This window comes from Ambystoma mexicanum, chromosome 2q (assembly GCF_040938575.1).
Source record: "Ambystoma mexicanum isolate Mex_15411 chromosome 2q, UKY_AmexF1_1, whole genome shotgun sequence".
NCBI classification, from domain to species: domain Eukaryota; kingdom Metazoa; phylum Chordata; class Amphibia; order Caudata; family Ambystomatidae; genus Ambystoma; species Ambystoma mexicanum.
The window spans coordinates 1,371,523,528-1,371,595,616 of NC_090924.1; positions in this window are offsets into that span (position 1 = coordinate 1,371,523,528).

A 72,089-nucleotide genomic window follows, 5' to 3' on the forward strand; every position below is an offset into this window, starting at 1 on the left:
TGTGCGAGCGGGGCACGTGTATTGTGGGGGTGCGCGGGAAGTAACACACGCGATCGAGCGGGGTACGTGTATTTCGGGGGTGCGTGGGAAGTTACACACGTGATTGAGCGGGGTACGTGTACATAAGGGGTGCGCGGGAAGTTACACACGCGATTGAGCGGGGTACATGTATTTCGGGGACGCGCGGGAAGTTACACACGCGATTGAGCGGGGTACGTGTATTTCGGGGGTGCGCGGGAAGTTACACACGCGATTGAGCGGAGTACGTGTATTTTGGGGGTGCGTGGGAAGTTACACACGCGATCACATCAGGGTACGTGTATTTCGGGGGTTTGCGGGAAGTTACACACGCGATCTCATCAGGGTAAGTGTATTTCGGGGTGCGGGGGAAGTATTACACGCAACATCAGCAGGGTACGTGTATTCCAGGGGTGCACGGGAAGTTCCACATGCAATTCCATCAGGGTACGTGTATTACAGGGGTGCGCAGGAAGTTCCACAGGCGATCTCATCAGGGTACGTGTATTACAGGGGTGCGCGGGGAGCACCACACATGAATTGCATGTGTGGGTCCTCCCAGGTGTTCCCTCTACACCCTCCACGGCCCCTGCAGGTGGCTCACACCACAGGGGCCTACCCTGCACATGTCCTGCAGGCACCCCATCCACCATGGTCATGCCCCCCAGCCAACCCACATGACAACTTGCACTACTGCCCACCAACGCATGTCCCCCTACACCCCCAGCCACCAGGGGCACCCTCCACCAGGCCCCCACCCATGTCTCCCACCACCACCAGCAGTGCAGGGGCACCCTCCACCAGGCCCCCACCCATGTCTCCCACCACCCCCACCCCCCAGCCACCAGGGGCAGCCTCCACCAGGCCCCCACCCATGTCTCCCACCACCCCCACCCCCCAGCCACCAGGGGCAGCCTCCACCAGGCCCCCACCCATGTCTCCCACCACCCCCACCCCCCCCCCAGCAGTGCAGGGGCAGCCTCCACCAGGCCCCCACCCATGTCTCCCACCCCCCCCACCCCCCAGCACTGTGGGGCACCTGCCAGCAGGCCCCCACCCATGTCCAACTCATGTTCCCCACCACCCCCACCCCCCAGCACTGTGGGGCACCTGCCAGCAGACCCCCACCCATGTCCAACTCATGTTCCCCACCACCCCCACCCCCCAGCACTGTGGGGCACCTGCCAGCAGGCCCCCACCCATGTCCAACTCATGTTCCCCACCACCCCCACCCCCCAGCACTGTGGGGCACCTGCCAGCAGGCCCCCACCCATGTCTCCCAGCACCCCCACCCCCCAGCCACCAGGGGCAGCCTCCACCAGGCCCCCACCCATGTCTCCCACCACCCCCACCCCCCAGCCACCAGGGGCAGCCTCCACCAGGCCCCCACCCATGTCTCCCACCACCCCCACCCCCCAGCAGTGCAGGGGCAGCCTCCACCAGGCCCCCACCCATGTCTCCCAGCACCCCCACCCCCCAGCCACCAGGGGCAGCCTCCACCAGGCCCCCACCCATGTCTCCCACCACCCCCAGTCCCCCAGCAGTGCAGGGGCAGCCTCCACCAGGCCCCCACCCATGTCTCCCACCACCCCCACCCCCCAGCACTGTGGGGCACCTGCCAGCAAGCCCCCACCCATGTCCAACTCATGTTCCCCACCACCCCCACACCCCAGCACTGTGGGGCACCTGCCAGCAGGCCCCCACCCATGTCCAACTCATGTTCCCCACCACCCCCACCCCCCAGCACTGTGGGGCACCTGCCAGCAGGCCCCCACCCATGTCCAACTCATGTTCCCCACCACCCCCACCCCCCAGCACTGTGGGGCACCTGCCAGCAGGCCCCACCCATGTCCAACTCATGTTCCCCACCACCCCCACCCCCCAGCACTGTGGGGCACCTGCCAGCAGGCCCCCACCCATGTGCAACTCATGTTCCCCAGCCAACATGTCATCACAATCTAGATCCCTGGTCCCTATGGTCAGCCTCCAAATGCAAAACACCCACCCGAGTATTGCATCCATCCACTCATAATTTGCAATTACATCACAGAACACCAATTGCAAGTTCCGAAACAAACACATTTCCCTCACATACACCCAATGGGTGTCAGTGAATCTCAAAACCCATATCATGAAATGCATGAAACCAATGAGATACCACACATGAAGTTCACCAAAAAAAATATGTATTAAAGGAAACATAAATAGAATCAAAAATGAAGAAACAGAAATGTGAATGTACAAAAATTAAAAGAAGCATGTCCGTGAAAAAAAGCAAAACCAAAAATAAAATTCCAAAGTAATGGTGTCCAAAGTCAATGTCCACAAAACAAAATCCAATGGGAAATAAAAAAAGAAAGCCATTGCTCCATGGTTAAAATGTGAAAAAAAAATACAATCCAACAGTGAACTATGTACATGGGAACAAGCCAGGGTCCATTATCCCAACAAAAGAAAGGAAACCTATCTAACTACACTAATAAAATAAACTATATACAAAAATGTGGCCAATGTCCGAAAGGTCCAAATAAAATCAAAACAAAAATGAAACCTAACACTACCTACATAACTATGTACAAGGGCAGCGGGCTAGTTTCACGGCTCACTTGTGGATGTCCCGGGCCAGGGCATCATCGAACTCCTGCTCAATGTCCCGGAGGCGGTCCTCCTCCATGGCCCCGAGGGTCCGCAGGGCCGTCGACGTGTCCACCTCCAAACCCCTGCGGATTGCCTCGAGGCACTCGGCCCGCCTCAGGGCCCTCCGCATGGAGTTCTCCGCCCTGACCATTGTGAGCCGAGCCTCTTCCGCTCGCTGCCGCTCCGCATCTATGGCGTGGCCCAACCGCTGCCACACAGAAGACACTCTCTGTCCTGGGTCCTCCTGCCCTCCGGCCGATGCCTGCCCCTCCAATGTTGAAGGCCCCGAGCCTTCATGGCTCCCACCACGTTGCTGCTGCTGCTGTGCCTCTGCCTGTGCACTGCCTCCTGCTGCCTGCACATCCTCTGCCGGCTGGGGTGCAGTCGTAGATGTGGCCACCCCTGCTGGACGTCCGACTCCCGACTGTGGCAGGGATGCCTCCTCCACCAGCCTGGCCGCACCGTCAGAGGCAGCTCCACAGGGCACCCAGGTGACTGATGGGTGGGAAGATGGCACGGAGGACGACTGGCGCGTAGGGGGTCCAGTTGAGGAGGGGGTCATAGCAAGCCCCATCAGACAGAGGAATCCGGCCTGGGTGACCTGTCCCAGCAGGCTGACGTGGTCAACGAGCCATTCGAGATGACGTGCAGTCTCCTCATGAAAAGACTGCAGGTCACCTCGCATGGCCCGTTGACGCAATGCCACACCAGTCAGGACAGGCTCAACCCGGACCCGGATAGCCACGTCGGCAGGCAGAGGAAGGCCAGTTGACGTGAGCTCATCCCCTGACCACAAAAGTGATGGGTGGAAGGTTTTGAATTAATCTAAACCACTGGCAATTGCTCTGGGCCAACCTTCCACACCACCGTTTTTTAGCCCGTCTGCGCCATTGCAAAAGGGGACCAGCCATGTGCAAATCAGTCAGCAGCTGCCGCCACCGAAGGTAGCAGCCCAGCCCGAACTGCTAGGCCAGGTCCCCTCTGCACAGAAAACCAAGCAACCCCAGACATGTTTCGGCCTTGTTGGACCTCCTCAGTGAGGTGCAGCCTGGTTCCCTGTGGCGCAGCGAGCAAGGGACCCACGTCTGGGTATACCCTCTCTCACAAGGAGAAACAAACTGACCACAAAAGTGATGGCTGGTCCCCTTTTGCAATGGCGCAGACGGGCTAAAAAACGGTGGTGTGGAAGGTTGGCCCAGAGCAATTGCCAGTGGTTTAGATTAATTCGAAACCTTCCACCCATCACTTTTGTGGTCAGTTTGTTTCTCCTTGTGAGAGAGGGTATGCCCAGACGTGGGTCCCTTGCTCGCTGCGCCACAGGGAACCAGGCTGCACCTCACTGAGGAGGTCCAACAAGGCCGAAACATGTCTGGGGTTGCTTGGTTTTCTGTGCAGAGGGAACCTGGCCTAGCAGTTCGGGCTGGGCTGCTACCTTCGGTGGCGGCAGCTGCTGACTGATTTGCACATGGCTGGTCCCCTTTTGCAATGGCGCAGACGGGCTAAAAAACGGTGGTGTGGAAGGTTGGCCCAGAGCAATTGCCAGTGGTTTAGATTAATTCGAAACCTTCCACCCATCACTTTTGTGGTCAGTTTGTTTCTCCTTGTGAGAGAGGGTATGCCCAGACGTGGGTCCCTTGCTCGCTGCGCCACAGGGAACCAGGCTGCACCTCACTGAGGAGGTCCAACAAGGCCGAAACATGTCTGGGGTTGCTTGGTTTTCTGTGCAGAGGGAACCTGGCCTAGCAGTTCGGGCTGGGCTGCTACCTTCGGTGGCGGCAGCTGCTGACTGATTTGCACATGGCTGGTCCCCTTTTGCAATGGCGCAGACGGGCTAAAAAACGGTGGTGTGGAAGGTTGGCCCAGAGCAATTGCCAGTGGTTTAGATTAATTCGAAACCTTCCACCCATTACTTTTGTGGTCAGTTTGTTTCTCCTTGTGAGAGAGGGTATGCCCAGACGTGGGTCCCTTGCTCGCTGCGCCACAGGGAACCAGGCTGCACCTCACTGAGGAGGTCCAACAAGGCCGAAACATGTCTGGGGTTGCTTGGTTTTCTGTGCAGAGGGAACCTGGCCTAGCAGTTCGGGCTGGGCTGCTACCTTCGGTGGCGGCAGCTGCTGACTGATTTGCACATGGCTGGTCCCCTTTTGCAATGGCGCAGACGGGCTAAAAAACGGTGGTGTGGAAGGTTGGCCCAGAGCAATTGCCAGTGGTTTAGATTAATTCGAAACCTTCCACCCATCACTTTTGTGGTCAGTGAGCTCATCCCCTGCCTGAAAACGGGTCTGGACGTAGGCATCCCTGCTGGTGCAAGATGATGCAGGGACAGGATCAGGGACAGGATTGCACACAGGCACCTCCACGGCGGCCTGTGCTGCCTCCTGTCCCTGGTCCTGCACTGCACCACTAGCACCAGTGGGATCCCCACCTCCAGACCCCGTCTCTGGTGCTTGCACGGCCTCCTCCTCCACCAAACCCCCCACCAACCTGGATGACTCTGTGCCATCTTCCCCTGTTGGGCCCTGTGGGGTCCCAGCTGCCCCTTCTGCTGCCGAGGAGTCCAACTCCAACCTCCGCCTCTTGGACCTCCCCCCGGCAGCTGCGGCCTGGGACGCGGCACTGTACTCCTCACTCCCCGACGAGATGACAACATGGGAGGGGAGCCGGGCCTTGCGTCTCCGGCTGGCGGTGGGATCCCCGCCGCTGTGCTCCACAGCACCTTCTCCGCCCTCTTCATCAGTTGACGCTGCAGACAGGGAGAAACAAAACACAGGCATCAGGGCACTGTACAATGGACACATACACACATGACAGTTGTACATGAGTGGCATTGGCAAACCTCAGACATGTCATCAGAATCCCCAACACACATGTCATTTCAACTCGCACACATGAGCCATACCACAGCCATATCGCAACTGCCAGCACTATCCATACACATACAACAGCATGAGCAGGCAAAGGTGAGCCAGACATCACATGCAAAACAGGAAGTGCACCACACATGTACACACACCACCACACTTGCATGCATGTGTACACCCCTGCCAAGTGTCGCAGTGTTCAGACGGGCATCCATGTCACATCTGCCAATCAGGCTTCCACATACCACTGTCACATGCATCCATGTTGCATCACTGTTGCACCCTTGTCAAATACACACACATGCACATGTACACAGTGCTGATACATGCAGCCGAAAACAACATACATGCGTGACATCACGGACATGTCTACTTACATACACATTCATCCAAACATGTGTGCCCACACAACTGCATTTGGCATGCAAGCCTACACACACAAGCACCATCCATGTCTCACACATTCCAGCCCTCGCATGTGTTAGCCCCACTGCCCTGTACACCCCCACCCATACTCGACCCCATACAAACAGATGTGCAACCTGCACACTACTGAAAAATCACCACACGCACTGCTCACAATCAGGATGCATGTACACTTACCACTCGACTCCAGACGGGTCTGCCTCTCAAGGACCTGGACGTGGAGCGCTGGGGATATGCGTTCCAGGACCCTCATCTGTCCTTCCGACAAGTGGCCCCGGCGCCCCTAGGCATCCGCTGCCTTCAAGAGGCGCCGGGCCTTGTTCAGGGTCCTGGACCTGAAGTCCTCCCAGCGCTTCGTGACATGTTGTAAGTCGCGGACTGCCACCCCCTCCGCGTTGATGGCAGTCACGATGTCAGTCCAGATCCGAGTCCGTCCTTCCTTGTTGGCGCGGGAACTTCCGAAGAGGGCATCATACTGCCCCAGGACTTGCTCCACCAGGACACCAACTTCGTTGGCACTGAAGCTGGTGCCCCTCTGCCTCTCTGGCCGGGGGTTGTCAGTGGTCTCAGATGGTGTTTGCCCCAGAGGCAGGAGTGGGTGGGCAACTGGGTCCTGGGGCTGGGCTGTGGAGCGATGGAATCCCAGTCGTGAGTCTTTGGTTCCAGCAGGGGTGGTCACAGCAACAGCACCCCTGGCTGATGTGCAGGCAGCAAATGGCAGGGCACGTGGGCAGCAGGCAGTCAGGCAGCAGCAGATGGCAGGTGGGAGCGTGCTCGGGGCTCTGGGGGGCAGTAGTCCGGCCTTCTGGGCAGGAGCGTGGTCTTCCGTGTGCTTACGCGTGGCCAGCTTGATACGGAGTGATTTGGCACGTGAAAAATCTGCACGTCAGCGTGTAATTCGAGGAAAGGCCCTTAGCGCGTATGCACGGCAGCACGCATATGCGATTTCATTGGACCAAAGGCCCTTAGCGCGTGAGCGCGTCTGTGACGGGACGCGCGCGGGTGTTTCCCTCATTGCACGTGATGACATAACACACATGGATTTTCCACCAATCGCGTGTGAAAGTTCCCGCGCACCCCGGAACACACGTACCCAGGCCAATCGCGTGTACGCTCACTCCCCTCCGATCACACGCGATGACACTCGGACGTACAGTCTTACCACATATCCGAATACGGGAAACCCGCACACGGCAAAAGACGTGCACAGGCGTCAACGCGTCCGCCCACACGAAGGCAGGCGGAAGCGTCCCCGCGCACAGCATAAAAGTGCGCGCAAACAACAAACGCGTATATACAGCTACGATGAATGCCCCATTTGTCGCTGCACTGATCGTGGGACAACGCAGGAGGAGGAGAATAGCCAGGGAACGCATTTTCGCACCACAGACAAGCCTTTTTGGGATGCCTGACGACCAGGTCTACGGCAGGTATAGGTTTCCACCCCATATCATCCTAGACCTGGTCAGGGAGTGGGAAGATGACCTTACATCCCCCACCCTTTGCTCCCAAGCATTGAGCCCCTTGGAGAAGCTGCTCAATGTCCTGCATTTTTTGGCCACTGGGTCATTTCAGCGGACCACTGCCATAGTGGGGGGGGTCTCACAGGCCATGCAGTCACGCTGCCTACACCAGGCAATCATGACAGCGCGCCCCTCAGTCCGCAGGCACATATACATGCCCAGAACACCCGCAGAAAGGCAGGCCGTTGTCCTGGATTTTTTCAGGGTGGCACACTTCCCCAAAGTGCTCGGTGCCATAGATTGCACCCATGTGGCCCTACGTCCACCTAGGGCCACTGAGCACATCTACCGAAACCGCAAGCACTGGCATTCCATCAATGTACAGGTGGTATGCGATGCAAAGGGAATCATCACCTCTGTCTATGCAAACTACCCTGGCTCCACCCATGACAGTTTCATATACAGAATGTCCGCCCTGAGCCAGGCCCTGGAAGCTGGGCAGCATGGCGACACATGGCTCCTAGGTCAGTACAAATGCCCTTGCACATGCATGCAAGTCACACACAGACAAATATCCAAACCCTAATAATCTCAACTATTATCACCTCCCCAGGGGACAGTGCCTACCCTCTGAGCAACCACATGATGACGCCAATCCGGAACCCCACCACACCACCCCAGGTAAGATACAACGCCGCCCATATTGCAACCAGGGGCATAGTGGGGCGCACATTCGGAGTGCTCAAGTCACGTTTCCGCTCCCTTGACCGCTCTGGTGGGCAACTACTCTATGCACCACCAGTAGTGTGCAGGATCATTGTGGCAGCATGTGTCCTGCACAATGTTGCAACACGGCAGGGCGTCCCGGTGGACATGGTGGTGCCCCCACATCCCCAACCACAGGCACAGGCGCTGCCCATGGGAGGGGACAGGGCACGTGGCGAGCAAGCCCGGACCCAGCTTGTGGCCACATTTTTCACCTAAACTCCCACCCCTGTGGAGTGCACACAGGCCTGGCACATACCAGGTGGCAATCGATGATGACAAAGAGACAGTCAACTGTCACAACCCTACCACCCTGAGATAGTTGCCATGGAAGTGCCACATCGTCTGCATCCCTAGCTACTTAAACACAAGCTATCCTGTGTGACCAAAAGGCACACATGACATATGACATGTTATGGCCCATACAGAAGTATTTCAAGGCGCGATGAGGCAGGGAGGGGGGAACAAGGGAAGACAGACAACGGTACTACTAGGCCAGGTGTCATTGAGATTGTGCAAGTGCAGGGGTAGGGGGAAGGGAAAAGTGCAAGGGGAAGGGTGGGGGGGAGTCCAGTACAGGAGAAGTAGCGTAGACAAGTGCTGGGAAGGGAGGGCTGTAGGGATAGAGAGACAGTACTGCAGTGCAGGGGTTGCCAGGAAGGCAGTGCAAGTGGAGAGTGGCTGGACCAGGGACCGAGTTGCAGCTCCTGTGCAGTTCAAGTGAAGAATTCTGCAAGGCAGAGAGTAAGCAGAAGCAAAGAGGAAGGTCTTGAGGTGCTTCCAGAACTGGAGATGGTTCCCCTCAGGTTCAAGTCAGGCAGGAAGTCTGTTCCAGGGGGAGGGCCCTGCCGCGGAGAGAAATCTACCCCCAGCTAGTTGCTCTGAGAAGCGGATGACCCTGATATGCAAGGTGTGCATCACACACACCTGCAAAACAGGCCATGGCCATCACTGTCATGTCACTCAAACCCTCCCAAACCACAACATGACATGGCAAGCAATACCCATACACCAACACAGTAACGATAAGGTACACATTGCCATGTCCTAAATGTACAGTGGCATCAGACAATGATGCCTGACCCGGAATCAGATGAAATGACAGACCAACAAAATCTCCCACCCAAAATAAGTCATTTCCAAATGCATTACAACAGTCGTAGACGTAACATAACAATGAATGCCTGTCTACATGCACATTATGCATTGCAAAATCAACACTGCAGCTCATGTGTGCAGTGTCCTACTCCTGCAACACACTGCTCAGCGCACAGCACAGTGAACAGCCATTGTGTGTGATGCACACCCTGAGCATCACATCTAAGTGACAGACCACATCAAACATCAAATTAGGCATGTACTGGATCCATAATCGGTCACAGAACATGTGCTGCAGGGACACAGTGGGCACCAGAAGGCAAACAGTGTACACGTGGATATGCAAGGGTGGGAGTACATGTAGTGCATCAGAGTGCAAGTGTGTGGTTCTGCAAGGACATGCACTCCACATATGCATGTGCACTCAAGTGACCATCAGTGTTCCCTACACATCACATGTGAACATTCACCATGTGTACACCCCAGCATGTCAAACCACAACTATCCCCTTGCACCTGAAAGGAAAACACAGCACATGAACAGGCATTGATCAGCAGAACACAACATGTACATAGGATACCACCATTACAATGTCAGGGTTCACACTGCAAGGCAAGGCAACTATCAACAACAACCCTCCCTCACAAATGACCATGACCCACTGAACAACTGCACCTGGGTCATGGAGCCTCCAACCCTCAATTCCACCTGGCCACAGGATCACCTTTACCCTTCGTCACCATCTCCCACCTTGTGTGTAAAAAGATGCCTGAACCCTCAGAATCCACACTCATTTCCAAAATCACAAAATCCAAAGCATAAAAACGAACCCGAACACCCTCCAGTAGATGACTTGACATAGCAGTACCTCACAAAGGCCAAGTACTACCACAATGATGCAACAACCAAAGTAGCACAGTAAAACAATGCCACAACAGGATGTGAACCATGTGTGGTACATAACATAGGATGATGCATCATGAACGGATGTGTATTGTCAAAGGTCCCGTGTACAGGCGCGGGAGTGTCATGAAACAACCACCCCCACCATGTCCCGGGTGCTTGCAAGGTCAAACTCACACAGGCCCCTGAGACCCTGGTGGGGAAGGAGGTTCAGGGATATGCAGTCGGGACAGGTGTTGGCACACTGCATAACTGGAATGAGTGGCAGGAGAGGGGAGGAGTAATGACACATGAAAGTAGGGAATGCACAAAAATGTACTACCTGCATGAAAACATACACAATCCAAACGAACTTGGACATCATTGTTATGGCCTTCTGTAGTCCAGGCTTAGGAGTGGTACGAACCAACCACCCCCCCTAGGGTTTTGGCGCCTGCAAGTTCGGGGCTTACACAGGCATCCGCAACCCCAGCGGGGAAAGAGGGTTAGGGAACGTTGCTTGGATAGGTACGGGAAGCAGGAACACCGGGTAGAGGGTACAGGTTTCAAAATTGCATAGGATTCCGGGTGATTAGGGGGAAAAAAACATACCAAATTGAATCACACATACATCCATGCATTAGTGCACCCCCCAGCAAGCCTATGCAGAGCAGTTTGAAAGAAAAACAACAAGACACTTAGCTCTGGTTTTGAGTGCTGGCCTCCTGCCTGCGCACTCTCAGGTCCGGTTACAGGAGCACTGCAATGCTGCAAAGAGAGCCACAGTCAACAACCAGTACGTGCCAATTACACAAAAATACACCACCAAACATGCCCCATAGCAACAAAGTATTCTACAAACAGACAATCTGGTGTAGATGCTTCGTACCCATATATATCAGTACCCCTGTGACGGGTCATACACAGTCAATGCAGTAAGTCAGCCGCCGGTGGGTGCGTGGCAAATGGAACACCAATGTGTCACAATTCACACAACATGCAATGTTCCCTGGGTAAGCAGACAGACCCATATAGCAAGCCATGACTTCAGTTCAAGTTGCGTACCACCATGACCGAAACAAAGTTGGCAGTGCATTTATCATAAAATACATGGAAATGAAATGCACTGCACCCGAGTATGTCCCTTGCTGTATGTCCCTGTGAGCTTCCCCTTTCCATGTCTCGGAAGGCTACATAGTTGATACAAGTGCCTCAATGGACCTTGGTGTACCGGAGGGTATGTGCCAATGCCCCTGCATGTGTCCCAGACAACCCTACTATCAACAGCCATCAGTCCACAAACACATCTGAGCTGCATTGTGTGCTTCAACACCAATATTCGTCTAAGCTCACCCTCAGTGCTGTGACTAAGCCTGCATGTGCAACTCGCCTGGTGCAAGCTTTGCTGTGTCGTGGCCACCCTGTGATGCTCACCTTGCCTGGAGTTCCTTGGAACATGTCAGCAGTTCTAGGATGTGGGTCTGCAATCCCTGTGCCTCTGCTTGTGCACACATGTGCATTTGGGCACCAACAAACGGGTCCAGATTTCCGTCGTCCAATGGGCCATGTCTGCTGGCAAAGGTGCTCTGGAGGCTCATCCCCCTGCAGAAAGGGCATGAAACACATGATTAATGCTTCAAAGTCATCTGTGTGTGTCTCATCAGGCATCTCATTACTTGACCATGTCAGAGAGTCACATCACAAATCACACCATCAGTCCGTCTTTCACATCCAAAGTGTGGTACACAATCTACAGCATGAATTGCAACAAGCACGTGTACAGGAAAGATATGAAACATACTACACAATGCATAGCAATCAATGTACACATTATTCATGACACAGCCCATCTGGATTGAGCCAAGGGAGTGGCAGGTGGAAGGATGACCAAAGGCCTGACTTGTGTCAGTGGCAGCTGGGTGCCCACTAATGGACCCTGCGCAGCAACATCAGCTGTGGCAGGGTCATTGACAGCAACGGTCCTGGTTGGCAGACTCACAACCGGGGTGCTGTTGGGTGCATCTGCCCCTGCACCTGCCAACACCCGGCTGTTCGGGGCAGCAGATGACATGACTGCCCCAGGGACACGTGTCTTGGTCTGAGCAGCCCGGCCTGCCCCTATGGTTTCCCCCCTGGCCTGTTGGAGATCTACCAAGGGCTCTTCAAGTGCCAACGCAGCCTGCGCTGGCAGACCCTGAGCCTGGGTGGCGGTGTCCACAGCTGCACCTGCAGCTACCACTACCCTTGGGCCCGTGGCAGTCGATGGAACGGACTGCCGGGTCGTACGGGTGCCAGTGCCAGATGCAAGAGCTGCATCCCCCAGAACCACAGGGGGTGGTGGCATGGCTGCACCGACACATGGCACAACATTGTGCTCAAGTGGCGCACCCCTGCCTCTTCCCCCTCTGTGGCTGCCCTGGACACCCTGGAGTCCCCCTACTCCCTGGTCACCACGGCCACGTCCCCGACCATGCCCGCCACGAGGAGGATGCCCAGCTGAGGCGCCCCTCACCTTTGGTGCCCTCCCAACCATGGCAAGATGTAGTAGTGCTGGCACAGATGGAGTGGTGCCAATGGGAGGTGTACACCACAATTGACCTGGGCAATTGGGGTGAATGGGGTGGGAAGCAGGATGTTAACAGCCCCCCTGCACCTGCAAGGCTGTATGTGACCCGGTGATGTGGTGACGGGTCACGTAATGCTCAGGCACCCCAAAACTGCAGTAAAACCGTGCACGCAACCCTGCAGCCTACGTGCGTGGATTCAACCTCCCGCAGTACGCGGTGGCACCCAGTAACACGAATAACGCGTATGCGTGGGACACGCAGGCTACTATGACATCGAAAATGGGTGCGATACACAGGGGCACCCGCAGTGGGAAAAAGAGCGTGTGCGACTCACCGTCTGACTAGCGTGATGCAGAAAAACATGCGTAGCCAATACCCCCGCCAAAAGAAGAGATACGTCCTTGATAGCTGTGAAGTTGTGATGGCGCGCGAAACAACAGGAAGCAGCAACACACGTTGGTCTCCAAGAAAGGCACCTACAGCGAACTGCTGGGCACGCTCACCTTTAACCCGTGCTGAGGGAAATGCACGTGCGCGTCACGTCACTTACGCGCATGGGCCCTTTCCTCGTATTACACGCGGACGTGCAGTTTCCCACGCGCGCTTACGCGCATGGGCCCTTTCCTCGTATTGCACGCGGACGTGCAGTTTTTCACGCGCGCTTACGCGCATGGGCCCTTTCCTCGTATTACACGCGGACGTGCAGTTTTTCACGTGCCATATCACTCCGTATCAAGCTGGCCACGCGTAAGCACACGGAAGACCACGCTCCTGCCCAGAAGGCCGAACTACTGCCCCCCAGAGCCCCGAGCACGCTCCCACCTGCCATCTGCTGCTGCCTGACTGCCTGCTGCCCACGTGCTCTGCCATTTGCTGCCTGCACATCAGCCAGGGGTGCTGTTGCTGTGACCGCCCCTGCTGGAACCGAAGACTCCCGACTGGGATTCCATCGCTCCACAGCCCAGCCCCAGGACCCAGTTGCTCACCCACTCCTGCCTCTGGGGTTGTCATGTCGGGGCAAACGCCATCTGAGACCACTGACAACCCCCGGCCAGAGAGGCAGAGGGTCACAAGCTTCAGTGCCACCGAAGTTGGTGTCCTGGTGGAGCAAGTCCTGGGGCAGTATGATGCCCTCTTCGGAAGTTCCCGCGCCAACAAGGAAGGACGGACTCGGATCTGGACTGACATTGTGACTGCCATCAACGCGGAGGGGGTGGCAGTCCGCGACTTACAACATGTCAAGAAGCGCTGGGAGGACTTCAGGTCCAGGACCCTGAACAAGGCCCGGCGCCTCTTGAAGGCAGCGGATGCCAAGGGGCGCCGGGGCCACTTGTCGGAAGAACAGATGAGGGTCCTGGAACGCATATCCCCAGCGCTCCACGTCCAGGTCCTTGAGAGGCAGACCCGTCTGGAGTCGAGCGGTAAGTGTACATGCATCCTGATTGTGAGCAGTGCGTGTGGTGATTTTTCAGTAGTGTGCAGGTTGCACATCTGTTTGTATGGGGTCGAGTATGGGTGGGGGTGTACAGGGCCGTGGGGCTAACACATGCGAGGGCTGGAATGTGTGAGACATGGATGGTGCTTGTGTAGGCTTGCATGCCAAATGCAGTTGTGTGGGCACACATGTTTGGATGAATGTATATGTAAGTAGACATGTCCGTGATGTCACGCATGTATGTTGTTTTCGGCTGCATGTATCAGCACTGTGTACATGTGCATGTGTGTGTATTTGACAAGGGTGCAACAGTGATGCAACATCGATGCATGTGACAGCGGTATGTGGAAGCCTGATTGGCAGATGTGACATGGATGCCCGTCTGAACACTGCGACACTTGGCAGGGGTGTACACATGCATGCAAGTGTGGTGGTGTGTGTACATGTGTGGTGCACTTCCTGTGTTGCATGTGATGTCTGGCTCACCTTTGCCTGCTCATGCTGTTGTATGTGTATGGATGGTGCTGGCAGTTGCGATATGGCTGTGGTATGGCTCATGTGTGCGAGTTGAAATGACATGTGTGTTGGGGATTCTGATGACATGTCTGAGGTTTGCCAATGCCACTCATGTACAACTGTCATGTGTGTATGTGTCCATTGTACAGTGCCCTGATGCCTGTGTTTTGTTTCTCCCTGTCTGCAGCGTCAACTGATGAAGAGGGCGGAGAAGGTGCTGTGGAGCACAGCGGCGGGGATCCCACCGCCAGCCGGAGACGCAAGGCCCGGCTCCCCTCCCATGTTGTCAACTCGTCGGGGAGTGAGGAGTACGGTGCCGCGTCCCAGGCCGCAGCTGCCGGGGGGAGGTCCAAGAGGCGGAGGTTGGAGTTGGACTCCTCGGCAGCAGAAGGGGCAGCTGGGACCCCACAGGGCCCAACAGGGGAAGATGGCACGGAGTCATCCAGGTTGGTGGAGGAGGAGGCCGTGCAAGCACCAGAGACGGGGTCTGGAGGTGGGGATCCCACTGGTGCTAGTGGTGCAGTGCAGGACCAGGGACAGGAGGCAGCACAGGCCGCCGTGGAGGTGCCTGTGTGCAATCCTGTCCCTGATCCTGTCCCTGCATCATCTTGCACCAGCAGGGATGCCTACGTCTAGACCCGTTTTCAGGCAGGGGATGACCTCACGTCAACTGGCCTTCCTCTGCCTGCGGACGTGGCTATCTGGGTCCGGGTTGAGCCTGTCCTGACTGGTGTGGTGTTGCGTCAACGGGCCATGCGAGGTGACCTGCAGTCTTTTCATGAGGAGACAGCACGTCATCTCGAATGGCTCGTTGACCACGTCAGCCTGCTGGGACAGGTCACCCAGGCCGGATTCCTCCGTATGATGGGGCTTGCTACGACCCCCTCCTCAACTGGACCCCCTACGCGCCAGTCGTCCTCCGTGCCATCTTTCCACCCATCAGTCACCTGGGTGCCCTGTGGAGCTGCCTCTGACAGTGCGGCCAGGCTGGTGGAGGAGGCATCCCTGCCACAGTCGGGAGTCAGACGTCCAGCAGGGGTGGCCACATCTACGACTGCACCCCAGCCGGCGGAGGATGTGCAGGCAGCAGGAGGCAGTGCACGGGCAGAGGCACAGCAGCAGCAGCAACGTGGTGGGAGCCATGAAGGCTCGGGGCCTTCAACATCGGAGGGGCAGGCATCGGCCGGAGGGCAGGAGGACCCAGGACAGAGAGTGTCTTCCGTGTGGCAGCGGTTGGGCCACGCCATAGATGCGGAGTGGCAGCGGGCGGAAGAGGCTCGGCTCACAATGGTGAGGTCGGATAACTCCATGCGGAGGGCCCTGAGGCAGGCCGAGTGCCTCGAGGCAATCCGCAGGGGTTTGGAGGTGGACACCGCGACGGCCCTGCGGACCCTCGGGGCCATGGAGGAGGACCGCCTCCGGGACATTGAGCAGGAGTGCGATGATGCCCTGGCCCGGGACATCCACAAGTGAGCCGTGAAACTAACCCGCTGCCCTTGTACATAGTTATGTAGGTAGTGTTAGGTTTCATTTTTGTTTTGATTTTATTTGGACCTTTCAGACATTGGCCACATTTTTGTATATAGTTTATTTTATTAGTTAGTGTAGTTAGATAGGTTTCCTTTCTTTTGTTGGGATATTGGACCCTGGCTTGTTCCCATGTACATATTTCACTGTTGGATTGTATTTTTTTTTCACATTTTAACCATGGAGCAATGGCTTTCTTTTTTATTTCCCATTGGATTTTGTTTTGTGGACATTGACTTTGGACACCATTACTTTGGAATTTTATTTTTGGTTTTGCTTTTTTTCACGGACATGCTTCTTTTAATTTTTGTACATTCACATTTCTGTTTCTTCATTTTTGATTCTATTTATGTTTCCTTTAATACATATTTTTTGGATGAACTTCAATGTGTGGTGTCTCATTGGTTTCATGCATTTCATGATATGGGTTTTGAGATTCACTGACACCCATTGGGTGTATGTGAGGGAAATGTGTTTGTTTCGGAACTTGCAATTGGTGTTCTGTGATGTAATTGCAAATTATGAGTGGGTGAATGCAATACTCGGGTGGGTGTTTTGCATTTGGAGGCTGACCATAGGGACCAGGGATCTAGATTGTGATGACATGTTGGCTGGGGAACATGAGTTGCACATGGGTGGGGGCCTGCTGGCAGATGCCCCACAGTGCTGGGGGGTGGGGGTGGTGGGGAACATGAGTTGGACATGGGTGGGGGCCTGCTGGCAGGTGCCCCACAGTGCTGGGGGGTGGGGGTGGTGGGGAACATGAGTTGGACATGGGTGGGGGCCTGGTGGAGGCTGCCCCTGCACTGCTGGGGGGATGGGGGTGGTGGGAGACATGGGTGGGGGCCTGGTGGAGGCTGCCCCTGCACTGCTGGGGGGATGGGGGTGGTGGGAGACATGGGTGGGGGCCTGGTGGAGGCTGCCCCTGGTGGCTGGGGGGTGGGGGTGCTGGGAGACATGGGTGGGGGCCTGGTGGAGGCTGCCCCTGCACTGCTGGGGGGTGGGGGTGGTGGGAGACATGGGTGAGGGCCTGGTGGAGGCTGCCCCTGGTGACTGGGGGGTGGGGGTGGTGGGAGACATGGGTGGGGGCCTGGTGGAGGCTGCCCCTGGTGGCTGGGGGGTGGGGGTGCTGGGAGACATGGGTGGGGGCCTGCTGGCAGGTGCCCCACAGTGCTGGGGGGTGGGGGTGGTGGGGAACATGAGTTGGACATGGGTGGGGGCCTGCTGGCAGGTGCCCCACAGTGCTGGGGGGTGGGGGTGGTGGGGAACATGAGTTGGACATGGGTGGGGGCCTGGTGGAGGCTGCCCCTGCACTGCTGGGGGGATGGGGTGGTGGGAGACATGGGTGGGGGCCTGGTGGAGGCTGCCCCTGGTGGCTGGGGGGTGGGGGTGCTGGGAGACATGGGTGGGGGCCTGGTGGAGGCTGCCCCTGCACTGATGGGGGGTGGGGGTGGTGGGAGACATGGGTGAGGGCCTGGTGGAGGCTGCCCCTGGTGGCTGGGGGGTGGGGGTGCTGGGAGACATGGGTGGGGGCCTGCTGGAGGCTGCCCCTGGTGGCTGGGGGGTGGGGGTGCTGGGAGACATGGGTGGGGGCCTGCTGGCAGGTGCCCCACAGTGCTGGGGGGTGGGAGTGATAGGGGACAGGAGTGGGGGCCTGCTGGCAGGTGCCCCACAGTGCTGGGGGGTGGGGGTGGTGGGAGACATGAGTTGGACATGGGTGGGGGCCTGCTGGCAGGTGCCCCACAGTGCTGGGGGGTGGGGGTGGTGGGGAACATGAGTTGCACATGGGTGGGGGCCTGCTGGCAGGTGCCCCACAGTGCTGGGGGGTGGGGGTGGTGGGAGACATGAGTTGGACATGGGTGGGGGCCTGCTGACAGGTGCCCCACAGTGCTGGTGGGTGGGGGTGGTGGGAGACATGGGTGGGGGCCTGGTGGAGGCTGCCCCTGCACTGCTGGGGGGGTGGGGGTGGTGGGAGACATGGGTGGGGGCCTGGCGGAGGCTGCCCCTGGTGGCTGGGGGGTGGGGGTGCTGGGAGACATGGGTGGGGGCCTGGTGGAAGCTGCCCCTGCACTGCTGGGGGGTGGGGGTGGTGGGAGACATGGGTGGGGGCCTGGTGGAGGCTGCCCCTGGTGGCTGGGGGGTGGGGGTGGTGGGAGACATGGGTGGGGGCCTGGTGGAGAATGCCCCTGGTGGCTGGGGGGTGGGGTGCTGGGAGACATGGGTGGGGGCCTGGTGGTGGGTGCCCCTGCACTGCTGGGGTTGGGGCGGCTGGGAGACATGGGTGGGGGCCTGGTGGTGGGTGCCCCTGCACTGCTGGGGGGTGGGGGTGCTGGGAGACATGGGTGGGGGCCTGGTGGTGGGTGCCCCTGCACTGCTGGGGGGTGGGGGTGGTGGGAGACATGGGTGGGGGCCTGGTGGAGGGTGCCCCTGCACTGCTGGGGGGGTGGGGGGGTGGGAGACATGGGTGGGGGCCTGGTGGAGGCTGCCCCTGCACTGCTGGGGGGGTGGGGGTGGTGGGAGACATGGGTGGGGGCCTGGTGGAGGCTGCCCCTGGTGGCTGGGAGGGTGGTGGGAGACATGGGTGGGGGCCTGGTGGAGGCTGCCCCTGGTGGCTGGGGGGTGGGGGTGGTGGGAGACATGGGTGGGGGCCTGGTGGAGGGTGCCCCACAGTGCTGGGGGTGGGGGTGGTGGGAGACATGGGTGGGGGCCTGGTGGAGGGTGCCCCACAGTGCTGGGGGGTGGGGGTGGTGGGAGACATGGGTGGGGGCCTGGTGGAGGGTGCCCCTGCACTGCTGGGGGGGTGGGGGTGGTGGGAGACATGGGTGGGGGCCTGCTGGCAGGTGCCCCACAGTGCTGGGGGGTGGGGGTGGTGGGAGACATGGGTGGGGGCCTGGTGGAGGGTGCCCCTGCACTGCTGGGGGGTGGGGTGGTGGGAGTCATGGGTGGGGGCCTGCTGGCAGGTGTCCCACAGTGCTGGGGGGTGGGGGTGGTGGGAGACATGAGTTGGACATGGGTGGGGGCCTGGTGGAGGCTGCCCCTGGTGGCTGGGGTGTGGGGGTGGTGGGAGACATGGGTGGGGGCCTGGTGGAGGGTGCCCCACAGTGCTGGGGGGTGGGGGTGGTGGGAGACATGGGTGGGGGCCTGGTGGAGGGTGCCCCACAGTGCTGGGGGGTGGGGGTGGTGGGAGACATGGGTGGGGGCCTGGTGGAGGGTGCCCCTGCACTGCTGGGGGGTGGGGGTGGTGGGAGACATGGGTGGGGGCCTGCTGGCAGGTGCCCCACAGTGCTGGGGGGTGGGGGTGGTGGGAGACATGGGTGGGGGCCTGGTGGAGGGTGCCCCTGCACTGCTGGGGGGTGGGGGTGGTGGGAGTCATGGGTGGGGGCCTGCTGGCAGGTGTCCCACAGTGCTGGGGGGTGGGGGTGGTGGGAGACATGAGTTGGACATGGGTGGGGGCCTGCTGGCAGGTGCCCCACAGTGCTGGGGGGTGGGGGTGGTCGGAGACATGGGTGGGGGCCTGCTGGCAGGTGCCCCACAGTGCTGGAGGGTGGGGGTGGTGGGAGACATGGGTGGGGGCCTGGTGGAGGGTGCCCCACAGTGCTGGGGGGTGGGGGTGGTGGGAAACATGGGTGGGGGCCTGGTGGAGGGTGCCCCTGCACTGCTGGGGGGTGGGGGTGGTGGGAGACATGGGTGGGGGCCTGGTGGAGGGTGCCCCTGGTGGCTGGGGGTGCAGGGGGACATGCGTTGGTGGGCAGTAGTGCAAGTTGACATGTGGGTTGGCTGGGGGTCATGGCCATGGTGGATGGTGTGCCTGCAGGACTTGTGCAGGGTAGGCCCCTGTGGTGTGAGCCACCTGCAGGGGCCGTGGAGGGAGTAGAGGGAACACCTCGGAGGACCCACACGTGCAATTCACGTGTGGTGCTCCCCGCGCACCCCTGTAATACACGTACCCTGATGGAATCGCGTGTGGAACTTCCCGCGCAACCCTGAAATGCGCATACCCTGCTCGCACGGGCCCAATCACGTGTGGAACTTCCCGCGCACCCCTGAAATACACGTACCCTGATGGAATCGCGTGTGGAACTTCCCGCGCACCCCTGGAATACACGTACCCTGCTGATGTCGCGTGTGAAACTTCCCCCGCACCCCAAAATACACGTACCATGATGAAATCGCGTGTGGAAATTCCCGCGCACCCCTGAAATACACATACCCTGCTGCAATCGCGTGTGGCACTTCCCGTGCACCCCTGAGATACGCGTACCGTGCTCGCACAGGCCCAATCACGTGTGGAATTTCCCGCGCACCCCTGAAATACACGTACCCTGCTGAAATCGCTTGTGGCACTTCCCGCGCACCCCTGAGATACGCGTACCCTGCTCGCACGGGCCCAATCGCGTGTGGAAATTCCCGCGCACCCCTGAGATACGCGTACCCTGCGGAAATCGCGTGTGGAACTTCCCGCGCACCCCTGAAATACACGTACCCTGCTCGCACGGGGCCAATCGCGTGAGGTACTTCCCGCGCACCCCAGTGATACACATAGCCTGCTTGCCGTGCTGGCACAGGGTTAGCACAGCCCTTTGCGCTGGATTGGGTATATTGATGGCTTTTCCCTGCGCGAGAGGCGTTCTTAGGGGTGTAACTGGTGCTGCTGCAGGGTCGCTGCGTCACTGTGCGCCACGGCTGGTTTTGGTGGCTGGAATCCATGAATACGCTGTGCGCGGAAATTGATTTTAGTGCACCCGGCTGGCGCAGGGATTCGCACGCGCACACTGTGTGCCAGCCGCGTGTGCCACTTCTGCGCTGTATTCTATGAGTTACCCCCTTAAAGAGAACATCCCAAGAAACCCTCTTCAGATGTAAGAGTGATATGGCCACACTAACCACAAACCCCATGAAGACAAAGAGGGCGCTACTAATATCAGACTGGATAAAGACAATTGATCACACACAATCTTCTATTGTGGCACCCTCGCTTTCTCCAACTGACAAGAGACTTGGATAACGGGCAAACTATCTGTCGAAATTCCCGGATGCAAAAGGGAGGCAAAACTTCCTCAGAGCCCGTTTGGGACTGACTCGTACAGGATCGGTCCTTGCGCGTTGGGGTCGGAGAGAAAGGAGTACACCCTTATGCCCACAATGTCAAAACCCACAAAAACAGTCATTTGAGCATCTATTAAGATATTGTGAGAAGGTACATGGGATGCCCGAAAGAAATATCTGGGACACTTTGTTAATTCATCTGAGGACTTTTGGGTGAGATTGTCATCAAGCCATGAAACAGCTTTGACGATAAATGTGGTTAGAGACTTACAACAGACAGGTTTCGTTTGAAATGGTAAATGTCCACTCACTTTCTTTTTATATAGTGATAGTTGGAGATAAGACATTGGGGAATACGTTTTATCTTTGTTTTAAATATGAAATGTAAACATTTTGTTTCTTTGTACTTGTGAAAAAAACATAATTGGTTTATACCACAATTAAAAAAAAGAATGCTCTTTACAAATGTACCTTTTCCCTATCCTGCGAGTCTGCTTCTGCAATAGGAGTCTGTTTTTGAGTTGATTATGATGACGTCATCAGCACTGGGAGCTCAGATGCTTTGTCGCCTAGCAGGAGAAAGGTAACCTTGGCTTTCTTTCCTGGGCCTTTAGCACCCGTGTGTGTTTACTCAGAGGTGATAAAGGCGGTGGGGAGGGGTTGGGAGGGAGCAAGGGAGGCACAGGGCGAGGGGAGCACAGCTGTGGCGGAGCTCGAGAGAATTGAGTCCGTGTTGTGAACTCCCTGATTGGCTGGTTGCTGATGGAGTGGAAGTCTGATAGCTTTCTGGATCTATTTGCTGGGACAAAGAGCTGCGTTTATCATCTTACTTTGCGGCTAATATGGGAGCTTCTTGACCCTGCATCCGGGGGGCTGAGGGCCGGGGTGGACTGGGAACTAAAAGAGGCCCTGGAAATAATTACTGGGGACCAAAAGAGGCCCTGGAAATAAAGTTCAAAGTGGCCCCATAGGACACATTTCCAGCAAGCCCTATGCTTTTCCTATGAGAACATTTGGAAAATACCACACAAAAGAGGCCCAGGGTGCAGAGGCCCACCGGGAAATCTCCAGGGTTCCCTATAGGCCAGTCAACCCCTGCCCAGGGTACAGCGGCATACAGGGAAATCTCCATAGTTCCCTATAGGCCATTCCACCCCTGACCAGGGTGCAGAGGCCCTCTGGGAAATCTCCAGAGTTCCCTGTAGGCCAGTCAACCCCTGCCCAGGGTGCAGAGGCCTACTGGGAAATCTCCAGAGTTCCCTGTAGGCCAGTCAAACCCTGCCCAGGGTGCAGAGGCCTACTGGGAAATCTCCAGAGTTCCCTATAGGCCAGTCAACCCCTGCCCATGGTGCAGAGGCCTACTGGGAAATATCTAGAGTTCCCTATAGGCCAGTCCCCCCCTGGCAAGGTACAGCGGCATACTGGGAAATCTCCATAGTTCCCTATAGGCCATTCCACCCCTGACCAGGGTGCAGAGGCCCTCCGGGAAATCTCAGAGTTCCTTGTAGGCCAGTCAACCCCTGCCCAGGGTGCAGATGCCTACTGGGAAATATCCAGAGTTCCCTATAGGCCAGTCCACCCCTGGCCAGGGTACAGCGGCATACTGGGAAATCTCCATAGTTCCCTAAAGGCCATTCCACCCCTGACCAGGGTGCAGAGGCCCTCCGGGAAATCTCCAGAGTTCCCTGTAGGCCAGTCAACCCCTGCCCAGGGTGCAGAGGCCCACCGGGAAATCTCCAGAGTTCCCTATAGGCCAGTCAACCCCTGCCCATGGTGCAGAGGCCTACTGGGAAATATCTAAAGTTCCCTATAGGCCAGTCCCCCCCTGGCAAGGTACAGCGGCATACTGGGAAATCTCCATACTTCCCTATAGGCCATTCCACCCCTGACCAGGGTGCAGAGGCCCACCGGGAAATCTCCAGAGTTCCCTATTGGCCAGTCCACCCCTGGCTGAGGGGGCCCGGGGACTGTTTTCCATGTGAGAGACATGGATATTCCTCCCTGAGCATTCTTGGTGGGGTAACAGGGCAGGGCAGGGGGTGTGGAGGAGGTTAGTGGGAGAGTGTGGGTGCATGTGGGTGCAGTCTGCGGGAGTCTCTATCCTTCCCGAGCTTGAATGGGTGGGGCGTGGGGGGTGCACAATATCTCTTTTCTGTGGAGGTTTGAAACATTCCTTACTCTGAGTGCTAGAGAGAGGTGCTTAAAGTATATGGTGCCTTATAGTCTGTCAGAGACATAGTAAAAAGACGTATGTTTGATGGTAATTGCTGGGTATGGGCGTGCCAAGTAATTTCTGCATTCTAGCAAATGCCAACGGTGAAACTATTGTCTTTACGTATATGCTTGCCTCATAAGGGAACAAGAAATGTAAATTGAAAAAGATACCAAGGGAAAGGCCCACGTGGTGTTTCCCCCATCTTCACATCTGATGAAAAAACAATACTCTGTACTGCTGTCTTTACATCAATGCAATGTGACGTCATTCGTGTTTTATACTGCCCATGCTAAGACCTAACGGTTCTATGCCATTTCATCGACGAAAAATCATCGAATTCGATTTCGTCCAATTTTGTTCTTTTATTCAATTAGGCCGCAAATGCATGTGGAGGGGGGCCCTAAAGCCCTCCGACCATAATTGTTACCTTAACCCCCCCCTATATATTTGCAACCAAATTCATTTTTTAAAAAAATGTGACGAACTCGAATTCGACTAATTCACCTGTCACGAAACCTGCCTATCCCGAAATAAAAAAGTGACGCTGCCCTTGATGTTGCGAACTTGGTGCAGATCTTGTGTTTTGGTACAAAGTTGGTTCTCAGGTTCAATTGATTTTAAAAATGAAATGGTAATTAACAACTATATCCTTGCGCCCTTTTGGAGGGCATTTGGAATGTACATCATAAGATCAGTCTGTCATCTTGGGAGCATTGTATTGGTGAAGGTTTCCCCAGGGTTTTATGTGATCTGGTCGAATCTTTTTCGTCAAACTAGATTTTGCCGAATTTCTTTTGGTTTACAGGACAATTTTGCTGCAAATATATGCGGGGGAGACACCCACAAGCCCCCCCATTAACACCGTACTTTAAATATTCTCCTAAACCCACCCCCAAAAATTTTTTATGGCAAAATCCGATGAAAGAAATTCGACAAAATCCACTTCGATGAATTCCACTGCAGCAAAAATCCCTAGCCCTTTCCCAGCAGGTGATTCTGTGCACAGCACCGTGGATGATGTGACGCTGATGCACATGACGTGAGCCCATTTATGCACCATGGGAGAATGCGCGTGCGCTGTGCAACACGCTTGCTCCCGTCGCCTGATGCCGCCACACTGCTTCTTGCTTGAGGCCGGCAGCTATGGAACCCAGGTGAAGCCTTTCACTCACCTCCTTCCCACTCCTCCTCGGCAGCTGCTTCTATCATATGTGCCCACCATGTGTTCTCCTCTCAGCCTGCACCCATGTCCCTGCTGCTGAGTGCCACTGCTAGCATATGTGGCTGCCATATTCAGACCCACCAAAGCCACACAAGGCCATAGCTATCCTGCGGCCACTCCAGGCGTTCACCGCCACCATTTGTGTCATCAGCTGCCTCTGGCATATTCAGTAGCCACATATGTTGACCTCTTCTTGTGTTCTGCCCGGGTTCCATGTCTTGATTCCTATGACCTTTAGGACAACTGTAGGACAACATATCTCAGCACATGTCTGGCACTGAAGCCGCTATAGACCAGGTCCTGTGTGAATGTATACGTGTGTGCGCAGCGCATGGACACCATTTAGATCTGCGGACCTTGTCTCTATGGCCCACTTCTTCTAGACCAAGGTCGGCCATTTTGTTTCTCTTCTCCCCCTTGCCCAAACTCTTCCATTATAGGTGAACTTCCTTACAAGACCAGAAGGATCTGTCACCCTGGAGGCTTGCTCTGCTCTCCTGTTACTGGTGTTGCCTGCCTGAACTATCCACCTAGGTAGGTGCTGGGTTATAGGGGCTCGCCGAGTGATGGAAAGGGAAGAGAGTGTAAGTCTATAGTACAGCTCTATTCCTAATGGTCTTTCTCTTTGAGCTGGGTGTTCCCAAACAGCCCTTTAAGATGAGTAGCAATACCCTGGAGATAGATGGGGATGCAGAATTTATTCATACATCAATAATCAAGACGACACAAATAGTTTGGCAAAGTTCATTTGTTTTAATGTCAAGTATCTGAAACAGGGAATACAACGAACATCAGTAATTGCTCAATACTCTGACTCTGCTTACTTCATAAAAAAATTGGGTTCTTATACCCATAACTGATCATCATCGACGTTTTGACCTGCGCCATTACCAACATCATCCTACGTGGCAAACTACAAAAACCTAACGGGAGGTGGGATTGGTTCTAAGTGAATATCTAAGCATAGGTTCCATATTTGTATACAGTAACAGAAAGAGGTAATTAGATAGTTAACATCAGGTGGGGCAACTAAGCCCTCCCCTGAAAGTGGACACTATGAACGTCACTAAATGTACGATGTCCCATTGGCTACACACACTATAGGACCCCAAAATACGTGGTCCCCTACGATTGGTTGGCTTCTAACCCCCGTTAGTACTTTTCCACCTACGTTAGCAGCACACAGACTGAACAACCAGGTGTGGGTGAGCTCGTCTTAGCACCAGATTCCCACCAATAAAATATCATCGATCATCACCTCAATGGTCCAGTATCAATTAGTGCCTTGAATTTGGCCATGAGCTTGTACTGTTCTCAGAGAATTTTTAAGGCGTATGGGCACTAGCCGGCTTCCGTGCGTAGGTGTGATCATCTCGCTCGTCCAACTTCCTTCTATCACATGACTGGACACCATGAAATTGAGCCTTTTTGTGTATTTTGATTTTATTTTCAATAGTCCTCTGATGTCTTGTTTTTGCTTGAACTCTCTGAACAGAAGCTTCTGTTCTTTCACGTTAATTGTATTCAATGTCAGCCAATTCCAGTTTGATAAGACCTTAGCTTTCTTGGCTCAGTGAACTCCTTAGCGGAACTTTTATTCTGTTTAATTCAGTTGCTTTTCTTAACTGTGACACTGAAATGAGGCTTTGCTCAGTACTGCGTATATACGTAGTGGAAACATTCATCCTTTAAGTGTCTACATGTATCTATAGAGGTATATATGTATATGGTGGCACTTGCCACGGTCTAATCTATTTAAAAGTATGTGTCTAACTTCATGATTGCTTTGCTGCTTGCGTTTCATTGCCTCTGTACACGTTTAAACTCGTCTGCCTCTCTGGTCCGGTTATCCTTCCACATGGGTGTCGATTCAACTTTGTATGACGTCACCATTCATCTTTATCATTTAGTTTCTCTGATTCTTCAGGAATTTCATTCAAATGGCCATCATATTGTCTTGTATGCAGGTATGGTTTCCTCAATGGGTATTTTACCTCCCATATTCTGTTAGGTATAGGTATTCTTATGGGTACTGCACAGAGTCCACGCTCTTCTCTTTGCTGGATTAACTGTTCAGTATACATCACATACTTTGGTTCATACTTTTCAGGCAATGTAGACGGGGTAGTCGGAGTGGGGGTACTTGACTCCTTCTCTACACTCCCCCTCTTGGCGATTTATCGGCCACTCTGATATCATCTTCTACATCTAGACATCCTGGTCTGAAGAAATGCTTCTTAGGGATCCATATTTTTATGACTACCTTCAAGCATCCAGCTGATTTCACATGCTCATCCTTGTTCCATGTCATGAGCATGCACTGTCCACTTGGAGGGCAATAGATCCATCTTGCCACATACTTCTTATTGGCTTTGGATACAGGAACTTTTTACCCTCGGGTTCATGGATGCTGGCCTTTACAAAGGCTCTGATTTCTTCATCAGTCAGATCTTTAGGCTTCCATCCTGGTTCAACATCAATCATAACCTTCATCCCTATAGCTTTCTTTGCTGTCTTCTTGCATTGTGAGATTATTATTTTGATCACACAGAATCCAAGCATCACTAATAATACAAAAAACTCCAAGAAATTTGAACATATCTGCCATCCATTGTGGAACCCACGAGAAGAATGATCCAAACCAGCTGTCAACTTCAATGTCGTTGATCTCTTCTATCATCTAGCCATGGGGTTTCATCAGCATGTCTATGGCCTCTATCAATGTTCCATTCTCATCATCGTGAGAAGGTATAAATGTGCAACGTGATTCTCCGATTTTGGCACAAACACTCCATCCATAGCTGTGATCATGTCCTGGACATACCTATTCAGGAGGGTCATCAGTCGTATGGCTCTCATCTCTTCTCTGATTGCATTGAATCCCTTTATGGTCGTATTAATCGTCTGTAGCAAATCCCATCTGGTGATCTGAAGCCACTTGGTATTTGCTCCAACCTGGATTCTTCGCATGAAGATTAACGTAAACACTGAGGAAGTCTGGCTGAACAGTCTGTGTTCAAAGGGAATAGCATCAAAGGCTTCTATTGATTTGGCAGAGAAGCAGTTCTCCCTCTTTATTCGATTTATCAGCTCCACAGATCTCCTCTTCCTCAGATGTGCATCTGCTTTCGGGAAACTATTAATGTTCAGGTCACCTTTAGAAATAATCAATGCAGGAACATGGACATTCACCAATGTGCAGATTCCTCCCCAATCTTTAGTCAGTCTGATGTAGGCCTTGGATCCACAAGCCCAATAATGATCCATGATGACTGTTGTTCCGATATTCATTCCTGATGCATCGAAGTTTCGTCCACAGTTCTGATTCTCCCCCATTTTTCTGGTACCATTGTTCCTGAAGCACAATTTAGAACTTTCCAATGGTACTATCTGCAGGGGTCCTCCTGTGTCTTCGACCCATGTCAGTAATTTAGCATGTTATGGCCATAATGGTTTACACAACATTTGTGCATTCTCGATTGTTGGTTGGTATTGACCCATTATTACCCAGTCTCTGCAGATTACTACTCCTTCTTCCCAGCCATCTGGCGATAGGACAGTTCCCCAAATATGCATTTGGTCTCTGTTTTTCCATTTACGGATGTCTTCTGTAGATTGTCCTGGAACTTTCAATTTTGTATTTAGCTCTCTTCTTATTCCAGTTCCTTTTACTCCAGGTTTCTCATATTTGATCACAATAATCTTTGTCTTGACATTGATTCTTGTCTTTATATCTTGAACATAGTCATCTTCATTTGGATCTGTCCATTCAGTTGCCCATTTGAGAGAGGCTGTTCGGCCCATTAACTAGCCTCTTGTACTACAGAAAGCTAAGTGCACTATACAGTGTGCAGTTAGGCATCTATTTCAATAGCTATGAAGATCTTCGATTTCCCCATGCTGTATGGTAGTAGTGCACATATGAAACATTCTTCATCTGAAGTCCTTCTTCCAACTTCTTTCATGTGTTGGCACCATATGTTGTTTCCCAAATGTGCTGTGCTGTCCAGATAATCCTTCAGTTCATAATTATCTGCTTGGGTGCTTCTTGTGGTTCTCAAACTCTTCATGTAGTTTTCTATGACCAGATCTCTAAATGTGTCAACATAGCTTCTTCTGACTGGTTTGTTTGCATGAACATCTGTCCAAGTTCCCTGCATATAAGAAAGTTCAACAAGTCTGTCCATCCATCTGTCTTTTTCTAGCAACAGCTAAAAACGTCCATAAAGATTCTGCTATAATCTCTACGCGTGATCTTTTTGTGGGACTTGTGCTTGGACCTCTTGTCATTAGCCCAGGTGTGTCTCATGCATCACCTGTGTAGGTCCAACCTTTATTAACCCCTTACTTTGGCTGATCCACCAACCCTGTCCCCAGCGTTTAAAAGTAGTTTCTGAAACAAGTGCTGTGTGTGATTGATTACTAACAACATCCATTTCAAGCTCAGGCATCTTCCCATCTTTTCTTGGGACAGGAATAACTATGAAGGGTCTAGGCTGCCTTGTAGTTGCCACGCTCACCTTTCCTTCCTGCTCAGAAACATATACAGGAGTCTTGGCCCCATGTGCTCCTATATAAAATACAGTTCTCACTGTCAGTGAAAGCAATATGATTATGAATATAATGCATGTGTAGATGATACAGTGGTACGTGATTTTACAGCATCTACTTCTTGGACAATGTGTGCATCTGTTCTCATGGGGCAACACAGTATTGCTATTCCCCATCTCAATAATTTGATGCTAAGGAAGAAAAAATCAAACTTTAATGGCTGTGCATTTTTGAATGCTTTCTGGGAGCTGCTGTCTTCTTCAGCATTTGTGCTCGATCAGCTATCTGCTTTCTGGATGATAAGAAATGACTTTATCTTTCTTTCTGGAACCAGTTCCTTTATCGGTCGGGATGTAAATGTTCCTTTATCATGAAGAAAAATGACCTCTGCAAGCCTTTGTATGCTCTGCTTCATTTATTAGCTCCCAATCAATGCCTCAAATCTGCTTCAGTCCAGATGACATGTTGCTTCCCTGTCAGCATGAACAAAACGTTTTGTCTTTTATTCACTTCCTCAATCTGTTCCTCTGAGAAAAGCTTCTAAACCGCTCTGTGATTTCTTTCCGAATATATGCTCACCTACATAATAATAGTTTCCAAGATCATATTCAAGTTTGCAGTGTTTCTTTGATTTCTAAGGAATGTGTGCACCTCAGTGTGCCTCCCAACAAGATGTGTAAACTCTTCTATTAGCCGAAAGAACACCACACTGACCAGTCTATGTGCTGCGTCGTCTGATAGGGGCATTTGTTTTCTTCACGATACTCAGGCAACTTCAGGAATTGTTTTATGACTGTGAGCAATCTTCTTATTATTTTTTCATTGTCAGGATTTTGGAGGAAATCTGGAATGCGGCAATTTCTCCCCACCAGTGTCGGATAAGAACGTAACACCAACGCAAAGTACGTATGTATGTGCCTAGAGAGGTCATCACTGGGTAACACCATGAGTAGAACCAAACAAGAACTCCATGTGGAAAGAATCAAGACACTGTATCCTCTTCCAATTAGTATATCCACGATCAAAGTCTGGCATAATTTTCTTATCAAGGCTTAAGCATGCCTCAGTCCAAAGTCAATAGCTACTGTGGCTTTAAGAATGCAGATCTTCCCTTACTCTGCAAGTAAGATGCACAGAGTGTTCAAACGTGTCCCTTTACCCTTTTATTTATAGCTCAAAAGGGAGTGTCCAAAATCAAGCCGCAGTCCAAATAAAGGGTTCTTCGCGCTTTCCACTTGTCAGGTTATGCATCCATTTCTTTGTCATAGATCTAGTCTGCACATGCTGTGGTTCTTCCCCGATGCTTGTAGCTTCTTCGTAGAGGGGTGTAGGCAGAGGGGTTTCTCGAGAGTAGATTTTGATATCTCCCAAGAAAATCCAAGCTCGCCTACCCTGCAATTTGACAGCAGATGGCATTACGTCTTCAACGACAAAAGGACCGTTGAATCTGGGCTCGTCCCACCTTTTCATCCTTATGACAGGTTTTCTCATAATGGGCAAATTAACCGTTTTTGGGACCTGGGGCGCAAATAAGTTTGTGAAACAAGGTAATGAACAAGGTAATGAAATGAAGGGGTCCAAGAATCTCCTTCAGCCCAGTCACAACCCAGAGCTTGATATGGTTCCCTGGCATCTATCAAAACAAGTGTGCTACCTCCTTTGAAGTCCCTTGACCCACTTTACCCATGTTGCAATCAGACTAATAAACAAGTGGGGTTGCAAGGCCGGCATCAGCACTCCACAGAGGGAGGACGTGTGTTCTAGCATACGGACCGGACACACTTCCACAACAGCATCCACAAGCAAGCAGGCTCAGATTGGCCCATCGGCCACTTGGCCCGTGGCCGGGCTGAAATCAGTCCCGGGGGGCCGGTTTCATTCTGTCCACGCCTGGGCTGGGTGAACAAGAAGAGAAAAAAAAGGCACCCACAACGGCATTGAGTAGGGGGGCGGAGCAGCTCAATGCTGCCATGAGTGCTCTGATGGCCCCGCCCCGCTACCTGTACACAGCAGGACAGGACAGCAGGCCTTCTTGGGTGGCTGGCCTGCATTTAGCCCATGCCATCACCATCTAGAGGAGCTGGAGCCGCCCGCCACATCGTCGTCTGGTATATCTTCCTCTCCTTCAGCTCTGTGTCCAACACGTCAGAATGCCATCAGTGTGGCCAGCACTGGCCTCAGTGCACTAAATGGACGATTTGTCGTCCCAATGGGGCTGAGTGGCGCTCATTGGCTCCTTGCTCCCTAGGCTGCTCCCTATTCATTGGCCTTATTTCCTGATGCTGAGCACCGGGCACAGTGCCATCAGAGGGCTTCAGCAGCGGAGTCGCCCCTTTGGCCTTTTCTTATTTTCCTTCACCCTCAGGTTCCCTCTTCCACATGTCCTCTGACAGTGCTCATATCAGGCATACACCCACCAACAGTTATCACAGAGTTCCTTGAACCCAAATTCTCCTGTTGGTTTGTCACCCCAGTGGATATTATTTCCTGATGTCGGCTGATTCCTGCACCCCCAGACCTCCAGAGCACGGTGCACTGATGTGCCCAGAGTCTGCAAAAGAGTTGTGTGACTGTGTGCAATCCTCGAGCACAGCAAGAATAGTGCCTTCACCGCATGAGCCGCTTGAGAACCTTCTGAGCAAGAGGCACTAGAACCAAATGAGTCGTCCTCCTGATCCCTTCCCAAAGTCCGGGGACTCTGCAAGGGGCACACAATGCATCAGACTCAGCACGCACACGGACCTAGGAAGCGCCGCCTTTTATCATTCGAGCAACGTCACCTTCACTACTGGTAAGTGGTAAGCACTTTGCTTTTAATTCAGGTTTACTGCTCTGTTCCTATGCTTTTATTTTAAAAAGAAACCACTCCAGAATGGTTTCATTTTAAAATAAAAGTGTAGGAAGAAGTTGAAACTTGCACTTTCAGTGCAATGCATTGAACATTTCCCTAAACAGCAGGCACATGTGTTTTGGGGTTTGTATTGTGCGTGGGAGGGAGGTGGCAATGGGGTTTGTGGGGAGCGGTGCAGGCCAGTAAGGAACATAGATCCACTACTTCTTTTCATACAATTCGACCACTGATTGCTGGATGTTTTAAGTTCTGACAATACAAATAATGTTAGCCAAGCAGTCCGACTGGGTGCAATAAAAGGAGCAATATTGAGTAGCTTGGTTTATTAACTTCTACTAAACTTTCAATGAGCAATTTTGATAAAACATCTTATGCATAGAGAAATTGTTTTCTGTCTTCCCAGGTATTGTCATCAAATGCTCAGGTGCTCACAGCACACGAGATATGGACATTGTATGTTATGCTAACTACTCAAATAATAAGGTGCACCCCCTCTCTACCACACACACACAACCACACTCTCGCTCTGGTCGATCAGGGTGCCGGGGCAACACCATTTTGCCTCAGGTTCCCCCTGGAGTTGTGGTGTGGCCCGAGTCCGAAGGGCACAGGCATTAATGCCCCCTTCCATGTATTACACACCCATGGACACATTATTGCAAAACGAGACCAAAAACAGACCTGAAACGGCCAGGCCTAAAATATATGTGACTTACAAGAATGGCTAAGCCTATAAAATAATGTGCACTAGGTGTGCAGGCATCAGTCAATGGTCGACTGTTCTGCACCCAGAGAGGACAGGACATTTAAACATCACAACAGTTATATGCAAACAAAAGTATCCATAGAGGAGCCAGATCTGAAGCAATGAGCAAGGTACACATACCATGGTATAGATAGAGTCTGCAGGGAAGAAGTGACTAGCTGCACCTAGACCGAGATTAGAAGAGGTCTGTGGTATTCAAGGCGTGTTGCCCTGAGTGAGCCCAGAAACAAGTGCGATATAATTGGATATTTATAATGCGCTTAATGCCTAGAGCTTTCTAAGCGCAGACCAGGGGATCGAACCGCTCGCCCCTGCGCTATCCTCCCGAGTTCTATGAACGGTCACTATAAATATAGAGGACGCCACTCTACAGGCTGTTAACGGATGAATGAGGCTTTTTTGAAGAGAGTAGACAGAAAACTAAATCACTCTTGGAAGCGGACAGGTTCGAAACATTTATACACTGGCAATTTCAGCTACTGAGCTTCCAGTCCCTGTCATATGCAGGAAACATTATGGACAGCAACTTGAATTGAGCAGAACGCTGGCCTACTCTGACTTTAAAAGGGGCGCCCAAAATCACAAACTGTGGTTAAGAAGGCAGGGATATGACCCCAGATTTCAATTTTGAAACCTTGCTTTATAGTTCTTGTCATACAGCAAGGTGATATTTTTTGTGAAACATGACTTTCAAGAATGTAAATAATATCCTATTTTTAAGGCCAGACTTTGAAAGTAACCAAGATGACAAGAGTATGATTGTAGATTTATGTTCTGTCTATGAGTGCAAGAATCCTGAGCCTTAATCTGAGCCTTAAAAAAATCTCATTTAGGTTTTAATAATATGATATATGATAAGTCATTTATAACTAACTGTATGTGTTAATGTCAATACACCAAATAAAAGAATACATATGATAAAATCACCTGCTTAAAATGATGCAAAGAAGAACATTTGAAATAAAACACGTTTGTGTCAATCAAGCAGACTTGAAAATAAGCTTTCATATGAATATGGCATTTGCAGATCGCTCCCCTGTATAAGGCCCCTACCAATGAAATTACTTACAAGAAGATAAAAGCAAACTGTGCGCTAAATGATTCCTCCGGGACGCGAGAGGACAAACCTTTTCTTTTGCAATGTACTCATCTGTGGAACGTAGAACACTGAGACGGAATATAGATTGTACATGGCATGGTTGTAGAATGTTTTGTTCCAGTTCATGACGGTTGCTGATCCGGAGCAGAGTTGATGTGGTATTTTTTTTCCTACTATGTTACTTGTCAAATAAATACCCTTTGATTCATCCAGAAGAGTGAGACGGCCGTCTTCACATTGGCGACGAGTATCGGCAATCAGCAGGATGAATAAACCACCACTGGATGCATTGAGAATGTTCTTCTCGTGTGATTCTGGAACAACTCTGAGAATCACACGAGAAGAAGATACCGTTGAATGAGGTTGGCTCTGGGGACTTCCTCATCAATAAACCTATGAACATCTTATGAACTGTGATGATCTTTATTGACTAAGCTACATAACACACCATCCGCCCCCTATGCCCCGGCCAAAATGGTTCTGAAAGGCGCTGAAGCAAACAAGCAGGAATGAAGCACATCATGGAGTGGTAGAGCAACAAGGCAGAGCTTGGCGGCTCCCAGGAAAAGTGATAGACGCCCACTCTGCCTGAACGAGGAGGCGAGTGAAGCCCGTGTCTGCCCAGTCAAAGATGAACTGAGCGGCACGCAATAGAAAAGGAGGGAAAGGAATAAGTACTGTGACGACGCAGTGAGTTTGCGAGGAGCTCCATCAGCAACGAGCAGTTTGGGCAGTGCGACGGCTCAGCCGACACGTCAGTTACCACGCCAATACCGACCCTGCAGTGAAGCACGTCTCTAAATACGAGTTATATTGGATAGTGATGTCACACGGGCAAAGTCAGAAGGGAATCGTTTCCATGGTAGCGGGACGCTGAGGAAGGGAAAGTATTAACCAGCTTGCCAGTCCCGATATTCCGACGCGCACGCTCACGGCCCAAGGGGTGGAGCGCACGTGTGCCTGTGGATGTGCGTTATTTGAAGGAAAGGAGGTTTTGTGCAACGTGTGAAGTGAGAGAAGGACCAGCATAGGACTGTTCACTCAACGGAGTGTCAGGAATTGCCACGTTGCACTGCCCCTGGGCAATTGAGCAGCATTGAATGAACAAGTGGAATTCGAGTGGAGGGGGAGCACTACAATATTTTCTTTTACCTTCCTCCTCGTCTGCTCTCACAAAGGTTTCACACGGCACCAGAGGTGATTTACTCACAAAGAGGGGAGATGCTTTAGACGGCAGAACTCAAGAATGGCTGTAGCAGGAGTGCCAGGTCCACCTGTGTGCATGGCGAGCCCAGGCCTGGTGAAAATTGAGTGGGGAGCCTGGAGAAAGGGATTCCTTCGCTATGTGAAAGCAGCATGCAGCAATTCCATATCTGCAGAACACAAGGTTTCACTTTTGATGCACTTTTTGGGCTATGTAGGCCAACAGATCTATGAAACTCTACCAGAACTGTCAAACCTAGAACAAGAGAGTAGAGGCAACGAATTTGAGATGGCCCTGCAAAAACGTGACCGCCATTTTGATGTCAAAACGAGTACTGTTTTGGAGAGGTATCATTTTTGGGTAAGGGAACAACGAGGAGGAGAGTCTGTGGAGGAGTACATAACAGCTCTACGCCATCTTCCTATTCGCGGTAAGTTCAGAGAAAAATTAGATAAACACGTAAGAGATCAATTCATGATCCACTGTTCAAATGACAAGATAAGGGAAGACATATGGTTGAAGGATGAGTCGAATTTGGACGAGGTGGTGGCGATAGCGAAAAGAGTAGACCATACCATGGCTTGTGTTGCAAAGTTGGGGAGGAAGGAAAATAATGCGGTATCGAATGAGATATTGAGAGTAGGTGACTCAGGGAAAGAATATAGGAAGGGAAGAAGAAGCGGATCAAATCTAGTAATCAAAAAGGACCCGACGGTATGGATGGCAGGAACATGAAAACTAAAGTGCTAAAGGTGAAGAAAAGTTGTGTTTTAGGTGTGCAAGTTCCCCAGTATGCCGAGGCAGGACAGTAACTTGCAATAAGTGTAAGAGGTGGGGCCACTATGCAAATTACTGCACAAATGATGCCCTGGGTAATGGGAGAGAGGTGTTTTATGTAGGTCAGGAAGTGCAACAATCTTCTGGAGAGGAGGAAGATGAGCGAGTGGAAGTTGTGACAGGGAATATGGTGATGTGCAGTGGGGAGGACGGGTGTGAAAGCCTGCTTGCAGAAATATGTGTCAATGGAAAGATGGTGTGGATTATGGCGGGCTCTGTGGCGCAATTGTCACTAATGTATTTGTATTTTGTATTTTATTTGGATTTATATAGCACTTTAATCCAAAGCACTGAACATAGGCGTAAAACGGTACACAAAATTCTTAAAACAGAAAAGGTACAACATTTGCAGCAACCTTCATTAATCAAGTGACAGTAAATGGAATTTCAAAGCGACCCGGAAAGATGAATAAACCGAAATACAGCAAAGAGAAAATGAGAACAGGTTCCAATTAATAGGTTAAGAGAGAAAAAGAACGGAAACGAGATTGAGCACAAGGAAGACATGGGACTATAAGAAGGCAATGGTAAGCTGAATGAAGCGAACGGGAAGGAAGGTAAAAAGAAACAAGCGAATAAAGATAGGGAGGCGCAAGACCATGAAGAGCTTTAAAAACGAAACATAAAATTTCAAATGGTGATGAAAAGAAAGCCACCCAAGTTGAGCAAGAGTGATTGAAATAGAATCAGGAGGATCAAGCAAACAGAGAGTGTGAATAGAAGCATTATAAAATGATCTTAGTGGAGCCAAACGAGAAATAGGAAGTCCCAATAGTGCAGAAGAACAATAAAAAAGCAGTGAAAAAATGAAGGCAGACCCCAATAGCTTTGTGGCATTGAATGTCATAAAAGAACAAGCATTGCAAATGTTATAAAGATCAAACGACAAGAACGAGCAGATAATGAAATGTGATGTATTAAAGAAAGATCAGAATCGAGAAAAAGACCTAAGTTATGATCCACTGATGAGATGGGTAACCGAGCTGGAAGAAAGGATATAAAAGAAGGTGAGATAGAAGATGAAATATTGAAGGCTGGAAAAACAATTACCTCAGTCTTTGCAGCATTAAGAACTAAAAAGTGATCAGATATCCATGATTGGATAGCCAACAGAAAAGCACTAAGTTTAAGGTGAATATCATCTGTAAAAAGAGGAAATAAAAGAAAGACCTGTGTATCATCAGCGTAAAAGTGATGCAAAAACCCAAAAGAAAAAAGAACCCTTGCTAGTGAAGAAGTATAGAGAGAAAACATGAAAGAACCAAGAACTGATCCTTGGGGAACACCACAAATAGGTGAGTGGGTTTCAGAAGATACCCCCACTCAGGAAACTGAAAAGGTTCTCTGAGATAGATAAGATTTAAACCAAGCTAAAGTAGAACCGGAGAACCCAAAAGAAGAAAGAGCAGACAATAAAAGAGTGTGAGCACAGTATCGAATGCAGTAGAAAGATCAAAAAGTATAAGAGGAGAAGACTGTTTAGTGTGACATGCAGAATGCAAAGAATCCAGGACAGACAGAAGAGCTGTCTCAGTAAAGTATCCAGGACGAAACCCAGATTTCAAATGATGAAGAATAGAATTGAGAGAAATAAAAGGCAAAACCTCAGTGTAAACTATGCGTTTGAGAATTTTTGACAGATAAGGCAGAAGAGATATAGGGTAAAAGTTAGAAGCAGGGGATACATTAGCATAAGGCTTTTTACAAATTGGAATAACAGTGGCATGTTTGAATGATAATGGAAAAACAGAAGAATAAAGAAGAATTAAATAGGATGGTAAGATAAGAAACAAGTATAGGATAATGTCATGTGAAGTGTACGAGCGCGTGGTGGGGAGGGTAGATGATTTATCACCCTCTGTTAAGAAGCCTGCGGGGTACTACCTGGGAAGAATTGACTTCATAGGGTGTTTTGTGGCACACTTGCAATTTAAGGGGGGAGAAACACAGGGGAAGTTGTATGTCACCAGGAGTGGTGAAACGTTATTGGGATGGAGGGACCAAAAGGGCATGAGGGTAAGACTAGACCCCAACATGGATGAGCAAGTCCTCAGCGTGAGTCAAGGGGTGCGTGTGGTTGAAAATTTCCCAAAAGAATTTTCAAGGTGTATTGGGTATGTGAGAGGAATGGTGCACAGGATTGTACTGATGGAGGGGAGTGAACCAGTGGTGGTGAAGCTTCGCCTAGTTCCCATGGTGCTGAGGGATGGAATAAGAGATGAGCTCAGGAAATTGAGAGAAGCTGCAATAATAGAACCACCAAGAGTTTTGAGTGGGTGTCGCCTCTTGTGGTGGTGAGGAAAGCCATTGGAGAACTATGGTTATGTGTGGATTTAAGGGAGTTGAAAAAAATGCATTGTGGCAGAAAGGCATCCAGTTCCTTATATGTCCGAAATGTTGGCAACGATCGGTAAGGCAAAATTTGGATATGGCGTCGGCATATCATCAAACAAGATTGGATGAGACACCTAAGAAGCTGACGGCATTTATCACACATGAGGGTAAATTTAAATTCTGCAGGATGCCCTTCGGGTTGGTGTTGGCATCATCGGTCTTCCAAAAGGTGATGGACAGGTTGTTGAAAGAGCTACCTGATGTACACTTCTTTTTGGACGACATTTTGGTGAGTGGAGGTAGGTGGGAGAAGCATGAAGAGAATGTAAAGAGAGTTATGGGTATATTGGAACAGAAGGGAATATTGTTGAGGCTGGAAATGGGTGTGTTCGGGAAGGAAGTTGTGGAATATTTGGGGCATGAAATATCAGCTGATGGGTTAAGGCCATGGAAGGATGGTACCAAAAGAATAAGATCACCCGGGGGGAAGGGAGAGCAGAGATCTTTCCTTGGTATTATAGAATTCTATCCAAAATATTTTAGTAATTTTGCAGACAAATGACAAGAATGAGAAGCTTGCTTAAGAAGGGTGTCGAGTTTGTGTGGGATGCAGAATGTGAAAGGAAGTTTCAAGCAATAAAAGGGGAAATAGACATGGCTAAGGCGTTAGCCATGTTCATGTCATGATGCCTACCCTTGGGGACCCAGACCAAGTCCAGCAACCCCTGAAGCAGGCATCAAGTTATCCCAAGCAAGCCCAACAACCCCTGCTAGGGGCTATTTGGGTGCGGTCCTGGCGTCTATGGCGCCAGGCTCATATGGAGAGTCAGTCCTGGCGCCATAGGCGCCAGGCTCATAGATTAAAACTTAACTGATGCAGACCATGCTGCAAACTTACCTAATGCAGACCATGCTGCAAGAGCTCCAAGCAAAAAAAGAGGCTTGGAAGGGACTACTTTACCTAGGGACTATTTTTTACTCGGGTGGGGCTGGGGAGGAATACTCACCTGGGACTACTTTGGAGGCTATTTAAACCATGCCTGAAGAGCAGCACACGCTTCGCGTTATTCTGCATCAAGCAGCGTAACGCTCACCGTGACTGCAAGTCTGCATCCAGTCTTCTGCCACGCCCGCCTCGGGTCTGGAGTTCCTAGAAAAAGGGAGAAAGAAGGAGAAAAGGTTAGAACAAGAGCAATACCTTTGATCCTTACCTGAATTCCCGATCCATCGCGCCTTCGAGCTGGAAGAAAGAAGTTATTTTATGCGCGTTGCCTCGCCTGCTGCAGCGCCGCGCTGAACTCACCGGCCTTCGCAGTATCTTCACATTCCACCGCATCCTCCTGCATGTTCCTGCCGCACTCCGGCACCTAAGGGGAAGACAAGAACAGCAAGGTGAGCCAAGGGAATACACAGAGGCAATATTAGTTACCCCCCATAGACTTACCTGATTTTACCACCAGGGGTACTAATCCTCTTCACGGGTCGGCGCAGCTTCCACTGCATCTTCGCCGAACCCCGGCCCCTAAGGGGAAACAAAAGGACAGCAAGGTGAAACAAAGGGACAAACAAGAGGAAACCTCCTCACCACAATAGACTTAATTGATTTTACCGCCAGAGGCAGTATTCCCCGAGACTTCATACTTTCTTTCAGCGCCTGAATAAGGGAGAAAGCAACAGGTTACATATTGACATTATTTTATCGAACTGTGTTGAATAATACAAAATCCTTATCTGAACATTACTGGTTGCCACGAGGAACTCTTCGCTAGGGTCAAGCTGCAAACTGCAAGGAATCGGACAAGAGTGAAAGTCAGACATTTGAACTCTTACGAACTGCATACTTACGGCGTCTTGCCGGGAATCTCAGAGTCAATATTGTTCTGGAAGTCACCAATTCCTTCGAGCCAGTGAAGCAACTGGTTATCTACGTGCCCCTGCGCTCAATGCAGGATGGAGAGCTCATCTTTCCAAACCATCAGGTGAGAATATAAGAGGGGACATCAAAGGTGATCAGTGGGGAGAACAGCGGGAGTGGGGGGGGGGCTAACGCTCAACTCCACGGGTGGTTAATTCCCTTTCTTCATTTGCAGAAGAATATTCCTACGGGCCAAGCAAACGAAGCTAGGTGGGCCAGTCCTGTCCGTCATCTCGGTACTACGCGTCACATTGGTGGAGACCGCAGCTGTCCAGTTCAGATCGACGCCCCTGTGGGAGCCAGGTGAGCGTAACAGAACGTGAAGCCTACCCACAAATTCCCACCCGGGCGTTATGGATACCTCAGAAACTGACCAATTGGCCCAATTACTTGGGGAACTGAGGGCTGAAGTGCATTCCGCCCGTCAAGAAACCAATGCTCTTAGGAGAGAACTGATTTTGTCAAAGGAGCGAACTGATGACCTTGCTAGGCAACTACTGCAAAGCCAGGCTGGACAAGCACCCCTTCCAGGTTCCAGGGGAAATCCAGCTCCTGTGTTATCGAGTAACCCTGTGCAAATAAACCTACCAGGAAATATTCCATTAGCTCCGCCCAAACGCTTTGCCGGAGATCCCAAAAGGTTCGCCATGTTTATGAACCAATGCCGCTTGCACTTTTTATGCAGACCTGGAGCCTTCCCAAACGATCAAGCCAAGGTAGCCTATGTATTGTCATATCTCAGCGGCAGTACAGCTGATTGGTCGATTCCACTAGTTACTCAGGATGACCCAATTCTTCAGGATTTTCAGGGCTTTCAAATGAGCATGGAAAGACTATTTGCCCGGCACTCCCATGGACAGACCCTGGATAACAAACTTTTGTCCCTACGACAGGGTAACCAGGACCTTCTATCCTACATCGCAAACTTTAATAGGTTGATAGTGGAAACTGGATGGCCTGAGGTAAAACGAATCACGTTATTTCATCGAGGGCTTCGAGGAGAACTCAAGGATGTCTTGGCTCAAGTCGTGAACCCACCTCAACACTGCGATGAATATATAGACTTAGTGGTCGAGTTAGATCACAGACTTCAGAACAGAAAGGCTGATCGAGCCAAGTTTGAGAATCGGGTGTTGGTCAAAACCCACGCTAACCCCAAAGGAGCAGATGCTTCAGAACCCATGCAAATCGGAGGGGTTAAAGGACCCTTAACCCAGAAGGAAAGAGAAAGGAGACGGCAAATGCAATTGTGTCTATATTGTGGAACTTCTGGGCATTTTCTACAGGATTGACCTGTAAAACCACCCAAGAAGGTGGTAGGAGCTGCTGATAAAAGCCATAAGGAGTCAGACTCGTGAAACAATCACGCCCGACAAGCATCGAGGTCCACTTGCCGAGCTTGAAGAAGGATACTCAGACCTCACATTTCATCATACCAATGGTCTTCGTAGATCCAAGGCAGGCATCACGTATGCACGCAGTAAGGGCATACATAGATAGCGGGCCGTAGGAAACTATATGGACCACGAATTGGTGTCAAGGATGAATCTACCTCTTTGCAAAAAGACCACTTCGGATGTCATCACCACAGTTGATGGAACTGAGATTGCCTCGGGGCCTGTAACTCATTCCACTACAGAGATGACACTGTTGAGTCAAGATGGGCATCGAGAGACTATTGTGTTTGATCTAATCAAAGCCCCACAGTTCCAAATAATACTGGGGATACCTTGGTTGGAAACACATAATCCTTGTATTGATTGGCGAGAGAAGAGAATAACCTTCCCAGATTGTGCACAAACCTGTTACCCAAAGAAAAATCTGAACGCAGGCCTGGCCACAGTAACCACGGCAGTCATGCAACTACCTCCAGAATACCAAGAATTCCAGAATGTCTTCCAAAAAGATCAGGCAAACACCTTACCACCTCACAGATCGTACGATTGTCAAATCGATCTCATACCCGGTGCACAACCCCCTTGTAGCAGGATCTATGCCCTTACGGAACCTGAGAACCTTCACCTAGACCAGTACCTTGCCAATTGTTTCATTCACCCATCCAAGTCCCCTGCATCTTCAGCTTTGTTCTTCGTGCCCAAAAAGGAAGGTGACCTCAGAACGTGCATAGACTACCGGCATTGAACCAGATAACTTTTAAGAACCAATACCCATTGCCTCTGATCCCTGAATTACTAGACCAAGTGAAGGACGCTTGCATATACACTAAGTTAGATCTCCAGGGGCATACCATATGGTACGTGTAAAAGAGGGCGACGAATGGAAGACTGCTTTTCGCACTAAGTATGGGTTATTCGAATACCAGGTGATGCCTTTCGGGTTGTGCAATGCACCAGCAGCCTTCCAATACTTCATGAACGATGTCCTTCGTGAACTCATTGACGTTTGTGTTGTCGTATATATCGATGATATTCTAGTATACTCCTCTTCAGAATCTGACCATGTGAAGCACGTCCGAGCAGTCCTTGAGAAATTGCGCCAGCACAAACTATATGCAAAACTGGAAAAATGCGTTTTTCATGCCACAGAAGTTGAATTCCTTGGGTTTATCCTAACCCCAAGAGGAGTCTGAATGGACCCACGAAAGGTGGACGCAATCCTTAAGTGGCCATCACCAAGTTCAGTTAAAGGAGTACAAAGCATGCTCGGCTTTTCCAATTTCTACCGCAGATTCATCCCGGATTTTTCACATGTTGTAAATCCCATCACAGCACTCTTGCGAAAAAATAAACGCTCTATGTGGACTGAAGAAGCTGAAAAAGCCTTCCAAGAGCTGAAAGCGAAATTCACGTCTGCACCTGTATTAAAGCACCCGCGCCCTGAACTTCCATACATAGTGAAAACTGATGCATCCAGTCTAGCCATGGGAGCTGTCCTGTCTCAAAAGGACCCTGAAACTGGCCAGCTTCACCAAGTAGCATTTTGGTCCAGAAAGTTCTCGGCACCCGAGTTAAACTATGAAGTTACCAACAAGGAGTTATTAGGCATTACATCTGCCTTCAATGCTTGTCGGCACTATCTTCCCGGTGCCAGGCATACCATTACTGTGATCACCGATCACCGGAACTTACAGCATTTAAAGAAAGCCAAGGCCCAATCGTCACGGCAACTCCGATGGGCATTGTTCTTTGCCGAGTTCGATTTCGTGATAACCTATCGACCAGGTTGTAAGAATGGTAAAGCAGACGCCTCATCCCGAATAGGGATGGGAGAGGCAGAAGTGAACCCAGAACCAGTACCTATAATTTCCGTACAAAGGATTCTTGGCATGACTACTCTACAGACACTAGAGGACATTCAGGTAAAGATCCAGCAACACTTTGATCCTACAGCTGTCAGGTTTCATGGGGTTTGGTTGAATGTGGTGGAATGAGTGTATGATTAACATAAAGTATGGTTTGGGCCTTAACTTTTAGTGCAGAGTGTGGAGAGCTTCCCAAGCCAAAATGGAGACTTCCAAAAGGATCAGTGATTGGTCAGAAGTAAAAGAAAGGCATTGTTGGAACATTCTAAACCGCCTTTCATTGTCAGCAGCCCAGCTGGAAGGTCTTATGTTTGAAGCTCTTAAGATTTAGAAACTTTAGCGTGGCCCTTGTGCCTAGGATTTGTTATTTGGATAAGGAAAGTTTTGGAGAATTTAAGAAGAAACTCAGAAATGTTCCGGTAAAAGAAAGAAGCAAGTTAAGTGACTTAATAATTTTTTCACTGAACTTTGTGAAATTCAAGAAGGAGTTAGATTTCTATAAAATTTATTAACTAGTTCCTGTATTCTTATTCTTTGTTTAAAGAGTAGTTCGTTTTGTTCATTTAAGACTTTATTTTTGGATTTCTTGAACAGTACTCTCATTTAATGAACTGCACCACATATTTAGCGCGTGACAAGTTGGTGTGTGGAGGCCTGTCCATCGTTTCAGCGTCGTGTGTTTTTCCGGCCGTATGAAAATTATTAAGCATTGTTCCTTCTAACGGTAACAGTGCTTTCTTTTAACGTCGGGCTAGCGTTAGAAATCTTACACTGTCTGCGCAAGTGACAGTGTTATAGATACTCGATCCTGAAACGTTATGTTTTATTTACTAACATTCTAACCTGGCACGCGTACCTCATTAAGCTGCCTCTTCAAGGATTAGTGTCCAGAGCTAAGTAATTTCCTCTTCCTACTTGAACAAATAAAATTAAGGAGGGAGAAATACTGATCAACTACGCATGCGCATATGCCATTTTTTAACTCAATTTTCCGTTCCTATGCACACACCATTTTAGAAGGAAAAGGAATATCTTCACGCATGCGCATAACTCTAGTCAAGTGAACGCTTCTTTGAAGAGCAATTTTTTTAGGCATTTTTATGCAAGCAAAAGATCCAATTAGTGAACACTCCTATCTTTCCACATGAACAAACAATTCTAAATGGAATAAGAAAGAGTGTCATATTTGGAATTTGTGTTAAGGCTAGAGATTCACACAAAAGACAGATCTAGCATTTCCAGATGGGCGTGTGTGTGTTTTGGAATTTGAACTGCCAGAAGATTAATTCATGGAACTGAGAGAGTGAGCTAAAGATAGCAGTTTTTCAATACTGAATTGAAGAAGTTAGTAAGAGCATCAGAGACTATATTTTTTCTTCAGTAGAAAACAAACACTTCCTCTAGGTTATTCATAGACGATATTCAGGTATGGTGGCGTGTTTATTTACTCTATTCGATAAAGAGAAGTCAGAGCCTAGGAAAAGAAAGGTTAGTGACTAAAGTGTATTTGTTGTTATTTTATCTACAGGTTAAGAGATAAAGAAGCTGAGCAAAACCTAAAGTTTATTATTTTGTCCCATTTTCCCCCTTTCCCTTGGGGATGCTCTCAACTGAACTGTTTGTTACCAGTTAAGAAGTTAGCATCCAAAGGGGACTGCGGAGGTTCAGCAGCTTCCGCGGACAACCTCCCAATTGAAAATAAAGCCTGACAACAGCCTGCAGGACTGGGTAAAGAAAGGCCCGGACTACTCTGTCACCAATGACCTGCCTTATTACCAAGGGTGGCTATTTCTGCCACACAAGGAACTACAAGAGCTAGTCATTTCCCGTTATCATGATACCCTAATGGAGGGGCACCCAGGTATTGCAAAAACTGAAGCTAAAATTAAAAGACAATTCTGGTGGCCCACCTGGCGAAAGGATATTAAATAATTTGTGATGTTTTGTGGCATTTGCGCCCAAAACAAAAGTCAAAAGAAAAAAACAAGCTGGACTTTCAACCTTTAGACATTCCGTCTACACCAACGCACACCTTATCGTTAGACTTTATTACTGATCTAACCCCATGCAATGGATTTAACACCATTCTAGTTATTGTGGATCTTTTTTCCAAGATGGCCCACTTTATTCCTTTAAAGGGATTACCTTCAGCTTCAATCCTGGCCAAGGAGTTCCTAGAAAATATTGTTCGCATACACGGATTTCCGTCCGTATTGGTCTCTGACCGGGGCAGTCAATTCATTTCACATTTTTGGAAAAAATGCTGTCAATTGGCGCAAATCGATGTGAGGTTATCGACCAGTCACCACTCCCAAACCGATGTTCAAACGGAGAGGACCAACCAGACTCTCAAACAATACCTGCGTCGTATGTTACATCAGACTGAGAGTAATTGGAAAGACATTCTTTGGATCGCCGAATATGCATACAATAATTCAGTACACTCTGGAACTGGACAAAGCACCTTTTATACCTTATATGGGCACCATCCTCGAACCTCAGACCTTGACTCACCCCAACACTTAGAAATGCCCGCAGTGGACCATCTGCACGCTACGATTACACAAGCCTTTAAGGAAGCAACTGCACATTTAAAACAGGCAAAAGAAAAATACAAGAAAGATGCTGATCGGCATAGAAGTGATACTCCACAATACCAGATAGGGGACCAAGTATGGTTAGCCACAAAACATATACCTCTAAAGGGAACACAGACCTTTAACCCCAGATATTTGGGACCTTACTCTATTAAGGCCATTATCAACCCGGTGGCTGTCAAGTTGGACTTACCTGCTAACATGCGAATTCACCCCGTCTTTCATGTGTCACTTTTGAAGTCAGTGCAACCAGAGACAAGACTAACCAAGCCACCAGACCCCATCCTTGTAGACGGGGAACCCGAATTTGAATTCAAGGACATCCTGGACTCCAAGCTGATAAAGTCAAAACATTTTTAATTAATCGACTGGAAAGGTTACGGACCACAGGAAAGGCCATGGGAACCTAGTGACCATGTTCATGCACCCCGATTGGTGAAAAAATTCCACTGAAATTTCCCAGACAAACCGAAACCACAGGGAAGAACGACTTTAGGAGGGGCTTTGGGGGGGAGTGCTGTCATGATGCCTACCCCCGGGGACCCAGACCAAGTCCAGCAACCCCGGAAGCAGGCATCAAGTTATCCCAAGCAAGCCCAACAACCCCTGCTAGGGGCTATTTGGGTGCGGTCCTGGCGTCTATGACGCCAGGCTCATAGATTAAAACTTACCTGATGCAGACCATGCTGCAAACTTACCTGATGCAGACCATGCTGCAAGAGCTCCAAGCCAAAAGAGGCTTGGAAGGGACTACTTTTCCTAGGGACTATTTTTTACTCGGGTGGGGCTGGGGAGGAATACTCACCTGGGACTACTTTGGAGGCTATTTAAACCACGCCCGAAGAGAAGCACACGCTTTGCGTTATTCTGCATCCAGCAGCGTAATGCTCACTGTGCCTGCAAGTCTGCATCCAGTCTTCTGCCATGCCCGCCTCGAGTCTGGAGCTCCTAGAAAAAGGCAGAAAGATGGAGAAAAGGTTAGAACAAGAGCAATACCTTTGATCCTTACCTGAATTCCCGATCCATCGTGCCTTGGAGCTGGAAGAAAGAAGTTATTTTATGTACGTCGCATCGCCTGCTGCAACGCTGCGCTGAACTCACCGGCCTTCGCAGCATCTTCACATTCCACCGCATCCTCCTGCATGTTCCCGCCGCACTCCGGCACCTAAGGGGAAGACAAGAACAGCAAGGTGAACCAAGGGAATACACAGAGGCAATATTAGTTACCCCCCATAGACTTACCTGATTTTACCACCAGGGGTACTAATCCTCTTCATGGGTCGGCGCAGCTTCCACTGCATCTTCGCCGAACCCCGGCCCCTAAGGGGAAACAAAAGGACAGCAAGGTGAAACAAAGGGACAAACAAGGGGAAACCTCCTCACCACAATAGACTTACCTGATTTCACCACCGGAGGCATTATTCCCCGAGACTTCATACTTTCTCTCAGTGCCTGAATAAGGGAGAAAGCAACAAGTTACATATTGACATTATTTTATCGAACTGTGTTGGATAATACAAAATCCTTACCTGAACATTACCGGTTGCCACGAGGAACTCTTCGCTAGGGTCAAGCTGCAACCTGCAAGGAATCGGTAGAGAGTGAAAGTCAGACATTTGAACTCTTACGAACTGCATACTTACGGCGTCTTGCCAGGAATCTCAGAGTCAATATTGTTCTGGAACTCACCAATTCCTTCGAGCCAGTGAAGCAACTGGTTATGAGAATATAAGAGGGTACATCAAAGGTGGTCAGTGGGGAGAACAGCGGGAGTGGGGGGGGTTAACTCTCAACTCCACGGGTGGTTAATTCCCTTTCTCCATTTGCAGAAGAATATTCCTACGGGCCAAGCAAACGAAGCTAGGTGGGCCAGTCCAGTCCGTCATCTCGGCACTACGCGTCACATTGGTGGAGACCGCAGCTGTCCAGTTCAGATTGACGCCCCTGTGGGAGCCAGGTGAGTGTAACAGTTCAACACTCGGAGGAGATGTGTGATTTCTGTGGATGCCAGTGACTCTGGGATTGGTGCTGTTTTGACGCAGGTTGAGGAGGAGGGCCGGGAAATGGTTGTTACGCATGCCTCAAGGATGTTGAGGGGTGCATAGAAAAATGACTGCACGTTGGAGTAAGAGGCACTAGCCTGTCATTGGGGCATAGAAAAGTTTTGCAATTTTGTGTGGGGGCAGAGTTCATCATCAGAACTGACCATAGGCCTTTGAAGGCAATTTTCCAAAATAAGGTCCTTGAAAAGGTGTCTAGAAGACTGGCTCCGATGCAAGGACATACGTTTGCAATGGAGGTATTGCCAGGAAAGGAAAATATTTTGGATGATCATGTATCAAGGCTGTGTGAGGAGGTCAATGAGGATAATGATGGTCAGGTGGAGGACGTTATCACAGATATTGTGTATGTGTCTCATGACGGAGTGATCACTCGTAAGGCGTGGTCAAGGATGTTGAGGGTGGAGGAGACATTCGTGAGGGTGATGATCTTTGTACGGGGTGAGTGGCCTGAGAAGAAGTTATTGTGTGGTGAGGAAAGATCTTTGGTGGAAGTAAGATCTGAATTGTGTGTAAAGGGAGATATTTTGTACAGGTGGGATTGTGCGGTTGTGCACCGGGCACTAAGAAGGAAGTTGGTGGACATTGGACATGAAGGTCATATTGGTGTATCAAAAACAAAAGGTGTTTTGAGAGGAGATTATTGGTGGCCGGGTTTGATCGGGATGTGAAAAGAATGATGGGAGAGTGCATTGAGTGTGATGTCTCAGGAAAAAATGTGGTAGCCAATCAACAGCTAATGTTGAAGGTGTGGAGTGAATTGGCACTTGATATATTGGGCCCTGCAGATATGGGAAGTGGTCGGGGAAGATTTATCATTGTTTTGGTTGATCTATTTTTGAGGTGGACGGAATTTCGCGTTGGGCGTGATATATCGGCTCAGGGCATGGTCGAATATTTTCATTCTGTATTTGAACGGGAAGGGTTCCCCATCTTGGTGTTGACTGATAATGGGAGACAGTTTGTTGGTGGATATTTCCAAGAATAGCTCAGGTTGTGTGGTGTGAAAAATAACAAGACTGCGTTATGTCAACAGCAAACAAATGGAATGTTGGAAAGAGGTAATCAGTGTGTAATGGAGGCTGTGTGAATTGTAGGAGCATGTGAGAGGGACAGGAAGGTGGCAGTGAGGGATAGGTGTATGCTGTATGTTTGGCTCCTCATGCGTGTTTGGGAATGAGCCCTTTTGAACTAATGAAGGGAAGAAAACCGAGTACCAAGGTTTCTTTTCCTTGGTTGGGAAGGGCAAGTGAAACAGACAGTGTTGTGGAAGAAGTGAGGCAGAAGCTGGCCAAGAAGAAAGATGACTGGGTGAGGAGGACAAATAAGAAGTTGGGGAGGAAAGAGTTGGAAGTTGCAGTGTGTGATTGGATATGCATCAAGAAGGGTGTTGTTAAGAGAAAAGGGAATGTGTTGTGTACTAAAGCAGTCCAGGTAATGCAATTGTTGAGAGGTGCAGTGAGGGTGCAGGGAGGTTAAGTGTGGAACATGGCAAGGGGGGGCAAAAGTTAAGTAAATGCAATAGGAGGTGTGCTACCATAGTTGATATGGTCTCCTTTATAAGGTTATATATGTTGGAGATTTTTTTTTTTTAATCAGGATTTATTGAGCACACGCACGCCCAAAGACATCATGGCGCTGAGGCATACAAGAGAATTCAATAAGATAAGAATGTAGTGCGCTGTAGAATAGCATAGTTTTCCATTTCTGCCGAAAGGCAAGATGATCAACAATCCTCCGTAAGTCAAGGGGAAGTTTGTTCCATGCTTTCACCACCAAAACAGAGAAGGCACGCCCACCAAAGCGGACATGCCGAAACCGGGGGATGACTATCAAAAGGGCAGAATGGGAGCAGAGAGAGCGGGGGGCAGTATAATGCAAATATTTGCTTGCAAGTACTCCGCTCCAATGCCGTAAAAATCCCAGTGTACCATACACATCGATTTGAACATACTCCGAGCTGCCACAGGGAGCCAATGTAATTGTCACAGCAGGGGGGACATGTGTATTCCAAACGGAGGGCGAGGAATGGATCTCGCTGCTGCATTTTGGAGAAGTTGAAGCCGCCTGAGCAGGCAAAGAGGCTGCCCTAGATAAAGTGAGTTACAACAATCAACTCCACTCAAAACTAGGGCAGCTACCCCGGGAGATTGGGAGGATATGAGAATAAAAGGGAGGACCTTCCTCAGGACCCGAAGTTTAAAATGGCAGGACTTACAGACTGTGGCCAAATGCTCCTCCATGATCAGGGAGGCGTCAATTTTTATCCCCAGGTTCTGTTACCCGGATCTTCCTGGGCAAGGGAGGCAAGGGAGGAATGAACTGTTATTTACATAGTTTGTGTTAACCGGATTGTCCTGGGCAAGGGAGGAATGAACTATTAATTGTACATAGTTATTGTTTGTTTAATATGCGGTGCTATTGTGATGGGTATGGGAGGGAGGTGTGTTGCAATTCACTCATCTGTTGAACGTAGAACACTGAGATGGAATATAGATTGTACATGGCATGGTTGTAGAATGTTTTGTTGCAGTTCATAACGGTTGGTCATCTGGAGCAGAGTTGATGTGCTGGTTTCTTTTTTCCTGCTCTGTAATATGTCAAATAAATACCCTTTGATTCCTCGAAGAGTGAGACGGCCGTCTTTACACTTTTCACCAAAGACAGCATAGTACTATACAGTGAGATAAAATGTTCTGTTCAAGATCACAGAATTGTCACGTAGCAAAGCAAGGTTTTTTTCAACCTTTGGTTAGAGAAGCTGAACTCTAGACCTGCACCATAAAGATACTGTGTTAGCTTTTACAACTAGACGTTTTGGAACAGGTACTTTGCTTTGTACCAAAGTAGCTGTTACTATCACTAAGGTTTAAATGTTCAGATATTATTAACCTCAGAAAAGCCTTGGTACAGTCCTCTGTCATGTTACAACATATCAGTTCAATAAGTGCTTACCACAATAAGCTATCGACCTAACTTTGGTGGCACTCAAACTCATCTACACTTTTGAACTTTAATTGTTGTACATGATGTATGTGTTCCCTTAAGAAAGGGGAAATCACAACACAAGTTGTGCTATAGTCAAACTTACACTGTATGTATTAGAGTGAAAACAGAATGCATTGCAGGATTCATTGAGTTGTTAAACACCCACCAGGCAGCAGGCTCAGAGCCTCATCAGCACAATGTCCAATATCCAGAATACACAGAATATTGCAGCATTGTATTGAAACATTTGCCTCATAATAAAGCACAGTTTGCAGCATGCAATGGAAGTGCATTCTTTAAGTAAAAAGGAAAACATTTTCTGTAGATAGGACAGCACGTTAAAACAGGTTTAAACTAAACCCGAGTTATTTTTACAGCCCCGGACACAAGTCACACCAATGCCAGGTGTCTTGCTTTCCATCTGATTGCCCCAGGCAGCTACACATATCTGGCACTCTCAGACACACCATATACTGCATCCCTTCTACCCACCAAGCACACCCATTCTTCATGGCTTTTCCTCTTTTGTTGGATGACACTTAATTTGGGCTTGTTTTAATTGTCCCAGCAAGGCCCAGGGCTTATTTAGACTTCAGTGGGATACCGCTCTAATTTAGAATATGTTCATTGATATTGAGTTCAATGGGATCGCCCTCCAACAATGTCTGCAAGCTTCCCCTATGAAGACTCAACAGGTTGGGAGGCATGCACTTCCATGCCTGGAGTCCTGATCACCCCCCCCCACAACCAAACATACTCCTGCCTGCTGCCCTAACATCCCCTAATCTCCAGTGTTTCATGTTGCTGGTGTGTCCCGGTGCTGAGGGAGGTCTGAGGATGGGAGGGCTCAACTGCCCAGCTTGCTCAGTTACATCTGTCACTATAAATGGAACCCAAAAAACATCAACTAAAGCAAGAGGTGCTGAAAAGCTGCACCGCTTCTTCAAGTTTGGCACATATGATTGAATTGTATGGAGAAATGGTGTGCCAACAAACCAAGGGACTAGGTGACGCCTCATGTAATGGACAGCACCTAACATAAGACATAAAGACTGCCTCAATGTAAAGCGAAAGGAGCCAAAATATTGCATTGCTTTATTCATTACCATTTCTCACCAGTTACTTACTTCCATGAGAGACAGCACACAACAAATGGCACCATATATCAAAATATTGGTATGTGTTTACGATGAAGCACAACAGTGTATCACCTTTTCATTTTATTTACAGTGTTTAAATTGTAATGTGGTTTATATGCAAGCTATGTTTAACAAAAATGAGTGAAATAAAATATAATAGAAGTAAATAAGCCATTTCTGCGCATAGAATCCACTGAGGAATTGAAATGGCTTTGGCAATGCTTGTTTTGTTGGTTCTTGTTGAACTGACCAAAAGTTAAAAATCCATTTCTCCCCTCGTTGCAGATGCCAATGGCAGTAGTTTATGTTCCCACAAGGCTTGCCCGGGCCTTTCGGAGTGGAAAGATTTATGGTCAGTTGTCAAGAAAATAAATTAGGCCCACGCTGGCAAAGGGGTATCTGGACTAAAGGGGCCTAGTTTAATGATAAGTACCTGAAAATACATTTAATAAAATGTGTCCAAGTGGAATTTCATGCCATGCTCACTGGTATCCATCAGGGCAGCCCCATGACAATGCACCCTGTTCTCCTTGTACCAAGCTTTAAGCACATTTCATTGCACTTAACATGGCACATTTGACATTACCTAAGGCAATACACCAATCAGATTGTTAGCCTAATGGATATTCAAACAATGGAGGCCCAGTGGCTGCGAATCCTGACTAACTGTTAGCTGACAGCAGACCCAGACATGTAAGCATTTCATTGAATTTAAGGGACATAATATCTTGCACCTGGACATCTTAAAACACAGAAAATATTTTACTCATAATATTGTAACCGTACCATTTACAAACAAGCCAAAACGTGTATTTTAAAGCTGAGAGTGTCAACTTTCATATGACCTTGAATCTGAATTGTCTATGATTTTTAATAATTAGTAAGACTATTGATGTTGAGAACATTATAGGTACCCCATTTCCAGACCTTCATGTGGGTCAAGGAATTACAAACATCCACATGTCAGTAATGTGGCATGTTGCTACATTGATTTTGCACTTAAACATATAAAAAGCACATTGGGCACCCACATTTTTCTTTTCACATGCATAGAAATTATAATCAAGCAATGAAGATTGGGGTGTGTATGCTATAGACGTGTCTGACTATGAGGGAAGCCAAAAGTGTGAGGAATTCTGGACATTTTAAAAAGCAGACGCACACAATGAACACAATTCTGTTCTGACTCTGGTATTAAATGCTGCAGAGAAGGAAAACACCCGAGTTCTGAACTGGGATCGTGTTTGGAGATGACTAGGACTTGTACATGGGGGAGTCTGAACCAACATACACCTGAGTAAGGGGGGATTTTCTGAAAAAAAACAATGGGGGGAGCAGGAAAAGACTGCTAACTGATAATTCCCTGGGAACAACTGAAAGTCTCTTGTGGCTTTGCGACTAAAATAATTATTCAAAGTAAGTATGAAAACTCCCAAAATGTAATAGATACCCACCACCCACCATAGGATCAGTGCTCTGCTAATTTCCAGGGGCACGGGGGAATAGGGGAGATAATTTCCTCTGGATGGTGCTCATTTAAAATAAATATATATATATATGTGTTTGTGTGAAATGCAACAGTAATTCCCATTATATTTAAAGCCCAGTTAGATTTTACTGCCTGTAGAAAACAGCATTTTTGGCTAGCAGAGTATAGGGGCTGATAATCAGATATTCACAGAAAGAGATTAGGATATTTTAGTTTGCTTGTGTGAGTTACATACTGTTTTCACTGTACTTAATGCTGAGGGAGATCACAGTCAAATAAATACAAACATTATTTCTCTGTCTGTGTGCTGCATACAACAGGGACATTTTTCCAGCACCAACAGCGCAGCATGTGCTAAATTATAGTTAAAATAAGAAGAACCCTTGTGTTTTTCACAGATATAGTCATCAATGGACTGTGGTTCGAAGGGTCCTCACACCATAGCCTAATGAATCATTGTTTATTAGTGTGTGATTTCTGGAAGCCATGGCTACTAAAAAAGAATGTGTGAAGTTAAATGATGTTTAGACATCCTAATTCCATTCCCACGGAAAAATAATCCCAGTATAAAAATACCCTCTCCTCTCTCTTAACGTTGCACAGTAGGGAAAGGGCTTTGCATCAGAGGTACCCGGTGTGCAAAGTGAAGTGGCAAGGGTACTCATCCTTGTATAAAAACATCTCAAAACCATTTTCCTACCCTGGGTGGGTGGACTGACAGCCTGTTCATTCTAAATTGACCGCCTGTTTTTCAGACCCAAAACTGGAGGCTTCTGATACAATTAATTTTAGCCTGCATTCAACCTACTGTTTATATCAAAGAGTGTTACATCAGTGATTCCCACTTACTGAAAAGACTGATATATTAAGAAATATATCTTACACATAGCTGATCATGAGGTGCTATAGAATGGAGGGGCTAAATATTGTGATGTGTTTACGTTTTGCAGAAAATATACTGTGACTTGTTCGATCAGACAGCTATGTGAAGGTCCCACCCACAGTGACAGACTGGGACTTGTGCACCATCTGCCGCGTTTGCTTTGACATTTCCCTCCACCTAACACTGTCTTGGCATTCCCGTCCACCTACAAAATCTACTACCCAGGTCATCATAACCATTTTGCAGCATTTGGTGAAACAGACGATTTACCAAATGTTTCGTGACATGGGGGTATGGTGTAAGGGTACATTTTAGAATGCATTTTAAAGTAGTGGGAGATTGGGAGAATAGTGGAGTTATAGATTGCCCTACGTATAAAATGGCATTAAAGTGAAACTGCCACTACTTTGAGTTGTCAGTGATCCATACCTAACACTGTTTTGGCACACTTGTGTATCGTCAAAAAGAATGTGTGTCTAACACTGCCTTAGAGTTCCCTACCATGTACAAAATACATGCATGCCTAACATTGTGTTCTCCTGTAGCTGCAACATACATGTGTGCTTATCACTGCTTTGGCGTTCTCCTCCACCTACAAAATGCATGCGTGCTTGACACTGCTGTGGCAGGCTGTACCGTCTACAAAAGAAATGTGTGCCTAAAACATCATTGGGGTTCTCTTCCACCTACAAAATGCATGTGCGTCTAACGCTGCCTTGGCAATCTTTCACATACAAAATGCATGTGTTCCTACCATTGCCTTGGTGTTCTCCTCCACAAGCACCTGTGCCTTACATGACCATAGCATTTCCTCCACCTACGAAATGTACATGTGCCTAACACTGCTTTGGAATTCTACTTCACTTACAAAATGCATGCATGCCTAACACTGCTATGGCATTGTCCAAGTCTACAAAAAGCATGTGGACCTAACACGTTTTCTGTGTTTTCCTCCATCTACAAAATACATGTGTGCCTATTACTGCTTTGGCATTCTCATCTGCCTACAAACTGCATGGCTGGTTCTCACCACACTGGCTTTCTCCTCCACATACATAATGCATGTTTCCATAAAAGTACTTTGGCATTCACCATGCCTAAAAGATGTATGTGGGGTTCTCAATGCTTTGGCCTTTTTCTGCACTACAAATGGCATGGAAGTTTTCTTTTTGCTTTATTCTCCGCCTACAAATACATGGGTGCCTAACATTGCTTTCACACAAAAGAGTAGGCAACACACAAATCTGTGTTATAGGCTATTAGCAGCTGGAAAAAAGACCCAAAAGAGGTCCAGTTGGTAAAACCAAACCCAAGAACAACTGTTGTAAAGACTCTGGTTTTTAATAGGGTAGAGAACAAGGCTGTGACAGAAGACAGTAGGATAGAACGAAAAAGAGATACTATCCCTGCCTACTGTGCACTCTCAACTAGGTTGCGGTGTTACAACGCCTGTCTAATAGTGACAGAATAAGAATGAAATTATCAGCTTCTATAGTATGTAACACATTCAGCCTTGTAAGTCCTGTACCATTCTCTTCCAGATTTATTTAAATCGAAAGAGACTACAAGTAAAAGAAGAAGCACAGCAGGGAAGGTAAAAAGGTTATATTATTCCTTTTTAGGCACTCATGTGGCATCTAATGGGGTAAACAATCCTTTAATAGCCCATTGATTGTCACACTTACCCTGGGTTGCTAGAGTTAAAATGACACAAACACAGAGGAAGAGGATGAATTCCTAGTCCGACAACACAAAGACAATACAGTCACCACTTCCCATCCAGAACTTGTTTTTACTAACAGGAAGTAGGACAATATCAAACGGTTTGCTCAAGCTATCAAAAATAGGCAGATTGGTGCCTTTTTAGATGTAGCAAACGACGGCGTTTGCTACGACGGTGTTTGCTACATCTAAAAAGGCACCAATCTGCCTATTGTTGATAGCTGGAGCAAACCGTTTTACATTGCCTTGTTCTCTACCCTATTAAAAACAAGAGTCCTTACCACAGTTGTTCTTGGGTTTGGTTTTACCAACTGGACCTCTTTTGGGTCTTTTTTCGGCTGCTAATAGCCGATAACACAGATGTGTGTTGCCTACTCTTTTGTGTGAACGTTATCTACTAAGGGCAATACCATGTTAACTGCCTAGAATTCACCCCATTGTTTAGTTATAATGCCTAACATTGCTGACTGGTTTCGTGTTCTATCCCTTCACCAACAAATCATATGCCCTCAACCCCCACAAAGTTCTACCCTAATTGCATAACTCTACCTATGCCCTGTTATTAATTTTATACTACCATAATATATAGTAAAACTAATTCTCCACTACTCACTAGCTGCAGTTCTATGTGTTTGAAACATCCAGAGTTAGTTTGTGGTCTGTTAGTTCGACTGTTGTAAGACACTTTATTTCAATTTCATTTTTTTTCTTAAATCGGGGTCCCTAAATCCATACTATCCTTTCCCCTACCATAACACTCTGCATATTACTCCTACACACGCACACATGCACAAACACACACATTATATATATATATATATATATATATATATATATATATATATATATATATATATATATATATATATATATATATATATATATAAGTTCACTTACAAGAGTCGAAATAGCAGACCACAAACTAATTGTGGTCGTTACCATCACTGTAATTGCCTAGCTGCACAATATCCTCCCCTAACTAGTGTGACAGGGTCATGAATATGATGACCTTGTCAGGGGGGACTGCAGATCAAAGAAGATGAGGGAGGATGAGGGCCAGATTTGTTTGAGAAGATGGAGCCAAGAAGTCAATACCATCATGGTTGACCTCAACCTGGAAGAGGTGTCATAAGGGAGCTTTGCAAAATCATTTGTCTGCATGCTGTGTGGGGTTAGCAATGAGAGGTGGACACATAGTTGTGGTGTTCTCAACATTAGCCATGTTTATTAAAGAAAATGGGGTTGGAAAAAAGCCTATCTTGCCTTAATAAAAGAGAATGTCCCCACCTATAAAAACAAAACTAAAGCAAAGTGACCTTGTGTCCAATATACTTCTGACCCTCACACTAACATACAAAATACAAAAAAGGTACAATAGAATGTTTGTCTTCACTTTCACCAAATTGTGCAAAACCATATATATATCACGTGATCAAGCGCTTAGTATAGCGCGAAACGCGTTGTTTGCAGGCTGCTGCCCCTAGGCGTCCTGTTGTTGTTCTGTCTTCTATGTGCTGCTATGTATCGTGTACTTGCTTTTTGCACGATGCGTTTTGTTTTACCTTATGAAAACATTAAAGACATCAGTAATTCTTACACTGTGTCTGTTTGTTTTTTTCTGAACCTTTTGAACCTGGCATTCATGTTTGTGCCTGCGGGAGTGCGATTCGCCTTCTCCTCCTCTCTTTCCATATATATATATATATATATATATATATATATATATATATATATATATATATATATATATATATAATATATATATTCCACAAAGCAATTCTTGTCTCCAGGGTTCCCTTCCCCTGAACTGTGTCAGGAAAAGGTATTTTTAAAGGCTCGGTCTCATCAAGGTTCCAATGAAGGTACTTATAATGTCTCATTCACAAAATGTTCTTTCTACCATCAGTTTCAATTATATTGGAGAAAAGTCTTTCACAGTGTTTAGGATGGCAGAGCAAATAATCTTTCTGAAATGCAAGTTGCAGTATATGGAAAGAAAGTCTTTTATAGTTTTTAGGATGGCAAAGTAAAATGTTCAACTTTTAACAAAGGCATAATAGAAAAAAAAACTATTTTTCAACCCAACCTTTTATTTCCTGGTGTACTCCTCTGCCAGGAATGTTCACCTGAAACTCAAAATTAGATTCTGGATATCCGAGTTTACTCTCATGCCAGGAATATCCCCCTTTTGGCTCACACAGATCCACTTGTGTACTCTTCTGCCAGGTATCGTTTCCAAAAGATTCACTACCTGATGATCATAACAGGTACCTCCACAACATTCATATTTCTCTTAAACAGCACACACTTGTACTTACTCAATGGTATAACCTTGTTCACTTCAGTTATGACTTGCACCAACTTCCCCCATAATAGCATCCCCTAAATGAGGGTTTGTTCAAGCTCCTTCTGTCAACCGTTCTTAGATTATCTCTTGGTTCTTGGTAATGCTTGTTTCAGATTTCCCCCAACTGACATCTCACGTCAGGAGAATTGTACAATTCTTGTCTCCTTGTTTCTCTTTCAATTGTCTTTTAATTTAAGGTAATGCTGGTTCCAAGTTTCCCCCAAAGGACATCTTTTATCAGGGGAATTGCACCAATCTGCCCTCTTGCTCTCTCTGTAATGTCTGTTAGGTCAGTATTCAAAACCTTCCCTTAGGTTTCTGTGTGTTATCACTCTCACTGGGCCAATTCACTGGTATCTCCTGGCATCTCAAACTCGTGGCATGTTGCTGAGATATGGTGTCGCTTTGGGAATGGCTTCTGTGGCGTGTCAAACCCTCTCTTAGCCTCTTTGCCAGCATCATGATTCCTTGACGGTAAGTCTGCTGCCTTTTAGTTTGACAGCGGCGGTGACAACCTCTCTGTGGCTGCCAGCGCCTTTGCAGTACTTGTCAGGAGCCCGTCAGTCTCCTCTGAGTCTCCCGCCACTCTGGCACATCAGAGTGACAAGAGGCAGTCCGGGAACACTGCTGTCCCTCAGCTGGGCTTCCCTCCTGGTTGTCTGCCTCTCTCTGAGACTCTTCTTCCTGCGGTTATATGCGATTTCACCGACCGGCAATTACAGAGTGGTAAATTTAATAATGTAGAAAATACAGAAAAACACTGATTTCCAAAAGAAAATGTGGGGGGTTCCCCCAAACCCTCCTGTTTTCTACCCTTATAATGCCACCCAACCCCATCCGGGGCCATTTTAAACCCTTTACCCCACTACCCTTTATTTATTTAATTCATGTTTGCTATGTTGTTGGTATTATGGTCCACTCTGAAATGTACCGCTCTGTAATGTTTTAGATATATTGACTGGATACCTTTCCTGCTCCACATACTCTTCAGCTTGCTTCAACTTTTCCTTCACCTTCATTTATCCGCCGGTGATTTATAGATTTAAATGACCCACTTTGTCTATTGATTGGATAACAACTAGATTTTAGAGGGGTTGTACATATGTGAAGGATGAATAAAGTCCTGCTTAAGATGTTTAACAGAAACTGGGTTTGAATAATGACAACAGGCTATTAGAAACTCTGGGATTATGGTTTCTTCTCCACAATCAAAGGAAGCATACCATGTCTGTTCTGTCAGAGCCATCACCTCTCCCCGACATCCATCTTCTCGCATGTGATCCACCCTCAGAATTCTACACCCAGGGTCAGGATCAGGTAGCAGCAGCCTTCCCCATGCCGCATGGGAGGAGACATTATGCTGGGGATTAATGATGACTCAGCAGGATTCATCACAACATCAGCATCAACTTAAAACCCAGGCCCTGTTGTAATTTGAAGTCATTGGGCCTCATTACGAGGCAGGCGGTAGCCATGCCCGGATTTTTTTCCGCAGCCCAGAAAAGGGCAATAACCGGGTCATGCCGTCCTTGGCGGACCCGGTAATTGCCCGTTTCTGGGCTCTGGAAAAAAATGATTCCCCATTCCCATTTGAGCCAGATAGGGCTCAATGGGAATTGGGAGGATGGTAGCAGCGGTACCGTCCATAACGGTACCATTGCTATCATCTAGCACTGCGTGTGGGTGCCGCTCTGCATGCCTGGTCTGGCCAGGCATGCAGTGCGGCACCCGCGAGCTGTGCTCGTAATCTGGTGGCAGGGTAAGAACGGCGCCGGTAGCACTACCGACGCCGTTGTTGCCTTACCGCCACATTTGTAATGAGGCCCATTGAGTTTCTGCTATAGTAATGACAAGCCTGCCTGAAGCGGTACAGATTTTCCCTTCTTCAGACAGCTCTTTGGTGGCAGCAATTAGGCTAAGTAGAGATGTACATGCGATTCAGTGTGGTGGGTATAGAACTAGCGTTACACTCTGTGGATGACTTGTTGTTATTCCTCTTAAGTCCAGAATCTTCCTTTTCTACTGTGCTGGACTGTTTTTGTCGATTTTGGCATATTTCAAATTTCAACCTGGAGTTGTATCCCTAATCTGGAATTGCACTGGGACAAGGATGGATTAATGTAATTAGGAATGTATGTGTCAAGAGACAGTACTTGTTTATTGGAACGCAATGTTGTTCTTATGCTTGCTGAAATAAACTCTGAATGTCAGAGATAGTCCAAAATAAATCTGATTCTTTGGCGAAAAACTGAAACTATTAAAATTGAATCTGCTTCCTAAACTGCTGTATTTGTTTGGCATGTTACCTTTGCTGCTTTCGATGTGTTTAAAAAGATCCAAATTGGGTCCAATGATTTTGTATGGGGGGATGGTGCCTGCGCCAAGATCCCTTTGGAGATTTTGTTATGGTCTGAGGAAGAGAGAGGATTCGGTTTTCCTGGCGTGAGGAAGTACCATACGTCGTTTTCTCTTCAGGACCTTCATGATTGGGTTGGTGAGCTCTCCGAGAATACACCTGTGTGGATGTCTAGTGAAAGTGATTTGGGCCCGCTGGTTCCATTGGACTGCCTGTTATCAATGGATAGTCACCTTCTGGTGGACAAGACACCGCCTTCAGTCCGTCAAGTGATATTTGAATGGAAGTTTATTAACAAGTTCACTAGGAGTAAATTCTGATTGTCGGCACAGTCATGCATATGGAAAAACACTGCGATCACAATAAATAATAAAATGCTGCAATGGCGTTCTTGGCAAAAGGCTGGAATATGGAAGCTCAAACAGATCCTGCATGGAAAATCGACGGTGGATTTTGGCTTCCTTCGTTTCAAGTATAAGCTACGTGTTGTGGAACTATCAAGATTCAATGACTTGAAAGTCATCACATTTGTTTTCTCTCCTCTTAATGAAAGTGTTCATGATCCTCTGGAAATATATGTTAAATCACAACATTTCGTCCTTTCAGCATCAACAATTTATAAAAGTATATGCCCTAGTCCTGCCTCCCTTGAGGATAGACCGGAATGGAAAATTTGGGAAGTCGAATTTGATGAAGAAAGGTCCACTAATAGGTGGATACACATTTTTAAGAACATGAAGCTGTTTAGATTGGATGTGGACTTGAGATTCATTCCACAGAAGATTATTCATTGCTTGTTTTGGTCGCCATGGAGAGTGAAAAAATGTAAACTCTTGCAATCTCATATCTGTGGGACTTTTTGTTGGCACACATTCTCATATGTTTTTGAATTATGACAAACTCGGGCAATGTTGGGATGATGATCTTAGTCGCATAGAGTTGGTCACTCAAGCTACACTAACCTGAACCCCACCTTACTTCACATTGGGTTTTTTATCTACGATTCCAAAACTATCATTTGGTATTAGAGCATGGACATACAAGGCTTCACTGGTAGCAAAAATAAACCGATCTTGTAGAAGTGGAAGAGTGCTAGAAAACCCAACCATGAGGTCTGGCTACAAAATATGCTGATCTTATCAGCCGAGGAGAAAGAGTCTTTCTTTTGGGTACAAATGATGGATGAATACAACTCAATTTGGGATTCTTTTAATGATGTGTAGGCTTGACTGTGTTATGGCTTCATTATGTGCTGCTAGACTACAAGTTGGGAAAATGTTGACTTGGCTTGAATTATTGACCCTTCCTACATTACAATCGTTTCAAGTTCATTCTGTGTTTGTCTAGTCTCCCTTGTAGATTACTGATGTTACACATGTCTGTCCAAATGTGACTCTGGATGGTATATTATAGTTGTTTTTGCAGCGTTCTAAATATGTCAATTGCTCATTTTAGGTTTAAGATGCAATGTATTGGAACCATGTATTGTTGGATACTGATTATTCTGAATTTTTGACATTGTTGGCAAATAAATTAAAACAAACAAACAAAGCAGTGCTTAGAATAGCAATATGCCGGCCACCATAGAGATGTAGACAAAGCCAGGAGCCTGTCCAAGAGCAAGGTGTTTTGGTCGGGGCAGGGTTCCTATTGAAAATGGCGGACGTATGTGGCAGAGTCATAAATATGAAACTGTTAGGGTGGCTTAAAGACCCTTGCATGTTTGGAGTCATGTCTGTGCTTTGGTACCTCTTTCACTGTCCTGGTGCATGTCAGCCTCTGTTCTGGCCAGATCTATTGTTCTAATCTTTCTGAGAGTGCCCCAGAGCAATAGGGAGCAAAGCAGCCTGGCATACAGACACAGAGACTACAGCTACCAGCATACACAAGGCTCCTCATACTGCTGGAATGGCTAGTGAACTTCAGGGAGCAGCTCACAAGAACTGCAAGTACAATGCACCTGGGTCCAACACCAAAACATGCCCTGGAGCAGAAAGAGAGATAGGGGTTTCCCGAGGAACACAGACTATCCTTTCCCATTCAGGAGCTGAATGAGAGACCCAATACTTGCCACGTAGTCCCCAGACTGCTACAGATGAACAGTGGAGCAGATGTGGCAGATATGGAGCCAGTGGGGTGCTGCTAACCTGGGAACCCACCACAAAATCCATATGGACAGTGACTTTCTTGATACAGGAGGGGAACAGAGAACAAACAACCCCAGAGAATGCACAGCTGACTGGAAGAACATCAAGGCTGAAAAGAAGGAGGGGCTAATTGCCCTTATGAAGACTTCCAGGGGAAATGCCAGCCAACAAGGGGAGGAGATTGAAGGTGTTTTGGCTAGACAAGGCTGAGATTGGTACAGGGAGACAGCTGATCTGAGTGCCCAATTGAAGCTTAGGGAACATTCCAGACAGGAGGGTGGGCTACATAAACCCAGGTCAGTCTTCAGTGGGATGCCTTTCAGTGAGGTTGGAGGATGTGCACGTAGGCCAAGAGTGCACATAAAATGAGAAAGAAGCACAACCCATTTTTTGGAAAAAAATTAGACTGATTTTGGTCTTCAATAATATTAGAGCTCCTAATGCTCGTCAAGTCTTAATCTTTTGATAATTAAACGGATCGTGTCAGATGATGCGACATACAAGCAAGTCGAACGTGATCAAATTCAATGATTCCAAGAGAGAGTTTTTCCACAACCAATTTTATCTGACGCAAAGGAGAAATGTCAGTTGAAGAACAGAACTCAACATCTTCATCAACAGAAGAAAGTGGATAAAGACAATCCACCACTAATTTACTTATCACAATATTCCACACACAGATCACAAATCAAAAGAATATTGTACAAAAACTGGAAACTCACAAGACTTGACCCACAACTGTGTGCACTGTTTCCAAAGACCCACACTAATGGCTTACAACAGAGGTAGGAATTTTTGTGACTCTTTGGTGAATGCTGAAAGAACCAACAAATGCAAACAACGATTCCTTGCAAAACCAAAGAAAGAGATATTCCCCTGACTGTTGTCATTGTAATAATGTACAGAAAGGTTCTCACATAAGACACCCCTACACAGGTCAAAATAGCTACCGAAATAACTATGCCACATGATGTATGTACTGATCTGCCCATGTGGAAAATACTACGTTGGTCAAACAATGAGGAGGGTCAAAGAAAGAATCACAGAGCACAAATCAAATATAAGAACGGTGAACATGAAATCACCAGTATCCAGACACTTCAAAGACCACCACCATACGATTTCACAACTGAGGTTTGTGATTCTATAGACAATAACACGACCTCCAAGAGGGGGCAATTTACAACTAATACTATCCCGTAGTGAGATGTTCTGGATTCATAAGCTAGAAGCACTGGAACCCAGGGGTATGAATGAAGAATTTTCCTTGAGTGTATTTTTGTGAGCTAGATCAGAAACTTGATTTTACACTGAAGGTGCTCATATTACACTAACGCTGCTGAATAGTTAACAAACACAACTGGATAGATCACTATGTATCTATACAACAGCAACAGTAATCCAACCATTCAGGATATCCTTATATTTAAAAATGTTATATTTGATTTAATGTTGAAGAAAAGATGGAATGATGATGATACTAATGTATCAACACACTTCTCATATACTGACAGTCCGACAATGGTAAATGCTATTTAACCACAATGAAAAGACATTCATGTATGTAAAATGACTGAATTCTGTAATAGGCTTATGTCTATGAAGACACTTTAACAACTACATTGTCCATGTTGGAGGACTACTAAAATGTCGTTGTGAGATAATGAAATGACTATCTATATAGGCAGCAATAACATGACACATCGAATTCTCACTCAACGGAGCACACCATCACAAGTGTCATTTCCGTTTTATTAAAATAGTCAGTATATTTAAAGTTCACTGCTCTAACGCTCTATAACTTGTAATCCAGTGACCTGCCATTCACTTACTACCCAGCAGCCCAGGCCTACTGAGGCTGCTACCACCTCCTCTCGTCGCCCTCCGAAGCTACAAGTCCTACCCCATCCACCAAAACTATATCAATTCAGACTAAACCTGGTGCATTTTGCACTGTTTTACCTGATATGCCTGACATTTGAATCTAGGTGTGCCGCATTTTGCACTGTTTTACCTGATATGCCTGACATTTGAATCTAGGTGTGCCGCAATTTGCACTGTTTTACCTGATATGCCTGACATTTGAATCTAGGTGTGCCGCATTTTGCACTGTTTTACCTGATATGCCTGACATTTGAATCTAGGTGTGCCGCATTTTGCACTGTTTTACCTTATATGCCTGACATTTGAATCTAGGTGTGCCGCATTTTGCACTGTTTTACCTGATATGCCTGACATTTGAATCTCGGTGTGCCGCATTTTGCACTGTTTTACCTGATATGCCTGACATTTGTTGTCATCACCAGTACTCTCTGTACTGTATAGCCTAGAGAGCCCGCTGACCTAGCTTGCTGCTTTTTGCTCTGTCCACCTAGTGACCGTTACGTTAGCCGGGTGCCTACTCCACCCAACTCCGGTATCATGTTACCTCGCCCACCTGCCCAAAACTTCTTCATCCCATTATTAAAAGTACTCTTCGCACTGTGGCTATCCACCTGCGCGCCCTATCTATCACCCCCTAGCACATCGGCAGCCACCTCTCTGTACTTTGCGACTATGGCTCCTACCTGCAGACTTGCTGACACTCTAGCACTGTTCCCCAGCATCCTAATATCTACCTTAATGCACCAGCCTTATGGCTCGACCACTTCACTAAAAAACCTACACCTAATCAACCTTGCGCTACCGCCTTAAGAAACCTAAGACTAGGCTCTAGATTTATGGGCAAGAAGGGTCACCCCATGTACCCTAACATATCTCTGAAAATCATGAAGCCTAGCATGTCCTTACAAACCCTTACCTCACCTATGCCCCAAGGCCCTCAGACTAACCTTGCCGACTCAGGTAACACTAGTCAGATTCAGGGAAAGCCTAGCAACACTAGCCCGATCAAGGCCGCCATGATCAACGCACGGTCCCTAGCAGCCCACGCCCTAGACATTGCAGATCTTATCAAGACTCAGGAGCTTGACTTCATTGGCATCTCTGAGACCTGGCTGCACCCTGCCTCCGTCCCAGCTCTTTCACTTGCTATCCCACCAAATTATGCCATTTCCAGATGCGACCGTACCGACAGAGGTGGAGGAATCGCATTCATTTACAAAAACTCACTAGGACTTAGAACTCTACCGAGCACTAAACTGGAAACCGCAGAACTACTCTCGGCCAAGCTTACATTATCGGCCAACCAAACGGCCACTATCCATCTAATTTACAGACCACCTGGCCCTCTCACCTCCTTCGTGGATGACATCACTGCCCTAGTACTTGAGAAAGCGAAAACAAACTCCCAAATTATTATCCTCGGTGACCGTAATTTAGGTTACCAAGACCCCAATGACCCGGCGGCACTCGATCTTGCCAACACTTTAACAGATCTAGGTTTCTCTCACCACATTCAAGAACCCACCCACAACAAAGGGCGAGCCTTAGACTGGCTCAGAGACACCAACTGCAACAACCGACTACTCTCCAGTGTTCCTTGCGTTTGGTCGGATCACAACATCATCACTTTCTGCATTGAAGCAGCCTCACTACCAGCGCCTCCTGTTGCCCCAGCCACCCTCAGCAGAAACAAAAAGAACATAACTACAGAAAAGCTACTCCCCCTCATCCTCCCCACACTTAATAATGCTACTGACTCCTGCTCTGACATTATCATTTTAGCCAACATTTACAACTAGTCAGTTCTTACAGCCATAAACGCCATCGCCCCACTCAAACTTAGAAGACCCAAACAACACGTGCACCTTAATTCGTGGTTCACGCCGCAGCTCAGAGTGCACGTAAAGAAAAACGTAATGCAGAGCCATGTTGGAAAAGTCACCCTTCTGACACACACAAGGACAGCCTCCTATTAGCCACCCTTAACTATAAAGAAGTTCTTCTCTAGGCTAAAAAAGACTCCTACAATAACCGTATCGCATCAGCACAATCAAATACCAAGGAATTATTCAAAATTCTCAAGGAACTCGAGTCACCTGCAGCCCCCACAGACTCCTTTCCCAAAGACAGCAACTGGTGCACTAACATCCATACAGCACTCCTGGGTAAAATAGCCACCCTTCAAACAAAAATCAGAAATAAACAAAAGTCACTACAGTTGGACCAACCACTGCTCATAGCCACACCCACTTCCCTACATCAAGCTAACTCACCCAGTAAACCATTCGCCTTCTCCCCTCTTACCATCCCTGAAGTAGAAGGAATCATAAATAACCTCAAACCATCCAATTGCCAAGGAGACCCCTGCCCAGCTCCCATCATTAAGGAAGCTTCGCACCACCTTGCCCCGTTCATCACAGCCTTCATAAATGCATATTGCCCCGACAACCTCAAGGATGCGTGGGTAATCCCACTACTCAAAAAACTTTCCCTCGACCCCAACATCCCAACTAACTTCAGACCTATCACTACGGTCCCTGCTTAAGATTCTTGATCGCGCGACCTACCTGCAGATCCAAGACTACCAGGAGTCCAACAAACTCTTGGGGCTAAGACAATCAGGCTTCCGCCCCAAACACGGCACCGAATCAGCCCTGATTGATCTAAAAACTCAGATGGAGACACTAAAGGACAACGGGAAGCTTGCTTTGCTCCTTCTTTTCTCCTTCTTCTCGACCTCTCTGCAGCGTTTGATTTGGTCAACCACCAAATACTTTGCCAACATCTTAAATCAGCTGCCTACTTTTCTGACGCTGCTAATGCCTGGATCCACTTGTTCCTAAGCAACAGATCTATGTGGGTATTCTCACCATCAACTTCGGCAGACCCCTCTCCCATTCTCTGCGGCATCCGTCAAGGCTCTTGTGTATCGCCCACATTATACAATGTATTCACCAAACCCCTTTTCGATGTGCTTGACTATCTGGGTGTATCTTACACTAACTACGCGGATGACACCCAGATACTCATTCCCATTACTGGTGACTACACAGACGATACCAAAGCCTTGAATGATGTCTTTCTGGTCATCCAGGCCTGGATGGCTCAGCATGAACCGTGCCTCAACGACGATAAGACGGAGCTCCTACTGCTAGGATCTACTTATCGTCTTAACAAACTTAACCAAGCCTATAAGTCCTTCACCATTGACGGCAACGTCATCAAGGTCTCCAAACACACCAAAACATTAGATTTTGGGACCTAGATGGTCCCATATCTCCACATGTAGATCTGACCTACGCTGGCTCCCAGTAAAACATAGAATTGCCTTGAAAACGTAGCCTTGACCCACAAATGCCTGAACAACGATGCCCCACCTTACCTTTCATCGCGCCTTGCACTTCACTCCTCTTCCTGTCCCACCATATCAGCCCAAATTCACACCCTAACAGTACCGAGATTCAACTCCAAAAAGCGGGCGGCGCGAGCTTCCCTGTCCTAGCTTCCAAACTGTGGAATACTCTGCCAACCCACATAAGAACCGAACCTTCGCTCCTAATGTTCAAGAACAACGCCAAAGCTTGGCTGTTCACCCAGAAAGCATAAGGTCCCCCTTACTAGCCTGTTCCTTACCTGTCTACCTGCAATATATCTTATCTGTGCATATATGCCACACTGTATTCGCTCATAAATTGTATCTTGTATTTATGGATAAATTGTAAATTTGGACCTTTTGTTCATATTTTGTTGTAACCTGTCTTCAAGAGTATGCGTCCGGTTGCCCATGGGCCTGGTGCGCTTTACAAATAAACTAAACTTCAAAACTTCAAACTTTAATTTGATAAGAGTCTGTCTTATGTTAAAATTCTACCATTAAGAACACGATCGCGTGTGATATGCCATAGAATGTAGTTTACATAATGCAAAACTATATCCGGGTTCAGCTCGCAATAGAGCACGGTCTTATAATGACTTGTAACTACGATTCCCAGAATCCTCGTTATCACATGACCTCCGTGGACTAGTCACGTGACTTTAATTTACCATTGTGACTAAGCAACAGTTTGAACTCCGGAATCGAATGAGGAACACTGCCTACATCCGCGGTAGAATCGAATCTCTGCAACCAAGTAAGTGCAGTTATGATGACCACATTAGGCAGAGCATATAAATAGTCCCAGACTCCAATAGTGGACCATTTTTAAATCTTTTTCAGACTAAATGTTGAACGGGATACAAGGTTCTTGAGCGCGGCAATTCAGGTCTAAAGAGTACAGAAGGGTGAGTATTCTCACCTTCTCCAAAACATGAATTGTCGTATATACAATCACGTAGATATATATTGATGATACACACATTCATTTTTCAACACACACAGGTGCGAAACTAATAAGAAGGAATTATTAGTACCTTGGGCTATATTGCCAGCTTTGGAAAGAAGCCATTTCCAGCATGATTATCCACTAAGGATCAACTCAGACACAGGCGTTGACCATAATGACCTATGCTTTAGGGAGATATGGGTATATGTTATCAGTCATTATAAATACATACATATCATGTAATTTACAGGCAACCCTCACCAAATGAACATTGAGAATGAAAGATGACGTTTTCATGATTTCACAATTAAATTTAACTACAAGTAGCTGAATGAGTTTGGGAATTGTATCACTACGAAAGTCCTTTGCAATTCCTGCATCATACGAAGACTATTGAATTATTTTTGCTCCTGAAGAAGAGAGAACACATCTCTCGAAAAGCGTAGAGCGTTGTACTTAATTGTTTATTGAGAATTGTCAATATTTCAAATTTTATGTTGAGTTTTATAAAAATTGAATTGATTTGAAAAATTTCTCCTGGGACTAGAGTGTTTGAATAAGACTAGATATATGAATCCTAATAATAGCAATATTAAATGTACAAATTCTCTATTTTGCTAATTTGATAAGTGGTAAATCTTGAAATCAAACTACTATCAAGATTCTGCCAAAATTGATTGGAAATATTATTTTTCCTTTACTTTATGGTGTGCAGGGGACGGGAGTTCCTACCATCGATAGGAATTCCATTAAGTGTTCATAACAGGCGGTCAAGAGACCAGAAGGGAGTGTGCCGCAGGTGGATGAGTTGGAATAGAGTTCTGGTGTGTTTGGAGAGAGTGAAGGTACGGTGTTGGGATTGAGAGAGTGTTACCGATTCTGTGGTATGTTTCTCGGCATGAGAGAGTGAGAGAGAGGGAGAGAGAGAGAGACAGAGAGAGAGAGAGATAGAGAGAGAGTGATAGGAGTATTCAGACTGAGAGGGAGGAGGATAGTAGAGACAGGTGAAGTCAGGGGAGGAGTAAGACCAGGAGGGAGGAGAAGAGTGGAGAGAAGGAGAGAGAAAGAGAGTGATACCAAGAGGAAAGTAAATGAGGGAAGTGGAGGGAAGTGAATAAGAAGTGAAAGGTCATCGGCAGGGTATTACCCAAATTGACCTTTTACAATTGACCTTTTGTCCAAATTGACCTAATTATAGTGGTCCTAATTGACCTTCTGCACAATTGACCTTTATATTATTTTAGTTATTTTATATATGTATTCTGTTGGTTTTGGATAATAATTAATATAAGTGGATTGGGCATGGGGTTGCCAGGGGTTCCCCCTCATATATGTCCTAAATGACCTTTTAAATTAGGTCAATTCTCCCAAGGTCAATTGTGAAAAGGTCAATTAGTATACATCCATTGGCAGGGGTGGAGGAGTATGACAAGAGGCTCAGACTACCCATAGACAGTTCCCAAGGGGGAGAGAGAGATAAGGCTAAGACCTTTAAGTCTCCACAGAGTAGACCATCTGTGGACAGTAAGGGAACCCTGCCTATAGTGAAGCAATACTACATTAAGTTGTTTGGGATTAGCGAGCCTGGTGGGGGCCTAGAGGACAAGCATACAAGAACCACTCCTGGACTCAGAGTTCCAATTGCATTTATTTGTATGTTTTGTCTTAACCCACTATGTGCTGAGAGCGAGTATTGTCATCCTGAAGTCCTATAAGAATTCATTGTAGGATCATTGCCCACTACCTCAGTTAAGTGGTTAATCAAAACTGAAAATGCACTGATAAAGGCACAAGAGCCATTGACACACTTTTCGCACCAGTCAGAGCTCAGGGTATTACTCCTGCTTCTTCAAATGGTGAACACAGAAATTTGCAAGTTTCTACCCACCAGCCTTTATATGTTAATGTTAAAGGATATTTGTATGGCGCACTATCACCACCGGAGTGGTCCCCTGGCGTTTCAGTTCGTTTAGCACCATTCGCCGAGCATATTGGTGTTTTATTCGGTTCTGAGTCCATCGTGTGCTGTTGTTTGGGGGTCTGTGTGGTGTGGTTGTTGTTGCAGGTGTGATGAAGTGCGAGCGGGTTGCTGCATCTTTAAGAGGTGTGGTTGTGCTTGGTTAGAGTGTGAGAGCTGTGTGAGGAATGGTGAGGTTTTTAGTTTTTTTGTTCTTTTTTTTGGGTGGGTTAGTATCCTTGTTGTTAGGAGAGATGCATATTTCTATTGTGTCTCCTTCATGGTTAAGCGAAGGTTGTTTCCTTTCGGTGATTTAAGTTTCAGCGCAATAAGGCTGTCTCAGATGGACGATTGAACTTGGCCGAATCACATATGTCGGACTGCAACAAAAACTCAAAATATTTTGACCCGATTGAACCGGTCAAATTGTATGTGGTTCGTGTTCAATCCCTTCATCCAGCAGCCATCTAGGGACGTGTATGGGAATCAAAGTTCCCATCTCGCAGGCGCAACTGCTCAAGCTTGGTGGTTTGTGAGGTTTCCAGTGCTTCTACTTTTTAAAAAAAATGTATTTATATATTTATAATGCGCCGCAAGCCCGCAGGCATCAGGGCGCGACAAAGACACAGGTACGGTGGAGTGACAGGACAGAACAGAAAACGGGAAGGATCAGGCTCTACATGGCTACAGAAAGTAAGTGA